General features: G+C 43.7%; 3 protein-coding genes across 4 annotated transcripts; all 3 read right to left on the reverse strand.

The window, feature by feature from the left end:
* Positions 1-31,882: 31,882 nt before the first annotated feature.
* LOC135545016 (sodium/potassium-transporting ATPase subunit gamma-like) lies at positions 31,883-36,041 on the reverse strand (the record flags this gene model as incomplete). The annotated part of the gene is made up of 6 exons (XM_064972679.1): positions 31,883-31,994; positions 32,689-32,720; positions 33,065-33,139; positions 33,499-33,534; positions 34,445-34,482; positions 35,959-36,041. Coding segments are annotated over 6 exons (297 nt in total), but the record flags the coding sequence as incomplete, so codon positions are not given.
* Positions 36,042-37,978: 1,937 nt separating this feature from the next.
* On the reverse strand, positions 37,979-51,740 carry LOC135545241 (FXYD domain-containing ion transport regulator 6-like). Of its 2 annotated transcripts, none has more exons than XM_064972871.1 (7): positions 51,296-51,740; positions 42,641-42,694; positions 40,583-40,624; positions 40,390-40,464; positions 40,245-40,287; positions 40,077-40,126; positions 37,979-39,856 (listed from the first exon to the last, which is right to left on the reverse strand). In XM_064972871.1, exons 2-7 carry the CDS (start codon positions 42,687-42,689, stop codon positions 39,813-39,815), a joined length of 303 nt encoding a protein of 100 aa, XP_064828943.1. In that variant the 5' UTR covers positions 42,690-42,694; positions 51,296-51,740; the 3' UTR covers positions 37,979-39,812. The 2 variants fall into 2 exon arrangements, with proteins under 2 accessions (XP_064828943.1, XP_064828942.1); XM_064972870.1 differs by having other exon boundaries at positions 40,372-40,464.
* A 7,064-nt stretch (positions 51,741-58,804) lies between these two features.
* On the reverse strand, positions 58,805-70,654 carry LOC135546115 (transmembrane protease serine 13-like). The gene is made up of 13 exons (XM_064974277.1): positions 70,521-70,654; positions 66,360-66,534; positions 65,602-65,715; positions 65,075-65,251; positions 64,765-64,891; positions 64,299-64,394; positions 63,984-64,027; positions 63,691-63,853; positions 62,760-62,938; positions 61,843-61,941; positions 61,221-61,363; positions 59,806-59,961; positions 58,805-59,678 (listed from the first exon to the last, which is right to left on the reverse strand). Exons 1-13 carry the CDS (start codon positions 70,536-70,538, stop codon positions 59,664-59,666), a joined length of 1,506 nt encoding a protein of 501 aa, XP_064830349.1. The 5' UTR covers positions 70,539-70,654; the 3' UTR covers positions 58,805-59,663.
* Positions 70,655-72,089: the final 1,435 nt, after the last annotated feature.

Raw genomic sequence — 72,089 nt, forward strand, 5'->3', positions numbered from 1 at the left:
CGTGATGGAGAAGTGAGGCAGTGCGTCTATTGTACGAGGACCACACGCACGGAATATGGAGCTGTTCTCTTTGCGCGGATGGGAGGGGTGGTTTGTGTACGTGTCTGGAGCGCTGGGGCTGGGTTTGTTTATGGGGGGTCAGGTGTATGGTGTGTTGAGGTGTGATATAACAGGTGACTGGAGAGAATCAGCTTCGGTCCGTTAGCTCTTTCTTTGTTAAGGTCCATGGACGCGCGCACCTGTGGACTTTTGCCGCGCTACCATCTTCACCTCGCGCACAAAGGAGCTCACTCATTCAGTGACTGTATTAGCTTGGCACAATGGTATAGATACATTTACGTTCGGTCTACTTTATAGGTGTTCTTATTTTTTTGTTATTGTGGCTTGGGTAGCCTAGTACATGCAAGATTGAGAGGCAATTTTGTTTAGTCAGATAAATATGACGATCAAAGATCTCGCTATTTCTATCTCAATCCCTCTGGCACAGATGCGGTTGCCACACACGGCTCAGCGCGTCCTTGGAGACTGTGCGCAACATTTTTCTGCCACCCGCCCGCACTCCAAACAAACACACGCACGCAATATACATTCGGTTAATGTTTTATTACCATAGTAAAAATAACATTTAATTTAAGTTAAATAAGGTATAATAAATGAGCGTATAATGAAATGAGTGAAATTATCTCTCCGTTATTTTCAAAATAAAACGTGAAATTGCATTATTTGAATTTGTTAATTTATACGGTGATGATGTATAGTTTTATTTAGAAGTATTGTTGCAGTCATGGAATGTCATTCTTTGAGCACTACATAACCAGTGATGCTTTTTTGCTATATTAGTTACATTTTGTTGGTGGGCCAATTTAAAAAAAAAATCTACAGTCTGTAGAAGCTTCATATACTACTACAAACTATAAACTACAAACGCTAATACAATGTCAGACTCAATCGTTTTTGACATGGTACAAAACATGACACAAAAATACATGGTACCAAACATGATGTTGTCAGTAGAGCATTAAGTTCAACCCACCCCGGGCAAAGGTCATGGGAAGTGGACCATGGTGAGTTAGACGACATTCTGACATGATTCATAAAACCACTTGTTTTCACAGCTTTTCGTTGAACCCCACTACCCCTAAAGACAACGGCCCAAGAGCCAGTAACAACATTACATAGGATTTGTCCAAAATGGCACCCTATTCCCTATATAATGCACTACTTTTGACCAGAGACACTATTATGGACGCTGGTCAAAGACGTGCGCTATAAATGAAATCGAGTGCCAATTTGGAGGCACATCTAAAGAGAAACCCTGCCTTGGTCCCGTCAGCTCCTCCTCAGCGGGCAGTATCCGCGGCCCCTCCCACACATCTTACCTGTAATCATTGAATAGCCACACAAACTGTAATGTTATTGATTATAGGGTATAGGAGGCACAGTCACCGAAAAAAAGCAAATGAATCCTGACATCTGTCGACCCTCACTCTCCTCCCCTACATACTGAGTCCTGCGTATAGAACAAACCAACAAAAAAACAAGCTCCGAAACAACATGACCACGCCTCGTGGCTGTATTTGAAAGGACTGGCTAGAAATCTTCAGACAACAATTGTCAACTAAGTGTCATCTTGAAAATGCTCTCTGGCTTCAGGTCAGCGCGGATCAGACCCAGAGACATCAGTAAACGTCACTATTTTAGACAAGGATTTGCAGTTATGGAGGGAAAAGCTTTTCCAGTGGCCATCGCCACAACAGCCGCAGACGAGTAACTGGACTCTTAGTCAAGCTGAACGTGCGGCTGACTAAGTGGGAGAAATAAGGAAAGGTACGGTTGTAGAATGAGCTAAATGTGAGCGTGCAGCAGCTGTGCTCTCTCCTTTTCACAGAACATCTCCGGTAGGGTAGCGAGCTGGCTACTGTTCATCCTCTCTCCATTATGTAAGTGGAGAGAGAGAGAGAGAGACCCTGTTCGCCACCTAACTACTCCCACGCACAGCGAAGTGAGAGCACACACACACACACACACACACACACACACACACACACACACACACACACACACACACACACACACACACACACACACACACACACACACACACACACCCTAAGTGTCCATAGCCAAGTAAATAATACAAAATAAAATAAATGAGTGGCTTGGAGACATGTAGCCCAGAGAAATGTACAGTTTGGGCTTCAAATCATCTGACTAGCAGAGCGGAGTGTTGTCTCTCTCCTTCAACCTTGCCTCACCTCTCAACCGACCTATTAAAATGTCACTGACTCACTTCTCGAAACAGTCGCATCTACCCACAGTAGCCATAGACTTCACCATAACAGAATCCAGCTCCATTCACAGAAAGAGCCAACCTGCTGTGGGCAATGAGTGACATATGTTACCATACCGAAAGGCTGCAATCCTCTCTCCTTAGGTCTGACTCTGATCTGACCTTTTCTGACAAGCAGGCTATACTGTACTTCAAGCAGTGATCGTCACGGGACGTGACAGTCCAGTAAAATGGCGAGCTCCCAGCCACAGCAATGGATATCACTTTGGACAAGAGTCAAGCCGTCCACGGCGCACCTCATGGTTCATCTGCGTCACCTCTTTCTCCCTCTTCGTTTGTTGCCTGGAGATACACAGGCTGAGTGAGGAAAAGAGGGGGGGAGGGAGGGAGAGGTGGGGCAAGTAAAAGGACAACGAGGACAGGGAGAGCAGCTGAGACAGAGTTGGGGAGAAAGAGGGGAAGAAAAGAAAGAAAGAGGGAGAGAGAGAGAAAGGAATGAAGTGAAGAGGCAGGTGGGTGAATGTTAATGCTAACCTTCAGCCAACCATAGCACCCCTCAGGCCATGGCTACATGCTAGGATCATATTAGTGCTAATGTATCTGGTGTTAATGCTAACCTTCAGCCAACCAGAGCGCCCCTCAGGCCATGGCTACATGCTAGGATCATATTAGTGCTAATGTATCTGGTGTTAATGCTAACCTTCAGCCAACCAGAGCGCCCCTCAGGCCATGGCTACATGCTAGGATCATATTAGTGTCACAGCTTTCGTTGTGGGAAGGAGGAGCGGACCAAAATGCAGCGTGGTTGTTATTCATTTTGAGAACCATATCAGGCCAGACATAGAAATAGACAATCAAGACATCCAACATAGAATGCCCACTCAGATCACACCCTGACCAACCAAAACATAGAAACATACAAAATAAACTATGGTCAAGGTGTGACAGTACCCCCCCCAAGATGCGGACTCCGGCCGCAAAACCTGAACCTATCGGGGAGGGTCTGGGTGGGCATCTGTCCGCGGTGGCGGCTCCGGTGCTGGACGTGGCCCCCACTTCAGCGTAGTCCTCCCCCACCTTGTCCGCTTCCGTGACCTCCGAGCCACGGCAACCCCTACTAAATAACACGGGACAGAGGGGCAGCTCGGGACAGAGGGGCAGCTCGGGACAGAGGGGCAGCTCGGGACAGAGGGGCAGCTCGGGACAGAGGGGCAGCTCGGGACAGAGGGGCTCCTCAGACTCCGGCAGCAGCGCCGTACAGGCGGGAGACTCCGGCAGCAGCGTCGGACAGGCGGGAGACTCCGGCAGCAGCGGAGAGGAGGAAGGCTCTGGTAGATCCTGGCTGACTGGCGGATCTGGAAGAGTCTGGCTGACTAGCAGATCTGGAAGAGTCTGGTTGACTAGCAGATCTGGAAGAGTCTGGTTGACTGGCGGGTCTGGAAGAGTCTGGTTGACTAGCAGATCTGGAAGAGTCTGGTTGACTGGCAGATCTGGAAGAGTCTGGTTGACTGGCAGATCTGGAAGAGTCTGGCTGACTGGCAGATCTGGAAGAGTCTGGTTGACTGGCGGATCTGGAAGAGTCTGGCTGACTGGCGGATCTGGAAGAGTCTGGCTGACTGGCAGATCCGGAAGAGTCTGGCTGACTGGCAGATCTGGAAGAGTCTGGTTGACTGGCAGATCTGGAAAAGTCTGGCTGACTGGCAGATCTGGAAGAGTCTGGTTGACTGGCAGATCTGGAAGAGTCTGGCTGACCTGGAAGAGTCTGGCTGACTGGCAGATCTGGAAGAGTCTGGCTGACTGGCGGATTCTGGCAGACTGACGGCTCTGGCTGCTCCATGCTGACTGGCAGCTCTGGCTGCTTCCTGCTGACTGGCGGCTCTGACTGCTCCATGCTGACTGGCGGCTCTGACTACTCCATGCTGACTGGCGGCTCTGGCTGCTCCTTGCAGACTGGCAGCTCCTTGCAGACTGGCAGCTCCTTGCAGACTGGCAGCTCCTTGCAGACTGGCAGCTCTGGCTGTTCCATGAAGACTGACAGCTCTGGCTGCTCTAAACGGGCAGGAGACTCCGGCAACGCTGTAGAGGCGGAAGGCTCTGGCAGCGCTAAACAGGCGGGAGACTCCAACAGCGCAGGAGAGGAGGAAGGCTCTAGCTGCGCTGAACAGGCGGGAGACTCCAGCAGCGCAGGAGAGGAGGAAGGCTTCGGCAGCGCTGGAGAGGCGAGGCGCACAGTAGACCTGATGCGTGGTGCTGGCACTGGTGGTACTGGGCCGAGGACACGCACAGGAAGCCTGGTGCGGGGAGCTGCCACCGGAGGGCTGGGGTGTGGAGGTGGTACTGGGTAGACCGGAACGTGCAGGCGCACTGGAGCTCTTGAGCACCGAGCCTGCCCAACCTTACCTGGTTGAATACTCCCGGTCGCTCTGCCAGTGCAGCAAGGTGGAATAGCCCGCACTGGGCTATGCAGGCGAACCGGGGACACCGAGCGTAAGGCTGGTGCCATGTAAGCCGGCCCAAGGAGATGCACTGGGGACAAGATGCATAGAGCCGGCTTCATGGCATTTGGCTCGACGCTCAATTGCACTGGAAACACCGTGCGCACCACAGCATAACACGGTACCTGCCCGGTCTCTCTAGCCCCCCGGTAACCACAGGAAGTTGGCGCAGGTCTCCTACCTAGCGTTGCCATACTCCCTGTGAGCCCCCCCCAAAGAAATCTTTGGGGCTGACTCTCAGGCTTCCATCCACGTCGCCGCGCTGCCTCCTCATACCAGCGCCTCTCAGCTCTCGCCGCCTCTAGTTCTTCTTTGTGGCGGCGATATTCTCCAGGCTGATCCCAGGGTCCTTCTCCAAATGAATCCTCCTCCCATGTCCATTCCTCCTTTAGTTGCTCCTTGGGGCGGCTACACTCCCCTGGTTTAGCCCAGGGTCCTCTCCCGTCGAGGATTTCCTCCCAAGTCCAAAAGTCCTTTTCTCGCTGCTCCTGCTGCTGCCTTTGCTGTTTCCCGTTACCATGCCACTTGGTCCTGTTGTGGTGAGTGATTCTGTTACGGCTTTCGTTGTGGGAAGGAGGAGCGGACCAAAATGCAGCGTGGTTGTTATTCATTTTTATTTGAATAAAGAAACTATACACGATTAAACTAACAAAATAACAAACGTGCGAAAACCCGAAAACAGCCCTATCTGGTGCAAAAAACAGAGACAGGAACAATCACCCATAAACCCACAGTGAAACCCAGGCTACCTAAATATGGTTCCCAATCAGAGACAATGACTAACACCTGCCTCTGATTGAGAACCATATCAGGCCAGACATAGAAATAGACAAACAAGACATCCAACATAGAATGCCCATTCAGATCACACCCTGACCAACCAAAACATAGAAACATACAAAATAAACTATGGTCAAGGTGTGACAATTAGTGCTAATGTATCTGGTGTTAATGCTAACCTTCAGTCAACCAGAGCGCCCCTCAGGCCATGGCTACATGCTAGGATCATATTAGTGCTAATGTATCTGGTGTTAATGCTAACCTTCAGCCAACCAGAGCGCCCCTCAGGCCATGGCTACATGCTAGGATCATATTAGTGCCAATGTATCTGGTGTTAATGCTAACCTTCAGCCAACCAGAGCGCCCTTCAGGCCATGGCTACATGCTAGGATCATATTAGTGCTAATGTATCTGGTGTTAATGCACAGCCCCAGCCCCATGGAGTCGGCAAGGTCAACGCGGGGTGGGGGGGGATAGGTGGAGGGGAACACACTACATCACCGGTCCACTGGGTCAGTCAACTCCAGGGAGCCGGGGGGGGGGGGGATAATCAAACGTTGAGGGGGGACAACTTTCATTAATAAGACTGTCCATTTGGAATCCACAGTGAAAGAATAACATAACATGGTGACTATGGTGGACAGGTAGTAAGACTGCCGCGTGCACTTCCACATCTCTACCACCTCCCAGCTCCAGCTCCCCCAGTGTGTCTGCCTGCCACAGATCTCTCCATGCTCCAGTGAGTAGAACACCCTGCCGTGTGTGTTCTGGGCTGGATTAGATTCATCTGCATTAGACTAATATGAATCTCAGAACTGTGCCCGGCTGCCGCAGCACATTCCAGGAAGGCACCAGCGTGTATGCATTTAACTAAGTGTTTTTAGATATAAAAGTGTTGTATGTTCGCATAGCACTGTGTGTGTGCATGCAGGAACACAGAATATATCTGGTACCTCTCCCGAACAGCCAACTGTGGGGTGTGTTGGTGTGTGTGTGTGTGTGTGTGTGTGTGTGTGTGTGTGGGGGGGGGGGGGGGGGTTGCTGACGTGAGACATCAGGGGTGTTAATTTATTCAAATGAGCCAGAGAGGATAACAAGAGGAGGGAGATTGAGGAAGGGGGGGTCTACCTCGTCCTTTCGGATGCTCGTCTCTCTCTTCGTTTCTCTCTCACTCTCCCTTCTCCCTCCCTTGTTTTTCTGTGTTTATACATTAGAGAATCTCTGCATGAGATAGAGGGAATGATGAAAGGGAGATGGGGTGTGTGTGTGTGTGTGTGTGTGGGGGGGGGGGGGTAGAGATGATGAGATTGAAAAAGGAAACAGGAAAAAGAGATGGCGACTGATGCAAATGATTAGTAGCGCACTGGAAAGTCCCTGAGGCTAACCACAGCACACAGACACAAACACAATGTTCAAGTACTGTCCAAACCGCATTCAATATGGCAGCCATTTAAGCCAATCTCTGTGGCTCCAATATGGATCCAGTCCAGTGCAGTGAATGACATCCCAGAAACACACCTCACCAAATATCTATTATAATTCTCAAATATGTCTTAGATATGGGAATTGTACTATATAGTCTCTAATAAAGATAGAGAAAATATTGACAGGAAGATGGGCACTGAAGATATGTATCTCTATAACGGTCGAGTTTGAGATATGGATCAGAGATATCTGGTGACACCTAGTGGTGAAGAGGCTGCATCCATCACATCTGTACATGGACACAGCCTCTTCTTCCTGCCAGGTTCACAAAACACAATGACCCTTTCCAATATCAGCCCATAATCCCATCCCAGAGCCACTACCCATTCTATATCATGAATTCTCTGGAGTCTCCTTCGCGGAGGCCACAGAATGCTTTAATAATAAGATAGAGGGAAGAGAGCTATCTAAGCACATTCCTCTAGCAAGAGCAGCCATAAGACTCCTGAACAGTTAACCAAATGGTTACCCGCACTATTTGCATTATGTGCCCTTCCCAACCCCTCTTTTCCACTGCTGCTACTCTCTGTTTATCTTATATGCTTAGCCACTAACTATACATTCATGTACATACTACCTAAATTGGCTCGACCAACCAGTGCTCCCGCACATTGGCTAACCGGGCTATCTGCATTGTGTCCCACCACCCGCCAACCCCTCTCTTTACGCTTCTGCTACTCTCTGTTCATCATATATGCATAGACACTTTAACCTTATCTACACGTACATACTACCTCAATCAGCCTGACTAACAGGTGTCTGTACAGTGCCTTGCGAAAGTATTCGCCCCCCTTGAACTTTGCGACCTTTTGCCACATTTCAGGCTTCAAACATAAAGATATAAAACTGTATTTTTTTGTGAAGAATTAACAAGTGGGACACAATCATGAAGTGGAACGACATTTATTGGATATTTCAAACTTTTTTAACAAATCAAAAACTGAAAAATTGGCGTGCAAAATTATTCAGCCCCTTTACTTTCTGTGCAGCAAACTCTCCAGAAGTTCAGTGAGGATCTCTGAATGATCAAATGTTGACCTAAATGACTAATGATGATAAATACAATCCACCTGTGTGTAATCAAGTCTCCGTATAAATGCACCTGCACTGTGATAGTCTCAGAGGTCCGTTAAAAGCGCAGAGAGCATCATGAAGAGCAAGGAACACACCAGGCAGGTCCGAGATACTGTTGTGAAGAAGTTTAAAGCCGGATTTGGATTCAAAAAGATTTCCCAAGCTTTAAACATCCCAAGGAGCACTGTGCAAGCGATAATATTGAAATGGAAGGAGTATCAGACCACTGCAAATCTACCAACACCTGGCCGTCCCTCTAAACTTTCAGCTCATACAAGGAGAAGACTGATCAGAGATGCAGCCAAGAGGCCCATGATCACCCTGGATGAACTGCAGAGATCTACAGCTGAGGTGGGAGACTCTGTCCATAGGACAACAATCAGTCGTATATTGCACAAATCTGGCCTTTATGGAAGTGGCAAGAAGAAAGCCATTTCTTAAAGATATCCATAAAAAGTGTTGTTTAAAGTTTGCCACAAGCCACCTGGGAGACACACCAAACATGTGGAAGAAGGTCAGATGAAACCAAAATTGAACTTTTTGGCAACAATGCAAAACGTTATGTTTGGCGTAAAAGCAACACAGCTCATCACCCTGAACACACCATCCCCACTGTCAAACATGGTGGTGGCAGCATCATGGTTTGGGCCTGCTTTTCTTCAGCAGGGACAGGGAAGATGGTTAAAATTGATGGGAAGATGGATGGAGCCAAATACAGGACCGTTCTGGAAGAAAACATGATGGAGTCTGCAAAAGACCTGAGACTGGGAAGGAGATTTGTCTTCCAACAAGACAATGATCCAAAACATAAAGCAAAATCTACAATGGAATGGTTCAAAAATAAACATATCCAGGTGTTAGAATGGCCAAGTCAATGTCCAGACCTTAATCCAATCGAGAATCTGTGGAAAGAACTGAAAACTGCTGTTCAACAATACTCTCCATCCAACCTCACTGAGCTGGAGCTGTTTTGCAAGGAGGAATGGGAAAAAATCTCAGTCTCTCGATGTGCAAAACTGATAGAGACATACCCCAAGCGACTTACAGCTGTAATCGCAGCAAAAGGTGGCGCTACAAAGTATTAACTTAAGGGGGCTGAATAATTTTGCACGCCCAATTTTTCAGTTTTTGATTTGTTAAAAAAGTTTGAAATATCCAATAAATGTCGTTCCACTTCATGATTGTGTCCCACTTGTTGTTGATTCTTCACAAAAAAATACAGTTTTATATCTTTATGTTTGAAGCCTGAAATGTGGCAAAAGGTCGCAAAGTTCAAGGGGGCCGAATACTTTCTCAAGGCACTGTATATAGCCTTGCTACTCTTTTTTCAAATGTATTTTTACTGTTGATTTATTTCTTTACTTACGTACACACACACACACAAACACACACACTTTAAAAAAAAATTCACACCACTGGTTAGAGCCTGTAAGTAAGCATTTCACTGTAAGGTCTATGCCTGTTGTATTCGGCGCATGTGACAAATAAACTTTGATTTGTTTTGATTTATATAGGGCCAGATGTGTATCCATTGGCTGGAACTCGTGCAGAATTAGTTTGTCTGGCAATTGGCCTGACAAAAGGAGTGACAACCACGTATGGGGCTCCGCTCGATTCATAGAACTGGAGTTACAGTACACACCCAGTAACTATCGTGCTATGGCATCATATCTGAACGGACTGAATCGGGATGCACTATGTGATGACCATAACTAACTAGCCGTTTACAAGGGTATTTGCGTCCTGCCATGTTGCGTACACCTATAGCTATTCGATCCTTTCAGATCTGCTAATATCAGGACAGAATGACCGAGGGAATGAGGCTTGGGGCTAAAGGCCCTGAATGGAACCCGTGTGGTATAATTTTTGGCTACTTTGTCTTTTCCCTACCCCAGTAGAAAACTCTCTCTATCTCTCTTTGTGTGTGTGTGTGTGTGCCTGTGTGTGTGTGCATGTGTGTGTGTGTACGTGTGTGCACGCGTGTTTGTGTGTGCGTGTGTGTGTGTGAGCGTGAGAGGGCATATAGAGCATTGCTGAGAGCAGACTTTCCATTTTGACCCCCATGCTCAGATCTTATCACTTTCCCACGCTTCACACTCCCCACACCCACACACCCACACACCGACACCCACACAGTAAATGAGGAGCTTTATCACCTTGACAGGTTAAACAAGCATTGCACCGAGTGTTTAACTGGCTTTAAATGGTGGAAATCAACACACTTCTTATTTCGGCATGTCAAATCAAATCACATTTTATTGGTCACATACACATGGTTAGCAGATGTTATTGCGAGTGTAGCGAAATGTTTGTGATTCTAGTTCCGGCAGCACAGCAATATTTAACATGTAATCTAACAATTCCACAACGCCTACCTAATAAACACACATCTAAGTAAAGGAATGGAATAAGCATATATAGAGTACCGTTCAAAAGTTTGGGGTGACTTAGAAATGTCCTTGTTTTTGAAAGAAATGCAACTTTTATGTCCATTAAAATAACATAAAATCGATCAGAAATACAATGTAGACACTGTTAATGTTGTAAACTTGTGGTAGCTAATCAAAATGGCCAGAAACAAAAACTTTCTTCTAAAACTCGTCAGTCTATTTTTGTTCTGAGAAATGAAAGCTGTTCCATGAGAGAAATGCCAAGAAACTGAAGATTTCGTACAACGCTGTGTACTACTCCCTTCACAGAACAGTGCAAACCGGCTCTAACGAGAAGAGAAAGAGGAGTGGGCGGCATTAGAGTGTCTAGTTTGAGAAACAGACGCCTCCCACATCCTCAACTGGCAGCTCCATTAAATAGTACGGCTTTTTGGCTTTTTCTTTTTTTAAGTTTAGGCACTCATTCCGAATGGTTAAGGTAAGGGTTAAGATTTGGGATTGGGCTTAAACATTAGGTTTAGGCACTCATTCCGAATGGTTAAGGTAAGGGTTAAGATTTGGGATTGGGCTTAAACATTAGGTTTAGGCACTCATTCCGAATGGTTAAGGTAAGGGTTACGATTTGGGATTGGGTTTAAACATTAGGTTTAGGCACTCATTCCGAATGGTTAAGGTAAGGGTTAAGATTTGGGATTGGGCTTAAACATTAGGTTTAGGCACTCATTCCGAATGGTTAAGGTAAGGGTTAAGATTTGGGATTGGGCTTAAACATTAGGTTAAGACACTCATTCCGAATGGTTAAGGTAAGGGTTAAGATTTGGGATTGGGTTTAAACATTAGGTTTAGGCACTCATTCCGAATGGTTAAGGTAAGGCTTAAGATTTGGGATTGGGATTGGGCTTAAACATTAGGTTTAGGCACTCATTCCGAATGGTTAAGGTAAGGGTTAAGATTTGGGATTGGGCTTAAACATTAGGTTTAGGCACTCATTCCGAATGGTTAAGGTAAGGGTTAAGATTTGGGATTGGGCTTAAAAATTAGGTTTAGGCACTCATTCCGAATGGTTAAGGTAAGGGTTAAGATTTGGGATTGGGCTTAAACATTAGGTTTAGACACTCATTCCGAATGGTTAAGGTAAGGGTTAAGATTTGGGATTGGGCTTAAACATTAGGTTTAGACACTCATTCCGAATGGTTAAGGTAAGGGTTAAGATTTGGGATTGGGCTTAATCATTAGGTTTAGGCACTCATTCCGAATGGTTAAGGTAAGGGTTAAGATTTGGGATTGGGATTGGGCTTAAACATTAGGTTTAGGCACTCATTCCGAATGGTTAAGGTAAGGGTTAAGATTTGGGATTGGGCTTAAACATTAGGTTTAGGCACTCATTCCGAATGGTTAAGGTAAGGGTTAAGATTTGGGATTGGGTTTAAACATTAGGTTTAGGCACTCATTCCGAATGGTTAAGGTAAGGGTTAAGATTTGGGATTGGGTTTAAACATTAGGTTTAGGCACTCATTCCGAATGGTTAAGGTAAGGGTTAAGATTTGGGATTGGGTTTAAACATTAGGTTTAGGCACTCATTCCGTATGGTTAAGGTAAGGGTTACTTTTGAGATTGGGCTTAAACATTAGGTTTAGACACTCATTCCGAATGGTTAAGGTAAGGGTTAAGATGTGGGATTGGGTTTAAACATTAGGTTTAGGCACTCATTCCGTATGGTTAAGGTAAGGGTTAAGATTTGGGATTGGGCTTAAACATTTGGTTTAGGCGCTCATTCCGAATGGTTAAGGTAAGGGTTAAGATTTGGGATTGGGTTTAAACAATAAGTTTAGGCACTCATTCCGAATGGTTAATGTTAGGGTTAAGATTTGGGATTGGCTTTAAACATTAGGTTTAGGCACTCATTCCGAATGGTTATGGTAAGGGTTAAGATTTGGGATTGGGCTTAAACATTAGGTTTAGGCACTCATTCCGAATGGTTAAGGAAGGGTTCAGATTTGGGATTGGGATATAACAAAACAATGAACACCAGTATCCAAGACTGGGATCAAACACGCAACCCTCTGATCTAGAGTCATGGGATTACAAGTGTCCACTACTTGGATCAAACACACAACATATTGATCCAGAGTCTTGGGAATACTAGTGCAATGGGATTCCGTCCATCCTCGTCAACATCCACAACGACCTCGTAAAACCCAATACTACTTGAAGGTCATAGCGCTCACTGTTGCCCCTAGTGGCAGGTTTTGAAGTCATCGGTATTTTTGCTCTACCTCAGTTTCACTCCACTGCCGTGTGTTGCGCTATAACCTATTCAACTGCAAACTTGTTGACATGGTCATAATCTGACATGTACTGTACACACAGAGGCTGGCAGTAAGGCCACCTATCTTACCTGTTGGAACAATAACTGACCTGCCCTCTCACACAACCCAGCACCTGTCCGCAGTGTTTTCAGGTCTGTGAGCACACACACAGTAGTATAAATGTTAGCAGGACAGGGAACAATCTGATAGATGGCCTCTCATGTGTACCTTAACTGAAGTCCTTGTACAAAGCAAGGCAGGGAGAGCAAACCTGTCGAAGCCCATGCACAGTATTCACCACGCGGATCCAGGAAGTTGTCTTGGTGGGAGATTGATACGGTTTTCACACACTGAAACGTTTTGGTGTTTGTGGTTCTATAATAGGCCAGTGAATAGGAAATTCAGCAATTATTAGAGGACAGTAAAAAGTGCTTCTGTAAAACGATCGTGTTTATCCCTTGGTCGGAGTAATAGGTGGAAAACTCAGGAAGCTGCTGAGGGAAGGACGGCTCATAATAATGGCCAGAACGAAGCAAATGGAATGGCACCAAACACCTGGAAACCATGTGACTGATTTATTTCATACCATCCCACAAATTCTGCTCCACTTATTACCGCAAGCCCGTTTTCCCCAATTAAAGTGCCACCAACCTCCAGTGGTGGAACAATATAGGACACTTTTATATATTTTGAAAGGCCTCCTACAGTTCACAATGGGAATTTAAAATCAAAAAATGTGATTGGACTGTTTATTAAGAAAAAAATGGCAATTAATTAACTTACCAATCACAATGCTTTGTGATTGGTCCCTGGACCAAAGGAGGCCATTTCAAAATATATAAAAAACAAAAATACATTTTTACACCTATAACTCCGACAAGGCAGAAAAGCCTTTGTTTTGCTGAAGCACTTTTGTCAACTTCCACTGTCCTCCAAGAGTTGCTGAGTCTCCTCTTCACAGTTATGTAGGCCTAATATTCAGGTGGTCCGAAGCTGGACATTTTTAAGTTGATCCATCCCTGTCGAGGGAGGCGCTGATTTTTGGTTATATTTGACAATAAAACATTCTTAAGATGACCATGACCATTTGTTGGCACCTTCAATTCTTGCACATTTTCTCATAAAAAGTATATTTCAACCAGTGGCGGTCAGTGCCGTTTAAGACGAGGGAGGACATTTTATTTTTCATAATGAGCTTGGCTGTATTTCTATTACAGCATATTGGATGACTGTCATTCGTATTTCATTCACCCAGTTCAATGTAACAGCAATAGGTTTAGGCTACTACATGATACTTGAATTTCCCTATACCCATCATGAGGTTGCTACAACCTAGCCTATGAAGGAAAGTTTACAACGTAGGTTCACACAGGGCAAGACAAAAATTAGAGGTGACAGTGACACATGGACAGACAGTGACACATTCAATTCCGCCTTGCACACACTTGCCTGCATCTAACTGATAAAGGTAGTAATCATTAGTCCAACAGTTGAAAACGAGAGTTTCAACTGGACAAATACAGGTATGTTTATCCCCGTTCTGTTCCTTTTAAGAAATGTTTTTCAACAGATTTGTCAGAATGAATACACCGCTGATCACGCATAAACATAGTTCACTTTCATAACAGCCACGTTGTATTCCTTCTCGGCATCTATGGGCTCTCCTCCTCTCACCTTTTCCCTTTGTAGATTGTGGACAATGCACAACACATCAGCTGTATGTGACCCGGCAAAAAAACAACATTCCAAGCCAAACCATATCATAACTGCTACACACAGCCTACATCATTGTCACCATATTAGTTAAAGTAACGTCATAGTCAACATAGCTAATAAAACTAACGTGTTAGTAAACCTACTGCAATCTAGCAGTAATGTTAAAGTGTACAGTCAGTAAGCAGATTAGCACTTACACCGGCGGCCCCGATGGCAATACATTAGTTAAACCAAAAGCTTACCTTGACTTGAAAGAGATCCAGTTTTGTATAGTCATAGCCAGCTAGCTGACATAGTATTTATGCACTGCAGTGCTAGCTAGCTTTATCTTACGCTTTCAGTCTCTGATCCTTTGATTGGGTGGACAACATGTCAGTTCAAGCTGTAAGAGCTCTGATAGGTTGGAGGATGTCTTCCGGATGTCTTCCGGAAGTCTAAGGAAAGGGTGAGAGCCATGATCCTCCTAGGTTTTGTATTGAAATCAATGTACCCAGAGGAGGACGGAAGCTAGCTGTCCTCTGGCTACACCATTGTGCTATCCTACAGAGTGCTGTTGAGTCTGTTGTAGATCTTCATTGCAAAATAGTATGTTTCAATCAATTATTTGGTTACGTGATTATATTTAGTATAGTTTTATCTAAAAGGGATAACTTTTTAAATGTTTCACAATGTAATTTTTTTTGAAAATCATTGGGGATGATTGTCCTCTCCTTCCTCCTCTGAGGAGCCTCCACTGATTTCAACACTGTCTGCTCAGGCAAATTTGCTGAAATGCTTAACTTGTAACCAATCAAAACTCCCATACATATCCCTTGCTATGAAGGCAGCCAATGGCCTGCTGATATCAAATATGTAAACAGCCTGGTGTGAAAACATAAGCTGCTATAAGCCTAGGTTCTATTACTGCAACATTCAAAAGTACAAAAATGTATCTAAAATGCAGGCATACACATCAACAACCATCGTTTTACATAGCTTAATAACACAAGATAGATATGGGTCTCATTAGGCTACAACATGTAAGTGTCTAGTGAATCCTAATATACAAATTAACTCTTGGCCTGGGGTGGTCTGGCGGTTAGGGCTGCTTCCTTCAGCGTGCACACATTCTGGGCCGTTCCCTTCTGGCACAAATAACTAAATCCCCTCATTGCTTTAATGTACTTACAAATTTCAAATATGGACATACTGGAGTTTTACCCCCAATCTTGATAAGAAATGACCATACCAGACAGTTCTTAATAACATAAATAGGAAATTAATAAAATAATAAGTCTGTAGGCTACACTACCATTAGTTTCCTTTCATACAAAGTTTTGGGTAAATTGCAACAGATTTTCTGTGGTAAATGAGGAAATAATTCACTTATATTATGCATAATTTTTGCATAATAAATTGCCCTTAGTCTGTCAAAAAAGTCACAAGTCGTTGAGTTTAAAATACCAACCAGAGACAAAACATATATTGAAAGACTATTACCCATAAAACCTAGTGGTCAAACAGGGAAATGGATCTAATTGTTTTTCCACCATTAATTTTTCCCATAGGGGATTTTAGAAACACTTCAAATAAGGGGTGCTGTGCTTTGTGTAGGCTTAACCTGTCGTGATGTGTTTAGATAACCATTTCAATCTCTCTAGGACAAGGTGACTTTTATCAATATGTTCACCTGTATTTGTTTTCCTATGTGTTTTAAGGGGGCTAAAGTGGGCACCTGATTCCTTTTCACTCCGTAGCATTGGCTTGGCAGGAGAAAACAGTCCTTCCCAACTCGTTTGGAGGTGAGACATTTTAACATTTGATGAAAAATGTAGACAGCTGTCTTCTGTTCAATCTAGGCTTGCTAGTCAGCCAAGTTATTTTTCTATTCTGTTAATGAGTCTGTTTTGCTAGCTATCTGCATGCAGTGTCTGTTTCCCTAGCTAGCATTACCTAACTTTCTCTTGCCACTTTCCCTTCCCCTATTGTGTTTTACCACTGAGGTTGGTGCTACTAAATAAAATTAGAGGCTACGTTATTCTACTCTTAACACTTGTGTGGTGTTCATGTTTTTGTTATTCACCCAATGGTCGATGGACCCACAACATTATTGGGTATTTAAAACAATACAGCCATAAATATTTACGTAAAAATGCTTAATACTTAGATGTTGACATATAAATTACAAGCAATTGAGACAGCATACATGGTTAATATGTCACATTTACCTCTATTAGATAACATTTATCAATAAAAGCACTATTTGTTTTTTAAATAAAATGTGATTTTGCAAACAAAAATCATTTATAAATCAAGACATGAGTGGAATAAATCATGTTTATCTTGAACGAATAAATTAAATAAGGTCTTCATCACTATTGATGTTTTTTGTTTTGAACTGAACAAATTGGAAGGACAATTTTACATACAGTAATTTATGGAAATTGTAAAAGAGCCCCATTGAACACAAATGAAGGCTGGTCTACACACCACATGAGGGACAGAGTTTTACTATATTTGTGTGTTGCAAATGTTTTTCATGCACTTGATACATGTACATTGTGTATTTGTGTCCTTCTTGGGTCCACACACATTGCAGAGGTTCTACTTGTTGCTACAAGCTGCAGTATATAATGATGAAAACACTTTGTTCAGGAATTTTACTAACATCTCACTCACTCACTCACTCACTCACTCACTCACTCACTCACTCACTCACTCACTCACTCACTCACTCACTCACTCACATATATAGTGACAGCAGGCCAAGATAAGAGAGTCAGACACACGCATCACTCACACTTACTTCCGGTATTGGAGGTGTTGGTTCTGTGGTTCGGGCTGATGGGACACCAGCATCCTCCTCCTGAATCCTCCTCACGATGGCTGCAGAAGCTGGGATCCTTGGGATATGTTGCCTCCTCTGGATTTGAGGTCTTACCAATGCCTTGCCCAGCTCCTCGAGAAAGAGCAGTCTCCTCTGGAGCTTCCCTCTTTTTCCAATCTGGGTTCAACGCCATCCAGATGACAAACGCCTTGTACGCCGAAATGTCCAAGATGTTGAAGAATATGAGTGGCCAGCGTAGGGTTCTTCTTCTGCAGCTGTAGCCAGTCACCAGCTTGTCTAAATTGTCCAACCCTCCTTTTGTGGCATTGTCATCCACTATGATTTATGTTTTTTGATAATCCTGGCCACAGATTCTCCCATCCCTATGCAGCGTATTCATGAGAACCATATGTTTGCCTTTCTTTGGCACTTAGGACACTAGGGACGTGTTGGCCTTGAACACAATCTTAGAGTAATTGATAGGCCTTTTCCGTGTATTCAACAGCTGAGGTGGGAGCTCTGGCTTGTTTTTTCGTACTGTTCCTACCATCGTCAGCTTCCTCTTAAGGAGCTCCTGTCCCAGCTTGTGCGAAGTAAAAAAGTTATCGCATGTGATGTTGTGGTCACGGAGTCCTTGTGTCACGTCCAGGACAACCCACATTCCTTGGTTCTTCTCACGGGCTCCTCCATCTGGCTTCCCCCATATACAGTTGGGCAAAAAAGTATTTAGTCAGCCACCAATTGTGCAAGTTCTCCCACTTAAAAAGATGAGAGAGGCCTGTAATTTTCATCATAGGTACACTTCAACTATGACAGACAAAATGAGAGAAAAACAATCCAGAAAATCACATTGTAGGATTTTCAATGAATTTATTTGCAAATTATGGTGGAAAATAAGTATTTGGTCACCTACAAACAAGCAAGATTTCTGGCTCTCACAGACCTGTAACTTCTTCTTTAAGAGGCTCCTCTGTCCTTTACTCGTTACCTGTATTAATGGCACATATTTGAACTTGTTATCAGTATAAAAGACACCTGTCCACAACCTCAAACAGTCACACTCCAAACTCCACTATGGCCAAGACCAAAGAGCCGTCAAAGGACACCAGAAACAAACTTGTAGACCTGCACCAGGCTGGGAAGACTGAATCTGCAATAGGTAAGCAGCTTGGTTTGAATAAATCAACTGTGGAAGCAATTATTAGGAAATGGAAGACATACAAGACCACTGATAATCTCCCTCGATCTGGGGCTCCACGCAAGATCTCACCCCGTGGGGTCAAAATGATCACAAGAACGGTGAGCAAAAATCCCAGAACCACACGGGGGGACCTAGTGAATGACCTGCAGAGAGCTGGAACCAAAGTAACAAAGTCTACCATCAGTAACACACTACACCGCCAGGGACTCAAATCCTGCAGTGCCAGACGTGTCCCCCTGCTTAAGCCAGTACATGGCCAGGCCCGTCTGAAGTTTGCGAGAGAACATTTGGATGATCCAAAAGAAGATTGGGAGAATGTCATATGGTCAGATGAAACCAAAATATAACTTTTTGGTAAAAACTCAACTCGTCATGTTTGGAGGAAAAAGAATGCTGAGTTGCATCCAAAGAACACCATACCTACACTGTGAAGCATGGGGGTGGAAACATCATGCTTTGGGGCTGTTTTTCTGCAAAGGGACCAGGACAACTGATCCGTGTAAAGGAAAGAATGAATGGGGCCATGTATCGTGAGATTTTGAGTGAAAACCTCCTTCCATCAGCAAGGGCATTGAAGAAGAAACGTGGCTGGGTCTTTCAGCATGACAATGATCCCAAACACACCGCCCGGGCAACGAAGGATTGGCTTCGTAAGAAGCATTCCAAGGTCCTGGAGTGGCCTAGCCAGTCTCCAGATCTGAACCCCATAGAAAATCTTTGGAGGGAGTTGAAAGTCAGTGTTGCCCAGCAACAGCCCCAACACATCACTGCTCTAGAGGAGATCTGCATGGAGGAATGGGCCAAAATACCAGCAACAGTGTGTGAAAATCTTGTGAATACTTACAGAAAACGTTTGACCTCTGTCATTGCCAATAAAGGGTATATAACAAAGTATTGAGATAAACTTTTGTTATTGACCAAATACTTATTTTCCACCATCATTTGCAAATAAATTCATTAAAAATCCTACCATGTGATTTTCTGGATTTTGTTTTCTCATTTTGTCTGTCATAGTTGAAGTGTACCTATGATGAAAATTACAGGCCTCTCTCATCTTTTTAATGGGAGAACTTGCACAATTGGTGGCTGACTAAATACTTTTTTGCACCACTGTCTGATGAAGCACAGGCAGCCCAGATCAAGTCTCGGTCCAAAAGGCTTCTTAACAGCTTTTAAGACCAAGCCATAAGAACATCTAATCAAATGGCTACCCGGACTATTTGCATTGTCCCAACTCCAACCCCCCATTTTTAAGCTGCTGCTACTCTCTGTTTATTATCTATGCATAGACACTTTACCTCTACCTACATGTACATATTACCTCAGTTACCTTGACTGACTAGTGCCCTTGCACATTGACTCTGTACACAGCCTTGCTACTGTTATTTTGTGGTTACTCCTTAATTATTTTTTATTTTATTTTTTAATATATTTTTTGCTTCATTTTATTTTAGATACTTTCTTAACACTTTTTTTGTTCTTAAAACTGCATTGTTGGTTAAGGGCTTGTAACTAAACATTTTAATGTAAGGTCTACACCTGTTGTATTATCGGCGCATGTGACAAATACAGTTAGATTTGATTTTGATTCCATATTTTGCAGGTTTAGATGGTATGTACTGCCTGAAGGGGCAGCATAAATGGCATAAGCTGCTCATCAACAGTAACATTGGGCCCAGGGTTGTAAAACAGGGGAAGGCGGGTCACCCACTTGTCCTACACTGACCTGATGGCAGCTAGCTTGTCTCTCCGAGCTGGACTGGTGTCTCGGTTATCGAAGCGGATAATCCTGGAAATAATGTGATCATTGTTCAACGATATTGTTGCACGGAAAAGTTTCCTGCCAGTTTTTCCTGCATCCCAGAGGGATTCTGTGAATTCCCCATTGGCTCTCAAAACATCAGAAAGAATAAGAACCCCAAAATATGCATGTAAATTATTTGGTCCATCTCCTTCCATCACTCTCCAAAAACACACCTTCCCTCCAAATGAGTGCAGTCCAGAATGATTTCCTGGATGGTGTCTGGGAAGAACAGTTCAAAAGAAGACCTTATGTCCTGCACATGAGTCACCGCTGTCCACGTCGGCCCTGGTTACATCCTTATCACATTGGCAGCCATGAGGCATGGCTCATTCATTGGGCAAGAAGACCATTGACGGAGATCTTTGTGGGCTATACTCGGCCTTGTCTCAGGATCGTAAGTTGGTGGTTGAAGATATCCCTCTAGTGGTGTGAGGGCTGTGCTTTGGCAAAGTGGGTGGGGTTATATCCTTCCTGTTTGGCCCTGTCCGGGGGTATCATCGGATGGAGCCACAGTATCATCGGATGGGGCCACACCCCTCCTGTCTCTGCCTCCAGTATTTATGCTGCAGTAGTTTATGTGTCGGGGGACTAGGGTCAGTTTGTTATATCTGGAGTACTTATCCTGTCCTATCCGGTGTCCTGTGTGAATTTAAGTGTGCTCTCTCTAATTCTCTCTTTCTCTCTTTCTTTCTCTCTCTCAAAGGACCTGAGCCCTAGGACCATGCCTCAGGACTACCTGGCATGATGACTCCTTGCTGTCCCCAGTCCACCTGGCTGTGCTGCTGCTCCAGTTTCAACTGTTCTTCCTGTGATTATTATAATTTGACCATGCTGGTCATTTATGAACATTTGAACATCTGGGCCATGTTTTGTCATAATCTCCACCCGGCACAGCCAGAAGAGGACTGGCCACCCCACATAGCCTGGTTCCTCTCTAGGTTTCTTCCTAGGTTTTGGCCTTTCTAGGGAGTTTTTCCTAGGCAACGTGCTTCTACACCTGCATTGCTTGCTGTTTTAGGCTGGGTTTCTGTACAGCACTTTGAGATATCAGCTGATATATGAAGGGCTATATAAATAAATTTGATTTGATTTGATTCAATTTCACAATTCTTTGAAACCCTATTTCTCCTCCTTCAAGCTGCTAGCTGGTTGGTGACGGGCTGGTCCTGGGATTGGCTGCTGATGGGCTGGTCCTGGGGCTGGCTGAGGTTTATCTCATACTCTATTTCCAAGTCACTGTCAGACTACAAATTGACAGAGACATGATCCTCATATTTGGAAAATTCTGTATCTTCCAAAGTGGAAGACACTTCTTCCATACTAGCTTCTCTCTCTGCAAAAAAATATTTCTAAGGCCCTCTGAGCAGAGATTATTTTTGCCATACTGATTGTCTGTGGTAAGGAGCCACACATGCAAAGCTATTTGTTTGTTGTGTCCCTCTCCCAATTTGCACCTGGCTGGGGTAGAGTGCGGAAAAAAACAGAATTTTGTACGATTTATCAAAATAATGTATCGAAATAATGTATTGTAATAACATTGTGCAGATTTCCACATTGCGCAGGTTTTACACACTACAAATGAAGTGAGATAAAGCAGATGCTAAACTACAGGACTGTTTTGGTATCACAGACTGGAACATGTTTTGAGATTCTTCCTATGGCATTGAGGAGTACACCACATCAGTCACTGGCTTTATCAATACGTGCATCGAGGACATTGTCCTCACCGTGACTGTACTTACATACCCCAACCAGAAGTCATGGATTACAAGCAACATTCGCACTGAGCTAAAGGATAGAGCTGCCACTTTCAAGGTGCGGGACTCTAAACCGGAAGCTTACAAGAAATCCTGCTATGCCCTGCGACGAACCATCAAACAAGCAAAGCATCAATACAGGGCTAAGATTTAATCATATTACACCGGCTCCGACGCTCGTCTTATGTGGCAGGACTTGCAAACTATTACAGACTACAAAGGGAAGCACAGCCGCGAGCTGCCCAGTGACACGAGCTTACCAGACGAGCTGAATCACTTCTATGCTCGCATCGAGGCAAGCAACACTGAGGCATGCATGAGAGCATCAGCTGTTCCGGACGACTGTGTGATCACGCACTCCGTAGCCGATGTGAGTAAGACCTTTAAACAGGTCAACATACACAAGGCTGCGGGACCAGACGGATTACCAGGACGTGTGCATGTGCTGACCAACTGGAAGGTGTCTTCACTGACATTTTCAACATATCCCTGATTAAGTCTGCAATACCAACATGCTTCAAGCAGACCACCATAGTCCCTGTACCCAAGAACACAAAGGCAACCTGCCTAAATGACTACAGACCCGTAGTACTCACGTATGTAGCCATGAAGTGCTTTGAAATGTTGGTAATGGCTCACATCAACACCATTATCCCAGAAACCCTAGACCCACTCCAATTTGCATACATCCCAAACAGATCCACAGATGATACAATCTCTATTGCACCCCACACTGCCATTTCCCACCTGAACAAAAGGAACACTTACGTGAGAATGCTATTCATTGACTACAGCTCAGCGTTCAACACTATAGTACCCTCAAAGCTCATCACTAAACTAAGGATCCTGGGACTAAACACCTCCCTCTGCAACTGCATCCTGGACTTCCTGACGGGCCGCCCCAGGTGGTGAGGGTAGGTAGCAACACATCTGTCACGCTGATCCTCAACACTGGAACTCCCCAGGGGTGCGTGCTCAGTCCCCTCCTGTACTCCCTGTTCACCCACGACTGCATGGCCAGGCATGACTCCAACACCATCATTAAGTTTGCAGACGACACAACAGTGGTAGGCCTGATCCCCGACAACGACGAGACAGCCTATAGGGAGGAAATCAGAGAGCTGTCCGAGTGGTGCTAGAAAAACAACTTATCCCTCAACGTAACCAAGACTAAGGAGATTATTGTGGACTACAGGAAAAGGAGGACTGAGCATGCCCCCATTCTCATCGACGGGGCTGTAGTGGAGCAGGTTGAGAGCTTCAAATTCCTTGGTGTCCACATCAACAACAAACTAGAATGGTCCAAACACACCAAGACAGTCATGAAGAGGGCATGACAAAGCCTATTCCCCTCAGGAAACTTAAAATATTTGGCATGGGTCCTGAGATCCTCAAAAGATTCTACAGCTGCAACATCGAGAGCATCCTGACTGATTCCATCACTGCCTAGTACGGCAACTCTTCGGCCTCTGACAGCAAGGCACTACAGAGGGTAGTGCGTACGGCCCAGTACATCACTGGTGCTAAGCAGCCTGCCATCCAGGACTTCTACACCAGGCGGTGTCAGAGGAAGGCCCTAAAAACTGTCAAAGACCCCAGCCACGTCAGTCATAGACAGTTCTCTCTACTACCGCATGGCAAGTGGTACCGGAGTGCCAAGTCTAGGTCAAAAAGGCTTCTCAACAGTTTTTAGCCCCAAGCCATTAAACTCCTAAAACCCCCCAACCCCTCTTTTTACGCTGCTGCTACTTTCTGTTTATCATATATGCATAGTCACTTCAACTATATATTCATGTACATACTACTTCAATTGAGTCGACCAACCAGTGCCCCCGCACAGTGGCTAACTGGGCTATCTGATTGTGTCCCACCCACCACCTGCCAACCCCTCTTTTATGCTTCTGCTACTCTCTGTTCATCATATATGTATAGTCACTTTAACCATATCTACATGTACATACTACCTCAATCAGCCTGACTAACTGGTGTCTGTATGTGGCCTCGCTACTGTATATAGCCTGTATTTTTACAGTTTTATTTTCTTTACCTAACAATTGTTCAGCTAATACCTTTTTTGCACTATTGGTTAGAGCCTGTAAGTAAGCATTTCACTGTAAGGTCTACTACACCTGTTGTATTCAGCGCACAAATAAACTTTGATTTGTTCAAGATTGATATATAGGTCCACATATAGCCATCATAGCAGTATTAGCCTTATATTTAGCTAATGAATGGTGGGTTATACTTAATAAGAGAGAGAGAGATAGATGCATGTGCATTTTTCAACATGTTTTTTAAAACAAAATTTTAGATATGGAGTTAGATAAACTTCAATTTTTCGGCAGGGACATATACAGGATTCTACCCTCCACAGCATAACCTTCACTCCAAATCAAAAATCCAAACCTACAACCTAACTTTGGACAAAATTACCTGGATGGATTGCAACTACCAAGGATTCCTTTTCCAAGCTATACAGAGGGTGTTCTGTCAAACAAACCGCAGAGACCTGAGGACACCATTCAAACTGGATCTGAGACAGACCAGATACAACTACAACTAGCACTGAGGTGTGAACTGAGAGGTGTCAAAGCCTTTGATCCCAACAAATGGCAGGAGTCTCTCACAGCCAATCCCACCAATATCCAGAGGCCTTTGAAGCCCCCTCCCCGCTGTTCAGAGACCATTCACTGGCATTTTCTACAAGAAATCTGCCTCCAGAAATAATAGCTTCTCCCAAGTGGGTGTGACACCTACTCCCGTTGCCTGCTGCGCTGCTGCTTGGATTCCACCTGGCGTTCTGTTCACCGTCTGCACTGGCCTGTCTCCACCTGTCCCCCCCCCCTCCGCCCACCACCTCTCTCTCAAGCTCTTGCTCGTCTGTAGCACACACTCACTGTTGGGGTGAGTGATTTACAATGGCATTTCAGCTGTTTTGCTATTTGCCTCATGACTCCTGCATGCTTTGTTGACTATGAACTTTCTTGTTTACCCAACAGTGGGACAGAATATGTTTGTTCCCACACTCGACTCTGACTCTCTATTGGCTATATAGTCTTTAGGCTTCCCATCCTACCCTAACCACCTCTCGCCGGCTTTGTATTCATGTTACCTGATGAAATTGCTGTTCAACATGATCTTGTTGCCATCTAATGCACATTCAAATGTCATAAATCAGCACTGCAGAGCTCTCCCTGTCCTCTGCCGTGCCTTGATTGTATTACTGTTGATGATATCGGGAAATGTGCATGTACACCCTGCTCTCGTAAAAGCCTGGGTTTTCTGCACGTTAACACTAGACGCTTATTACCGAAATGGATAAATTGAAAGTGTGGGTTCACAGCTCCAATCCAGATGTGTTGGTCATTACTGAGACGTGGTTAAGGAAGAGTGTTTTTAATACTGATGTTAACCTTTCTGGTTATAATCTTTTTCGGCAAGACAGATCTTCTAAAGGTGGGGGAGTGGCAATCTTTACCAAGGATCACCTTCAGTGCTCAGTTGTCTCCATCAAGTCTGTCCCCAAACAATTTGAATGGCTGGTTCTAAGCATTCAACTTTCAAAAAGCTCTTCATTGTGTAACGGCGTTCTTCGTTTGTCGAAAGAAAGTCGGACCGAAATGCAGCGTGGTGGTTACTCATGCCTTTAATGAATGAATCGCGGTACATGATATAACTGATAAATAAATAACAACAAAACGGAACGTGACACCTAATTACAGCCTATCTGGTGAAACTACACAGAGACAGGAACAATCACCCACGAAAAACAAAGTGAAACCCAGGCTACCTAAATACGGTTCCCAAACAGAGACAACAAGAATCACCTGACTCTGATTGAGAACCGCCTCAGGCAGCCAAACCTAAACTAAACACACCCCTAATCAACCACAATCCCAATGCCTACAAAAACCCCAATACGACAACACAATAACATAAACCCATGTCACACCCTGGCCTGACCAACTAATTAACTAAAACACAAAATACTAAGACCAAGGCGTGACAGAACCCCCCCCCCCCTAAGGTGCGGACTCCCGGACGCACCTCAAAACCATAGGGAGGATCCGGGTGGGCGTCTGTCCATGGTGGCGGTTCCGGCTCGGGACGTGGACCCCACTCCATTAATGTCATAGTTCCTCCCCTACGCGTCCTGGGATAATCCACCCTCGCCGCCGACCATGGCCAAGTAGTCCTCACCCAGAACCCCACTGGACTGAGGGGCAGCTCGAGACAGAGGAGCAGCTCGGGACAGAGGGGCAGCTCGGGAAAGAGGGGCAGCTCGGGACAGAGGGGCATCTTGGAACAGAGGAAGCCCAGCACTGAGAAGTTTGGTAAGAAGACTGCCCCTCTCCCCACAGGTGTGATTTCTACCTCTGGAGATTTAGAGCTTGAGGTAGTCACTTCATACAAGTACTTGGGAGTATGGCTAGACAGTACACTGTCCTTCTCTCAGCACATATCAAAGCTGCAGGCTAAAGTTAAATCTAGACTTGGTTTCCTCTATCATAATCACTCCTATTTCACCCCACCGCCAAATTCATTCAGATGTCCATTCTACCCATGCTAGATTACGGAGAGAGGTGCTCTCGAGCGGCAAGATGTTCTTTACCATTCGGCCATCATATTTGTCACCAATGCTCATTTTAGGACATATCACTGTACTCTATACTCCTCTATAAAGTGGTCACCTCTGTATACCCGTCGCAAGACCTGCTGGTTGATGCTTATTTATAAAACCCACTTGGGCCTCACTCCCCTCTATCTGAGATATCTACTGCAGCCCTCATCCTCCACATACAACACACGTTCTGCCAGTCACATTCTGTTAAAGGTCCCTAGAGCACACACATCCCTGGGTCCCTCGTCTTTTCAGTTCTCTGCAGCTAGCGACTGGAACGAGCTGCAACAAACACTCAAACTGGACAGTTTTATCTCTTCATTCAAAGACTCAATAACGGACACTCTTACTGGCAGTTGTGGCTTCTATGCGTGATGTATTGTTGTCTCTACCTTCTTGCCCTTTGTGCTGTTGTCTGTGTCCAATAATGTTTGTACCATGTTTTGTGCTGCTGCCATGTTGTCTTGTGTTGTTGCTACCATGTTGTCATGTTGTGTTGCTACCATGCTGTGTTGTCATGTGTTGATGCCTTACTATGTTGTTGTCTTAGGTCTCTCTTTATGTGGTGTTGTGTTGTCTCTCTTGTTGTGATGTGTGTTTTGTCATATACAAAGTTGAAGCCAGAAGTTTACATGCATTGCCTTTAAATAGTTTAACTTGGGTCAAACATTTCGGGTAGCCTACCACAAGCTTCCCACAATAGGTTATGTTAATTTTGGCCCATTCCTCCTGACAGAGCTGGTGCAACTGAGTCAGGTTTGCTGGCACACACTTTTTCAGATCTGACCACAAAATTTCTCCAGGATTGAGATCAGAGCTTTGTGATGGCCACTCCAATACCTTGACTTTGTTGTCCTTAAGTCATTTTGCCAGAACTTTGGAAGTATGCTTGTGGTCATTGTCCAATTGGAAGACCCATACGCGACCAAGCTTTAACTTCCTGACTGATGTCTTGAGATGTTGCTTATATATATTCACATAATTTTCCGACCTCATGATGCCATCTATTTTGTGAAGTGCACCAGTCCCTCCTGCAGCAAAGCACCCCCACGTCATGGTGCTGCCACCCCCGTGCTTCACGGTCGGGATGCTGTTTTTTGGCTTTCAAGCCTTCCCCCTTTTTCCTCCAAACATAACAATGGTCATTATGACCAAACATTTTTATTTTTGTTTCATCAGACTAGAGGACATTTCTCCAAAAAGTACGATCTTTGTCCCCATGTGCTGTTGCAAACTGTAGTCTGGCTTTTTTTTTAATGGCGGTTTTGGAGCAGTGGCTTCTTCCTTGCTGAGTGGCCATTCAGGTTATGTCAATATAGGACTCATTTTACTGTGGATATAGATACTTTTGTATCTGTTTCCTCCATCATCTTCACAAGGTCCTTTGCTGTTGTTCTGGGATTGATTTGCACTTTTCGCACCAAACAACGTTGATCTCTAGGAGACAGAACACGTCTCCTTCCTTTTTGTCTGAGGTCTTGGCTGATTTCCTTTTATTTCCCCATGATGTCAAGCAAAGAGGCACTGAGTTTGAATTTAGGCCTTGAAATACATCCACAGGTACACCTCAAATTGACTCAAATTATGTAAATTAGCCTATCAGAAGCTTCTAAAGCCATGACATCATTTTCTGGAATTTTCCAAGCTGTTTAAAGGCACAGTCAACTTAGTGTGGAATTGTGATACAGTGAATTATAAGTGAAATAATCTGTCTGTAAACAATTGTTGGGAAAATTACTTGCGCCACGTACAAAGTAGATGTCCTAACCGACTTGCCAAAACTATACCTTGTTCACAAGAAATTTGTGGAGTGGTTGAAAAATGAGTTTTAATGACTCCGATCTAAATGTATGTAAACTTCTGACTTCAGCTGTATATGTGCGGTGGCCTATACAGTGCATTTGGGATGTATTCAGACCCCTTCAGTTTTTCCAAATTTTGTTACATTACAGCCTTATTCTAAAGTTGATCAAATCTTTTTCCCTCATCAATCTACACACAATACCCTTCATGACAAAGCAATTTTTTTTTCAAATTTGTAAAAAATAAAAAACAGAACCTTATTTACATAAGAATTAAGACCCTTCCCTATGATACTCGCATTGAAGGTCACCAAGAACACAGTGGCCTACATCATTCTAAGGATCGGACCCTTTTTAAATGTTTGCCTAAAACGTCATACACAAATCTAACGGCCTGTAGATCAGGCCCTAAAGCAAAGACAGGCATTTTCCTGGCACAATTTTAAAGGAAACACTTGAAGTTTGTATAAATGTGAAAGGAATGTAGGGGAATATAACACATTAGATCTGGTGAAAGATAATACAAATAAAAAAAATAATTTAAAAAATTGTACCATCATCTTCGAATGCAAGAGAAAGGCCATAATTTATTAGACCAGCCCAGGTGCAATTTAGCTATTGTCCACCAGATGGCAGCAGTGTATTGCAAAAATGTTGGTCTGATTCACTGAACCATTGCATTTCTGTTAATATTTTAAAATCAAGACTGCCCAAATGTGCCTAATTTGTTTATTAATAACTCTTTATGATCAAAACTGTGCACTCTCCTCAAACAATAGCATGGTATTATTTTACTGTAATAGCTACTGTAAATTGGACAGTGCAGTTAGATGCACAAGAATTTAAGCTTTCTACCAATATCAGATATGTCTATGTCCTGGGAAATGTTCTTGTTACTTACAACCTCATGCTTATCACATCAGCCTACATCTGCTCAACTGTCCCGCAGGGGACCCACCAATCCTGAAGAAGTTTGAAATGGAAGAAGTTTGGAACCAGCAAGACTCTTCCTAGAGCTGGCCGCCTGGCCAAACTGAGCAATTGGGGGAGAAAAGCCTTTGTCAGGGAGGTGAACAAGAACCCGATGGTCACTCTGACAGAGCTCCAGAGACAACGCAGGAGTGGCTTGGGGACAAGTCTTTGAATGTACTTGAGAGGCTCAGCCAGAGCTTGGACTTGAAGCCGATTGAACATCCCTGGAGAGACCTGAAACTTGCTGTGCAGCAACTCTCCCCATCGAACCTGACAGAGCTTGAGAGCATCTGCAGAGAAAAATGGGAGAGAATCCCAAATACAGCTGTTCCAAGCTTGTAGCGTCATACGCAAGAAGACTCGAGGCTGTAATCGCTGCCAAAGGTGCTTCAACAAAGTACAGAGTAAATAGTTATGTAAATGTCATATTTCAGTTTTCTTTTATGGGGTATTGTGTGTAGATTGATGAAGGGAAAAAATCAATTTCATCAATTTTAGAACAAGGCTGTAACCTAACAAAATGTGGAAAAAGTCAAGGCGCCTGAATACCTTCCGAAGTCATTGGGTGCAACACATTTCACGTCGTCTAGGCCTAGTCTTTAGCCTAGGTGTCACGCCCTGACCATATAGAGCTATTTATGTCTCTATTTTGGTTTGGTCAGGGTGTGATTTGGGTGGGCATTCTATGTCCTTTTTCTATGTTTTGTATTTCTTTGTTTTGGTCGGGTATGGTTCTCACTCAGGGACAGCTGTCTATCGTTGTCTCTGATTGGGAACCATACTTAGGTAGCTTTTTCCCACATGGGTTTTGTACGTAGTTATTTTCTGTTTAGTGTTTGCACCTTACAGGACTGTTTTGGTTTCATTTATTCTCTTGTTATTTTGTATTAGTGTTCAGTTCAATAAACAATCATGAACACTTACCACGCTGCGCTTTGGTCCGACTACTCTTCCTCATCCGACGACGAAAATCGTTACACTAGGCATGGTCTACGGTCAGTTACATTGGAAACTGTACAATAACATCCATTACTCTATCTTAGACTACATAGGCTAATAATGATGTGACTATAAAATAGGTCAAATAAAAAAATTGGTAGAGGTAGTCACTATCTAGGCTATTTTAGGCATGCCTATGACAGATTGCAAGATCATGGGAATTCATGGAAAGGATAGCACATAAAAGATGGGATGATTTGTAATAGCTGAGACTAAGCCACAATTTTGGCTGTTTTGTCAAATGTCCATAAGATATTCACCCATTTAGCCTACAGGGTAGGTGTGTGTGTTCCTGCCTGTGTGCATGCATGAGCGTGTGAGAGAGAGAGAGAGGGTGATCAAGAACACGTTGAAAGAGAGCGAAAGATTATGTTCACAATATAATGATGACAGCTAAATTAGTGGGTATGTATATGTATGTGTGTGTTTGTACGCCCTAACACAGTGTGGCTGTTGTGGGGGTGGAGGATGGTGATTACAGAAGGACACTGCTAAGCCTACTGGTCTATTAAAATGCGCAACAGAAACCGTTTACTCCAAACGGTCGCACAACGTTTCGTAAAAGCTGTTGGTTCTTAAAAAAAACGCAAGTTGTAGTTCATTTTAATTTTATGGTTTCCGCTCATTGCCTTTCCAATCCGAATAGTGTACGAAGTGTTTGGCACAAGCTGCACACATCTGTAAATGAACAATTCTTCCACTCTCCAAAGCGGAAGTTCTATCCAACTTCTTCCACCCGCTTTGTTTCTTTAGTGTTTAAAAAAAGAAGAAGGACAGACTGAACTACAATTTCGGAACTCAACAGCTTTCGGATTAAACAGATGAAACGTTTTGCAACGGAATCTGGCTAATGAACCCCCCCCCTGGTAGTTTTTCAGGTATGAAAAATAACGCAATACAAGTCTATGGCCATGGCCAAATAATATGTTTTGCTGCCATCTTGTGGCCACATATGTTACATGTAGAGATGGGACAGTCTCCAACGTCATTCATTACCGACACAATTGAGGCGACAGCAGGGTTTGAACCATCACATTTTATGGTTACTGGGCACTTAGCTTCCTGAGCCATTTAATATCGAGACCACTTGGCAGTGGTTCATTGTAGGCTTCTGCTAACACGGAGGCTATAGAACTAGTTGGCCAGTCAGTATATGCCTAACACCATAGAGTTACAATCCCAGTGACTACTTTGCATTTTAGCAGATGCTCTTATCCAGAGCGACTTACAGGAGCCATTCGTGTTAAGTGCCTTGCTCAATGGCACGTGGACAGATTTTTCAAACGCTCTTCACGGATAGGCTACCTGGTTGTCCCGGTAGAACACATTTACACGGGTTGATTTTCAAACTTACTTTGTAGTAAAACACAGGACAGCGACAGTGGGTCCACAGTTTATTAATACAAAAAGGAATGTAGTCTCACACATTACAGTCAACAACATACAAGCGCCCAGCCGTCCTACGCTAGGGGTTTCTCTTCGACCTTTCTTTCCTGGAACAAACATAGCAGAGGGACAAGACGTTAACAACAGAACTCACTGGATCTTCACTGGATATTCTCTTGTGGAAATAGTGACTGTTACAATGCCATTTATATTCCTCCCTTCAGGTGTAGTAGATCTAACATAGACAAGTATTTAACTTGTGGATTTTGGTACGACTGTAAATGAATGCCTGAATTACTGGTACTATTACATATAGTAATATGTATAACTGATTCATTAGGAGTACGGTATTGTACAGTACATTGTGGACCATGATTCCTCATTCATGAATAATCTCGTATTCTTCCAGTACCCAAGAAACACTTGGAGGAGAGAAGACAAGGCAGAAATGACTGAGAGCTGCCACAACTGGTGTGACCTGGAAAAATGTGTCCCAAACCGAGTGAGATGGAGGGCATTCATCAACGGCCTATGCTCCTTATAGGAGCCAAGCGCTTCAGCCAAGTTTGTCTTCCAGACCCCTTACTCTATGTCTCAAAATGACCAGCAGATGTCACTTAAATACTGCTTCACAACTGCTTTCTCTGAGAGCAACTTGCTCAATGGATCCCTACGGTTTCTACAACACCACATATTCATTGATTGACTGGTGGAGGAGGGATGTGGACTGCCTCTCATACTCAAGATGTAGCCTATATCTCATCTTATTTGTATTCCATTGTCTGATATGAGGACACTCACCCTGGGCTTTCCACACCTGCGGATTTTGTTGCCTAGGGGATGAGAGAGAAAACCAATCAGTGAGTAATGATGATACAGCCTATTACAGCACTCCCCGTACCCCCAGACAGCAAGGTAATAGAGAACACTATCAATAACTTGGTTTAAGGTTTTTTTTTAAAATCGCTTTAAGTCAGTCAGGTTGGAGAGAGAGCCCACACACGCACACGCGCACACGCACACGCACACACACACACACACACACACACACACACACACACACACACACACACACACACACACACACACACACACACACACACACACACACACACACACACACACACACACACACACACACACACACACACACACACAGTCTGGCCTGGAGACTCACTGGCCAGCAGGAGAACCGACAGGATCATGATGACTGCAACGAAGGTCAGACCTCCAATACGAAGAGTCTGGTAGTCTACAACACAGAGGACACACTCATCATAAGCTCACCTATGGTAACATAACTCTCTCTGTCTGTCTGTCTGTCTGTGTCTGTCTGTCTGTCTGTCTGTCTGTCTGTCTGTCTGTCTGTCTGTCTGTCTGTCTGTCTGTCTGTCTGTCTGTCTGTCTGTCTGTCTGTCTGTCTGTCTGTCTGTCTGTCTGTCTATCTGTCTGTCTGTCTGTCTGTCTGTCTGTCTGTCTGTCTGTCTGTCTGTCTGTCTGTCTGTCTGTCTCTCACTCATTCTCTCCGTGCCATTAGGCATTATGAAATTACCAACTGACTATCTTTATCAGAAAACCATTTTTGTGCAGTATCATTTTGTTGTCTCTTACCATACACAAATTCTGCATCAGGGTCGTACTCGGGAGCTGAGGAGAGAGCAGAGAACACAAGATAAGATCCAAGAGGATATCCACACTCTGCAGGCCTGTACACTCAGAGGAGTGACAGAAATAGAATAGACAGAGAAACGTACTGTTGTCCCAGCCCCGTAGCTGTTATTGCCATCTGGGGGGCCAAGGTTTGGGGGCTACCACAAACCCCTGAGGTACCTTATTGCTATTATAAACAGGTTACCAACGTAATATGAACAGTAAACATGTAGTTTTGCGTCATACCCGTGGTATATTGTCTCATATTCAATACCATGGTTTTCAGCCAATCAGCATCCAGGGTTCGCACGACCCGGTTTCTAACAATATAAGACCGACTCAAAAGTAAACCTGGCCCACAGAAAGTCAAGTTAAATCTTCCAGAGCAGATCACACCAATATGTTGTTTCTCACTCGGTCAACGGGAGGCAGTAGTGACAGAGTGGTTTGTTTGAGTTTGTGAAGGTGCTTTGGGATATGTACTGCATGTATGTACAGTGCACTGCAGAGCTAGACAGCTTGTGTCGGTCTCTGGAGCCACAGCATAGTCAATGAATGTTTACTATGTGGCTAGAACAATGAGCTAGCACATGATTCCCTGTGGCGTTCTGCCCGTTACCTGACTGGCTAATGATGTACATGAAACATGATCAGGCCACAGGTTGTGGCTATTGCCTGATAAACCCATGGTATAACAGAGAACTGAGACTAGAGGGAACACCTATGGGCATGATCTCCAGGTTGTAAATCTTTTTTTGTGTGTATATAGGACAAATGAAATTTATAATGGAAAATCATCATGAACTACATTATAACAAGGAGAGTCAAAACGTTAAACTTCTCGGGGGACAAAACGGGCTATTTGTGTCTAGTACCGGTAATTGAAATTCAGTGATGTAAAACGTACCTCCGGCGGCGGACATGATGGCTGGTCTGTGTGAGTGGCTGTTAGGATGAAGGAAATGAGTATGAGATATACAAAAGCGATATCCATGCCTACAATAACATTTGCTGGGTCCCTAGTCATTCATTGTAGTATGGTATGCTTAGAAAATCTGTTTTGGTTTGACACCGGCATCGCTGACGGAGTAAAATTAGTCAATATGTAACATATTGTTGTTTGTCTAGTTAGCAAATCATTTATGTCAGTAGCATTACCAATGAAAACAGGAATTCTGTTAGTTCTGAAACCCACCGCCTTGTGGTTATGGATTCAGACAGATTACAATTCAATAATCTGTTTTTAATCAATCTGGGGAATGTTTTTTAAGGGTTTTATCCAGTTTTTATGAGTCTGTTGACAGGTTAAGGAACTCTAGAAGTCCAAACAAATTGGTTTCGCTGGTTCTTCATATTTAGCCTTGATATCTGACTAATTGCTAGAGAGGGTAGTAAAGATATTGATTTACACACACACACACACACGCACACACACACACGCACACACACACACGCACACACACACACACACACACACACACACACACACACACACACACACACACACACACACACACACACACACACACGCACACACACACGCACACACACACACACACACGCACACATGCACACACGCACACAGTACACAGTACACTGTTCTGTTCTTTGGATCTAAATCTCTGCGCCTTTAATCATTAACTTACATGGGATTGTAAGATCCAAATATCCCTGAGTCCATTTTGTTCGGACAGTCTCACACGTGTGTAAGTACCAGTTGTGAAATATGTAAGAGTGTATGTGCCTGTGTGTAAACATACGTGTTCAAGTATTCTGTGTGTGTGGTTTTTCGATGCATGCGTGACATACTTTAGCAACTACCTAAAAGTCAACTCAACTCATTAACCTTGACACCCCCTACAATCACCCTCTGAAAGACATTCATTCATGTGGGACAAGAATATTTCTGCTTTACATGTCCTCAATATGGGATTGTTGTTATTTTTTCTACTCTGCGTCGTTGGGAAGGGCTCATGAAGCAAGCGTTTTGCGCTAAAGTTCGGCGCATGTGACAAATAACATTTGATGTGATTTGTAGAGCACCCTGACAAAAGTCAACATCAATAAAAGCTTATCGCTTGTCCGATAATATTATACAGTGTAATTTTAGACCCGTACAGTTTTCCCTTTCCACTGATCAATATAAATGTATAGAAGAGTAATACACCATGTTATTGATATGATAAAGTTCGGAATCAAAACCAGATGATGCATGAAAAGCTGGCCCTTTCCCCAACTCCACACTATTTCCAAACTCGCGAGCAGTGATTGCTTATGAGTTAAATAAACAAGAATTCAACAAGTAGGTATACACTTATCCAACAAGTACTCCTCGGTATCACCGAGTATTATGTATTATTGAAGCACCAGTGGTCTGTCAATCTCTAGCCATAGCATTCAGGAGATCCAGGTTGGACTCACCTGTGGTGTTGGAAGGCTCCTCTGGCTATGTGAGATCCTCTCAGTTGTGCCTCCTTCTGCCTCTGTAGCCAGTTGCAGTCCAGTCACCTCCTTCCTGGTCCCCCCCCCCCCCCCATAATTCAGCCTGTCCGGCCTTCCCTACCCCACCAGCCATCCATTTACATGTTTATAGGCCTATAAAGTGTGGCCTTCAGAGCCGATACATAGTGTGTGATGGTAACCTTTGGAATCATTTGAGGCGCAGTGTTCACATTACTGTGACTAACCTAGGAGGAAATGCACGCCACTTTGTGCCCTACTTTTGAAGTAACACTCCCGCAACCTTGATTGACTTTGAGTTAGAAATGGGCAGGTTTATTGCATTGTCATTGTGTTGTAGTTCTTGGCAGTGTGACTTTGTAGCTTACCACAATTATGACCAGAATCAGAATCAGTGGTTGGTGGCTATTTTTCTCCAAATAAGTCAACTATACATGTAAACCATAACATTACAACTAAAACTGTATAAGTAAACAAATAGGGGAAGGTTATTGGCGATAGACTCTTTTATTTCGATGTCAAAAGCACAAAATACAGCTACACAGTACAACCTCATGCACAGAGTGAACAGAGTTAGTTACTTATTGTCGTGACAGTGTGTTTGTGTTGTTGTTGTTGTTGGTTGTAACAATGACACTCATGCATCTGACCGCGTGACCGTAAGCTTTACCTGACGTCTGACACAGAGCAAATGAGCTTTTCCTTTGATTTCCTTCACCTAATTCTGGCGGCTAAAACTATGACTCTGGAACACTTAGTATCTACACACACTCTCTCAGTCACACGTAAGACCCGCTCGCTCACTAACTAAACGCATGGTTGATCACACAACGCTAAACAGAGAGACACCATGGGTTGAGACTGATTTTTGCAACCGGCTACCGTAACCTCTCAACTAAACAATAAGAGGACACAGATTTGCCGCACTGGTGTGGGCGTGGGAACCGTCCAATCATAGCCTGCCTCTGAGGGCGGTATCGCCCCGGCTCGGCCAATGACAGAGCAGGAGACTAGACTGGACGGTTGTCTAGGACAAGGCAGTGATACAGCTGATGTAGGAGCTCACTTCACTACAGTGACTACTGTTGGTGAGCTCCTAGTTAACTCTGATGCATTCTTGTGCTTGGTCAGCAAACTGTGGCAGTTGCATTCTCGTGTGTGTGAGGCACAACACAGCCAAATACACACAACCTCTCAGACACACATACAAACCACCCAAACTCATGTTCCCACACATGCACACATATATTGAAATATATATAGCTAGAACTGTATACAGTGTATAGGGTATTTATACTAGTATATATTACATGTACATTACAGTTCAAACGTTTTGGGTCACTTAGAAATGTCCTTGTTTTTAAAAATAAATAAAACACATTTTTTTGTCCATTAAAATAACCTCAAATTGATCAGAAATACAGTGTAGACGTTAATGTTGTAAATGACTTTTGTAGCTGGAAACGGCTGAGTTTTTATGAAATATCTACGCAACCATTCTCTCCTGTGTTCCAATGGCACATAGTGTTAGCTAATCCAAGTTTATCATTTTAAAAGGCAAATTGATCATTATAAAACCCTTTTGCAATTATGTGAGCACAGCTGAAAACTGCTAAAAGCTCAAACTGGTCTTCTTTAGACTAGTTGAGTATCTGGAGAATCAGCATTTGTGGGTTCGATTACAGGCTCAAAATGGCCAGAAACAGTTTGTCTAGCTTGAGAAACAGATGCCTCACTGGCAACTTTATTAAATAGTACCCACAAAACACCAGTCTCAACGTCAATAGTGAAGAGGCGACTCCAGGATGCTGGCCTTCTAGGCAGAGTTCCTCTGTCCAGTGTCTGTGTTCTTTTGTCCATCTTAATCTTTTCTTTTATTGACCAGTCTGAGATATGGCTTTTTCTTTGCAACTGTGCCTAGAAGACCAGCATCCCGGAGTTGCCTCTTCACTGTTGACGTTGAGACTGGTGTTTTGTGGGTACTATTTAATGAAGCTGCCAGTTGTAGACGTGTGAGGGGTCCATTTCTCATACTAGACACTCTAATGTACTTGTCCTCTTGCTCAGTTGTGCACCGGGGCCTCCCACTCCTGTTTGTATTCTGGTTAGAGCCAGTTTGTGCTGTTCTGTAACTGGAGTAGTACACAGCGTTGTATAAGATCTTCAGTTTCTTGGCAATTACTCACATTGAATAGCCTTAACTTCTCAGAACAAGAATAGACTGACGAGTTTCAGAAGAAAGTCATTTTTTTCTGGCCATTTTGAACCCTGTAATCGAACCCACAAATGCTGATGCTCCACATACTCAACGAGGTTAAAGAAGGCCAGTTTTATTGCTTCTTTAATCAGGTCAACAGTTTTCAGCTGTGCTAACATCATTGCAAAAGGGTTTTCTAATGATCAATTAGCCTTTTAAAATGCTTAACTTGGAATAGCTAACACAACGTGCCATTGGAACACAGGAGTGATGGTTCCTGATAATGGGCCTCTGCACTCCTATGTAGATATTCATAAAAAAATGTGCAGTTTCCAGCTACAATATTCATTCTCAACAATTACAATGTCTACAATGTATTTCTGATCAATTTGATGTTATTTTAATGGACATAAAATGCACTTTTCTTAAAAAAAAAAACAAGGACATTTCTAAGTGATCCCAAACTTTTGAACGGTAGTGTATATATTGTATATATTATCTACCACGTGATAAACGTCATTAAGGACAATTGTTACAAGAGTGAAAGTGATAATGACAACTCTGAAAAAAAGTATAGCAAACAGTAACGTCTAGAACCTAAAGACGATAGAAACACAGAATATAAGCTCAAGACAAAACACGAACAACATTTCTTGACACATCTCTAATTATGAAGAACTGTGTTAAAGGCGATCTGCAAAAAGGTGTCACTGGCTATAAGACGACAAACTGGAGACAGACTGTCGCAGTAAGGCGCAGGTACACCCGAGATCACTGAGACACGTACACGGGCACAGAGCACGGAACAATAGGTTCAAGGTTTATTTACATCTGCATTATCCCCCCCAACCACCTCTACACACTCCTATGCCTTGTCCTGTGGTCTCACAGTATTCCTGTTGCATCGTCTTCATTCTTCACAATTCTTCTGCATCATCTTTGTCAGCGTCATCATCTTTGTTGCCATCGTCATCATCATTATTGTGTTGGTCCTTAGGTAGTGGTTCACAGTGGTGTAAAGTACTTAAGTAAAAATACTTTAAAGTACCACTGAAGTACTTTACTATTTATATTTTTGACAACTTTTACATTTACAGCTAAAGAATATTATGTACTTTTTACTCCGTACATTTTCCCTGACAATCAAATAACTCGTTAAATGTTGAATGCTTAACAGAACAGTAAAATTGTCCAATTCACACATTTTAAGAGAACATCCCTGGTCATCCCTACTGCCTTTGATCTGGCGGTCTCACTAAACACAAATGCTTTGTTTGTAAATGATGTCTGAGTGTTGAAGTGTGCCCATGGTCATCCTGGTTTGCCTAATATAAGGAATTTGAAATGATTTATACTTTGATATATTTTGGAGATTACATTTACTTTTGATACTTAAGTATATTTAAAATCAAATACTTTTGGACTTTTACTCAAGTAGTATTTTACTGGGCGACTTTCATTATTACTTGAGTCATTTTCTATTATGTGGAATCTTTACTTTTACTCAAATTTGACAATTGGGTACTTTTTCCACCACTGGTTGTTCAGTGGCAGATATGGTTGATCGTCAGTCAGGTGGGGAAGCAGTCTGGTTGGAAGGCAGTCTGGTTGGGCTGACTCAGTTCTCAGCCTTAGCTTCAGGCTCTGGCTCTGGCTCCTTAGCTGTGTTCGGACAGAAGAGGGGGAATCAAAAGAAACTCATATGACCTCATGAAAAGTCATCGAAGTTGGAGTAGTAATTTCAAAATGGCCGAAACATAGGGGGAACCTAGGCATCGACTACGAAGAATCATTCCCAATGGTTGAACACAACTATGGATTGGTGTCAAGGTTGTTCCAATGGGTGTGTGAGGGGTGAGTGGGTAGAGACAAAATCTCTCACCTTTGGACACGATCAGGGTCTCTGCCGTAGCCTCTTCGTCTCCAGGGGCCCTGCGATAGAACCAAGAGGACAGACAGTGGTTGTCATGGTGACCAGAGATGGAGAACACAGCCCCATAACAACAGAGCAGAAATGTAATCGACCAATCAGGCACAATTGCTGACTTACTTGAGCTTCTTCTCCTGATTGGGACAGCAGCGACATTTTCGGCCTAGAACGGACAACAAATCATGATCGTGATCTTAAAATCAACAATCAAAGAGCCAATAAGTATGTGCGGCGTAGTTCGACTTACTGAAGTATGAAGACTTACTGAGGATGAGGAGGATGCCCAGGGCGAAGAGTACCACACCAAAGACCAGTCCACAGATCCGCAGGCTATGATAGTCTACACAGACACACAGAGAGGAGTGACGGCTACTCATGGAAGTCTTCTTTCATGGCTATTGCAACATTGTCAGTTGATGGGGAAGAGCATCAAGACCCACTAACAGGGGTCTACTTACCATAGACAAATGGGTCCACCACTTTCTTCTCCTTTTCACCATCTGAAAATACAGGCACAGAGAAAGGCAAGGAAATTAGATACTAGCCATATAGAACATCTAACGATCTTAGCAGTTTTCAATGCTGTACATACCTAGTAGTATAATGGGGCTGGGGTTAACATGGTTAAACACATTGATTATACAGACAGGCTACTCACACTCGGCACATGGGTCTGCGACTGCTGAGGGAGAGCGAGAGAGCGAGAGAAAGAGAGCGAGAGAAAGAGCTTGGATAGGGATCTTGACAGGTTACGGTATTCACATCCAGAGCTTGGATAGGGATCTTGACAGGTTACGGTATCCACATCCAGAGCTTGGATAGGGATCTTGACAGGTTACGGTATTCACATCCAGAGCTTGGATAGGGATCTTGACAGGTTACGGTATTCACATCCAGAGCTTGGATAGGGATCTTGACAGGTTACGGTATTCACATCCAGAGCTTGGATAGGGATCTTGACAGGTTACGGTATCCACATCCAGAGCTTGAATAGGGATCTTGACAGGTTACGGTATTCACATCCAGAGCTTGGATAGGGATCTTGACAGGTTACGGTATTCACATCCAGAGCTTGGATAGGGATCTTGACAGGTTACGGTATTCACATCCAGAGCTTGGATAGGGATCTTGACAGGTTACGGTATTCACATCCAGAGCTTGGATAGGGATCTTGACAGGTTACGGTATTCACATCCAGAGCTTGGATAGGGATCTTGACAGGTTACGGTATTCACATCCAGAGCTTGGATAGGGATCTTGACAAGTTACGGTATTCACATCCTGAGCTTGGATAGGGATCTTGACAGGTTACGGTATCCACATCCAGAGCTTGAATAGGGATCTTGACAGGTTACGGTATTCACATCCTGAGCTTGGATAGGGATCTTGACTGGTTACGATATTCACATCCGGTCGTGCAATGTGTGCACTCTACTCAGCATGTATACTCATATCAACAGACAGAGAGTCACACTGAATGGGGAGTGAGTGCACAAAAAACAAGGAATTATAGTGGGAGGGAGATTAATGGAGGAAAATGTACATCTGGAGTTGGAGAAAGGGAAGAGGGAAAAGGAGAGATGTATAGTCTGGAGATGGAGATGAGAGACAAAAGAAGAAAGGAGGAAAGGAAGAGAAACCAGAACAGACAGTGTGAACAAAACACAGATGAAAGGATGGAGGGGATACAGGGAGAAGAAAGGAGGAAAGGAAGAGAAACCAGAACTGATGGTGTAAACAAAACACAGATGAAAGGATGGAGGGGATACAGAGAGAAGAAAGGAGGAAAGGAAGAGAAACCAGAACTGACGGTGTGAACAAAACACAGATGAAAGGATGGAGGGGATACAGGGAGAAGAAAGGAGGGCAGGAAAAGAGGGAGGTTGAAAAGAATGTGAACTGAAGACAGGTGGGAAAACGCCAAAGCAAATAGAATGTGGAAGGTTCGTCCGATTGGCGGACAAGCAAGAGTCTGGATAACACCAGATGACATGGATGGCTCAGTTGCTCTCTCCAGTGATGTACTGAACCCATGACTTCACACTTAGAATCTTAATGGCATAATAATGTGTGTGTGTGTGTGTGTGTGTGTGTGTGTGTGGCAGAGTTACAGTTAATGTGCGTGTGTGTGTGTCATGGCCTAAATATACTTGTGATATAGAGTATATTCCATAGTACTTGGAATATACAGTATAGTACATTATACTTGGGATATACAGTATAGTACATTATACTTGGGATATACAGTATAGTACATTAAACTTGGGATATACAGTATATTACATTATACTTGGGATATACATATCAACACACAGACACACTGTACTACGCATGCAAAGGAAGGAAGCCTAAGGCTCTAGAACAAGTCAGTCCATTAATGTTCAGTCAAAACCCCATGCCTGCCATGTCATGTCATGCCACGCCCCCCCCCCGCCCCGGTGTCTCCTGCCTCCCTGTGGATAGAGCAGTAGTGGTGTTGGTGGTAGTGGTGTTGGTGGTGGTAGTGTGTAACTTACCAGCCACATACACCAGGAGTGAAAAGAGGAAGAACAGAACAGTTTCCATGGTAACTGCAGAAAGAGAGAGAGAAAGAAATAGAGCGAGGGAGAACTGTGTTAGTTGGTTGCATGCCACGCACATACACACCAAGACACACATGCTCACACAGACACATATGTAAGGTTGGAAAATGGCCCCCACATCACCCGTGTATTGAACCAACCTTTTGTGTAACCCACTAAACTTTATTCTTATGACATAACATTAAATGAAACATACACTGGTAGATAGATAATGATACTAAATCAGGCAGCTGTGAGCCCCAATGCCTGCAGACAGATTGGTATTGGTCCATTCATTTTTTACCAATCAAGTGTCTATTTTTCAGATACATTCTCAAACCAGTACTACACAGACATCTTGGTGGGAATGGAAACTAGATGTAAAAGTTGCCAAGCTGCCGGAGTTATGAGAGTAATAGGTTGAAGATGGGCCCACTACAGACAAAATACCAATTCAGGCTTTTTATGGAAAGAAACTTGCCCTCCAGGCAAAGAGATGACACCAATCCCTCCGTTGATCTTCCTCTCCTCTCCTCTCTTTTCCCATCTCTCTTTCCATCTATGTTCTCCATGTTCTGTGCCCCACTTCCCATGGAGCGTATTCTTTATTGATACCACCATGAAGATTGCGGGGGAGAGGACACATTCGGCTAAACAGGATGGACCCAAGCCATTATCATAGCATCACAGTCCAGATGCTGCTTGTCCACTGTTCACCTCCAAACTCCCTTAAAAGACCTTGGCCTTGAAATAGCTTTAAGTGGCGAGCCCAGCCCCATGGTCACAGGTTTGACGTTTTTTCTGGGAGGAGTCATGTTCTGGACGCAGGTCATTTCCTTAATGATAGGGCACTTAGTAATTGGGTAACAAATGGCCTAATGAACTGGTGGAGAGTGGCTTCAGAGCACACATTATGTTGGTCATGTTGAATGCAGGCAATTATTCACTGATCTACACGTTTTGCATATTTGTCATTCATGTCATTAAGAGCAACGCATGCAAAAGCCAAACTGAATTCTCAGTCGAGTACAGTAAGTCTCTACACACAGTTACGTGGATTCATTTTAGTCCGTAAACTGGCTGCATGTTTTACCTGGTTGCATGTTATCACAATTCTACCCGGTAACAGTATGTATGCTTAATATGCCTGCTGTTTTCTATATCCAGACAGGTTCTGGGTTATGACTGGGACCATAGCACTCAACCAACAGTCACCACAGAGCAAACATTAGTGGGTTGTTATGTCTGGCTCTGTGATGTTGCGTCTACTCCCACCACCCTCCCTAGCTGCACTAAATAGGACAATGTTGCATTCATAATCCTCTCATTCAGTCAGTCGCCACCCATCCCAGACCCTATAACCCTGGGCTACTCATAAGCAGGGGATACACAGGCAGGGAGGAAGTCTACAGAGTGGATGAGGATGTGTTGTGAAGGGTAATAGACATCAACAGATGTGGCCGAGGTCTTCTCCGAGAGGGGGGCGTGTTCATCTGAGTGGTGATTGAGGCTTAACAGCTGCTCCGACCTCAACACTGTCAAGCGCCGTTGTGACTTTTGACTTTACACCCTCTCGTTGTTCAACACAGCATTCTTATCCTCTTCCTTATTCAATCATCACATCCTGTCCTTTTTACCCATCTGATGGATATATAGATATAGATAAAAAAAAATATATATATATATATATATATATAAATATACAGTATGTTCATTTGAAGTCAGAATTTTACATACACCTTAGCCAAATGCATTTAAACTCAGTTTTTCACAATTCCTGACATTTAATTTGAGTAAAAATTCCCTGTCTGAAGGTCAGGATCACCACTTTCTTAAAAAAAATGTGAAATGTCAGAATAATAGAGAGAATGATTTATTTCAGCTTTAATTTCTTTCATCACATTCCCAGTGGGTCAGAAGATAACATACACTCCATTAGTATTTGGTAGCATTGCCTTTAAATTGTTTAACTTGGGTCAAACGTTCCGGGTAGCCTTCCACAAACTTCCCACAATAAGTTGGGTGAATTTTGGCCCATTCCTCCTGACAGAGCTGGTGTAACTGAGTCAGGTTTGTAGGCATCCTTGCTCGCACACTCTTTTTCAGTTCTGCCCACAAATTTTCTATAGGATTGAGGTCAGGGCTTTGTGATGGCCAGTCGAATACCTTGACATTGTTGTCCTTAAGACATTTTGCCACAACTTTGAAAGTATGCTTGGCGTCTTTGTCCATTTGGAAGACCCATATGCGACCAAGCTTTAACTTCCTGAATGATGTCTTGAGATGTTGCTTCAAAATATCCACATAATTTTCCTTCCTCGTGATGCCATCTATTTTGTGATGTGCACCGGTCCCTCCTGCAGCAAAGCATCCCCACAACATGATGCTGCCACCCCCTTTCTTCATGGTTACGATGGTGATCTTCGGCTTTTTGCTCCAAACATAACGATGGTCATTATGGTCAAACAGTTTTATTTTTGTTTCATCAGACCAAAGGACATTTCTCAAAAAAGTATGATCTTTGTCCCCATGTGCAGTTGCAAACCGTAGTCTGTTTTTTTATGGTGATTCTGGAGCAGGGGCTTCTTCCTTGCTGAGCGGCCTTTCAGGTTATGTCGATATCGGACTCGTTTTACTGTGGATATAGATACTTTTGTACCCGTTTCTTCCAGCATCTTCACAAGGTCCTTTGCTGTTGTTCTGAGATTGATTTGCACATTTCGCACCAAAGTACATTCATCTCTAGGTGATAGAACGCGTCTCCATCCTGAGCGGTATGACGGCTGTGTGGTCCCATGGTGTTTATACTTGCGTACTATTGTTTGCACAGATGAATGTCGTACCTTCAGGCGTTTGGAAATTGCTCCCAAGGATGAACCAAACTTGTGGAGGTCTACAATTTTGTTTCTGAGGTCTTGGCTGATTTCTTTTGATTTTCCCATGATGTCAAGCAAAGAGGCATTGAGTTCGAAGGTAGGCCTTGAAATACATCCACAGGTACACCTCAAATTGACTTAAATGATGTCAATTAGCCCATCAGAAGCTTCTAAAGCCATGACATAATTTTCTTGAATTTTCCAAGCTGTTTAAAGGCAGTCAACTTAGTGTGATACAGTGAATTATAAGTGAAATTATCTGTCTTTAAACAATTGTTGGAAAAATGACTTGTATCATGTACAAAGTAGATTTCCTAACCAACTTACCAAAACTATAGTTTGTTAACAAGAAATGTGTGGAGTGGTTGAAAATGAGTTTTAATGACTCCAACCTAAGTGTATGTAAACTTCCGACTTCAACTGTATGTATGTATGTATGTATGTGTGTGTGTGTGTGTATGCATGCATGTATGCATGTATGTATGTAGAGAGAGGGAGGCATAGAGGACCCCACTTAGAACTCTTACACATAAGCTACCTTGCTAATAGTACTGATAGCGCGTTAACATAGCGAAGGTAAAGGCAAAGTGACACCTTGGATGACATTTAGGGGGATTAGGCACCCTTATCAAAGCTCCAGACTTCTACTACTAGTCTACACTATGTTAGACACAATCAAAACACAGGACTGAGCAGCACAGTACAAGCTATTAGTCCAACCAGAACTAAGTATGTATATTCAAAACCATTTTTACCTTTTCAACAAGCTGATAAGGAGGGATAGGAAAAGGATGACAGCGAATGGGGCGAGGGAGGAGGCTGGGGCATGATAGCAAATACAAGCCACTGAGGTTCATTCAGTAGTGTTCACCTCAGAGTTGAATATTAGGGCTCTGCAATATGGCCTAAAAATCATATTTCCAATTTTTTGGAATGGCCGATTCACGATCTATACTGTACCTCCAAATAAACGTTGTTGCACAATTCAAGGTCAAAGGCACTGCATTTCAAACAGTCAGCAATAATCTAATTGAATTAAGGGCTTTTGAAATTATACTTAGGCAACATTTTCCAGAATCAACCTTCATTGATACTCCTATTTTAGTAGTGTCTGCTCTGCGCGCAATTTGAAGAGGTGAGACATAAAAAAGTTATGGTTTTTTATCGCCTAGCCCTAGGTCGCCTAGCCCTAGCCCTACGTCGCCTAGCCCTAGCCTTACATCGCCTAGCCCTACGTCACCTAGCCCTAGCCCTACGTCGCCTAGCCCTACGTTGCCTAGCCCTAGCCCTACGTCGCCTAGCCCTAACCCTACGTCGCCTAGCCCTAACCCTACGTCGCCTAGCCCTACATCGCCTAGCCCTAGCCCTACGTCGCCTAGCCCTAGCCCTACGTCACCTAGCCCTAGCCCTACGTCGCCTAGCCCTACGTCGCCTAGCCCTAGCCCTACGTCGCTTAGCCCTAGCCCTACGTCGCCTAGCCCTAGCCCTACGTCACCTAGCCCTAACCCTACGTCGCCTAGCCCTACGTCGCCTAGCCCTAGCCCTACGTCGCCTAGCCCTACGTCACCTAGCCCTAGCCCTACGTCGCCTAGCCCTAGCCCTACGTCGCCTAGCCCTAGCCCTACGTCACCTAGCCCTAACTGACAGTGAGGAATGACCTGCTGTCCACTGTCTAACGATCAGGACCAGAAGGCAAGAAAAATATAATGTCAATAGTCTGAAATTCCACCCAGTGGGAAAGTGCAATTAAACCAGTTCTACCTCTCAGATCAGAGGTTGACAATTTAGCCATATCTCTCAGAATCCCGTGGGAAAGCTGCTGTTGGGGTGTGGCACCGCCAGCCAGGCCAGCGCTAGTGACACAGACACTCGAGTTCAACTCCCTCGCTAGAAATGAGAAGTGCCACCCGATCCACTGGCCTCTATGCCTCTCCTTAACCCACTTTTGTCACGCCATTGTTTGTATGTGTCACGTTTCAGTCCCATGGTGCTGCCAGCACCTCACTTTGTCTGAGCTAGAAGGGGGAAGGGTAGAGCAGAGGGGGGAAGGGCAGGCAGAAACGGAGGCAGAAGCAGCGGCATCCTGGGGTGACGTCGGTGTGGACATCTACAGATGCAACAATCCCCAGGGAGGGAGCTATGACTCGAGCCCAAGACCATGAATGATGAATTATGCATGTGGAAGAAGACATCGGAATGAACGTCATAGTGGAAATGCTGTCGTGTGTTGTGACCCGTTGTTTATCTTCCTTCTCTGTGTGAGTGTGAATCTTTTCACACCTCAACGCTCACGCCTTTGTTTGCGAGTGTCTAGGCCATGATCCTAGACAGAAAAGGGTTCCAAAAGGGTTCCATGTAGATCACTTTTTGGTTCCAGGGTTCTACATGGAGCTCAAACTGTTAAGGGTTGTACATGGGACTCGAAAGGGTTCTACTTGTTACCAAAAAGGTTTCTTCAACGGGTACTCCTATGAGGACAGCTAAAGAACCCGTTTAAATCCTAGATGGCACTTTTTTTCTAAGAGTTTAGATTGTATGGTTGTGTGAAATGATATTTGGGAGCATTGTGATCTAACTGCTGGAGCTTGATTCCTCTATGGATCTTACCCATTATTGTTATTTCTACGTCAATTTGGCACTGATCGCTATTTCTCTGGGACACCCAGACTCATGTAAAAACTCCCATATCTACAATAAAAAGTATGTGAACCCTTTGGAATTACCTGGATTTCTGCATAAATTGGTCATCAAATGTCATCTGATCTCCATCTAAGTCACAACAGTAGACAAAACACAGTGCGCTTAAACTAATAACACACAAATGATTGAATCTTTCTTGTCTATATTGAATTAAACACTCACAGTGTAGGTTGGGGAAAAGTATGTGAAGCCCGAGGCTAATGACTTCTCCAAAAGCTAATTGGAGCCAGGGGTCAGCTAACCTGGAGTCCCAATCAATGAGACGAGATTGGAGATGTTGGTTAGAGCTGCCAAGCCCTATAAAAAACAAAATTTGAGTTTGCTATTCACAAGAAGCATTGCCTGATTTGAACCATGCCTCGAACAAAAGAGATCGCAGAAGACCTCAGATTAAGAATTGTTGACTTGCATTAAGCTGAAAAGGGTTACAAAAGTATCTCTAAAAGCCTTGATGTTCATCAGTCAGTCAATTGGGTTGAGATCTGGTGACTGAGACGGCCATGGCATATGGTTTACATTGTTTTCGTGCTCATCAAGCCATTCAGTGACCACTCGTGCCCTGTGGATGGGGGGGGGGGGGGCATTGCCATCCTATGGAGGCATAGTCATAATCATCCTGGAAGAGATGGATAGAAATGGGTTCACCAGAATGGCTATGATTTTATTGCCGTTTTCTATGCCAGGAAAAAGCAACCCACAACAGAGCTTCCAGAACTCTCATTTCCTCAAGTGTTTCCTTTATTTTGGCAGTTACCTATAGCTCTCCACAATGCCGCTGATTAGCTCTCAGGCGTGTGTGTGCGTGCCACATCTGTCGCTTTACTACAACTTTCTCATTCTCATTATGTGTTCCAGACGTATTATAATTACAACCCAAATTGAACAAGCAAATGATGAATTAGCACAAAATACAGGGCATCAAGATCCTTTCCGGAGCAAGACCCATGCCTTATGGCTTAGCATCTTTGCCATCGCCGTGATTGTAAATCTCCATGACAACAAGACATTGGACGTGCCTACTGCCGTGGTATTGCTATGGCAACTGTTTCCATCAGCTGACTACTATTCGATGTACCAAATACTGTCGGTGAGGGATGTGTGCCGAGTGGAGGGAGGTGGGCTCGAGATGGTATTGTCATGAAAACTTTAGTACGTGTGAGAAGAGAAGAAAGGGGTGGGACACAGTGATGAGATTCAAGCGTTAATTAATCCTTGTTCACGCTCAACATAAGCCTTTATACAATGGGGTCGTTCCGCTAGAAGAGTGCCTTTTCATATTTTAAGTAGAAATTGTGCGCCAATATTTAATTTAAAAAATATATTATATTAAGCTCCCTTTAATTAATACAGACCACATGTCAAATTCCATAAATCAGATTTTTATCATGATTTTTTTTGTTTTGTTGCTAAAGTGACAAAATTCTGCCTTTTGACATGCCCCTCAGTGCACCCTCTGACTTCTAGGAAGATTTTAACCCACGTAACTCCAACATTTCTCCAGGTTTTCCCCCATCATTGTAACGCCCTGGTTATTTTGTTGCTTTGAGATCAACCCTGCTCCGTGAACTGAACTCTCGTTTTAATATGGTGAAACCATTTATTTTTTAAATATTTTTTTTCAAAAGAAACATTGCACATCTAACAATCAAATCATAGTGTTAAGGCAGGTGAACTGGTTCTACTCCGTTTGGCCATTTTCGGGTATTTTGTGGTGGAAAACTGAGCGGGTCGACCATAATACATTAACCCTGTTACCCATAAAGACCGGCTACAAATGAACATCTTTTTATGAAGCTTGCATTCAACTGCCGCTCCCTGTTGCACACAGCAAGCTTCAATTCCCCCTGTCACAGGGGGATATGTGGCTTATTTAAGATTAAATCATCAACACAGTTACCTTTATTTGGCACTTAATACGCGCTTAATAGTCATTTTTCAATTTAACTTCTTGAAATGCTAAAACGTATTTTACATTACGTTTACATTAAGTCGAACATGTGTTGTTTATGAAATAATGTTAAAATAAGGTGAAATAAAAACATTTTGGGACTTAATTACACTACCCAAAAGGTAATCATTTGGTGGAACGCCCCTACCGCCCATGACAACCAGATGAACGAACACAAGTGCCTCAATTTAATTATTGTAGGCTACCTACCATATATCCATAATCCACAGATAAGCTTTTTTCGCGCACCCGACCACTGCCCAAAATGGAGACTGGGAGGGACACAAACTCACGAATAATTGTATCAGTTGGTATATTATAGCATTGCTTATAGTGTGTCTCTGGTGTTACCTACATTACGACATAGTCGTAGTTTGCGTAACTGTGCATGAGTGTGTTTTAGAATTTGCAAAGGCGAGATAGTCTAGCTCGCTGAACATGGACACCGTGCTTGGCGCGAGCTCCGCGAGTCTGCCACTTTCACCGGTCCTAACCTGTGGCTTTACCACGACTTGCCAGTATTGTGGACAGGGGCGTATTCAGGCGCTTCAAATAATGCGTTCTTCATACCATTTAGACCTATTTGGCATAGGACTAATTATACAAACGGTTGAATATTGTGTGTCTGCCCTGCACGAGATGACTTGGCTGAACTAACTAACATCATACTGTGAAAAGGACACACCCTCACGGCAATAGAATCTATTGCATACAAGAACCAGTCGAGACCTTTATAGTTTAGGCCTATTTGAAAAAAGAATAATGCTCTTACAGACGTTATTTTTGCAAAATAAAATGCAATGAGTAAATATATATATTTTATATCCATCATGCAACTTATATTATGCATGCATTGGCCTATACACATTGAGACAAGTTCTCAATACCTTATTCACATCAATATTTCAGGAAATTAAATGTTGCCTATATTATTTATTAGCCAATACATCCCACTCATTTGATCAGATACCAGATTCCAAATATTTAGCTCCAACTAGGCAGACAATAACACACTGTAGACATGAGAACGCACACGTCCCTTTTGAATCATGTCGAAAAACAAACATGCCCAATTAATCTTCTTACCTCTTTCTATTATCTTGACGTTGAGCTACAAATTGATTGACCCCAATCCAATCCACCACAATGATCAGCTTCTTCTCGCAAAGCGTAATTATTGTTTCAATTGTTATAATCTGTGCCTTCTCACTGTTCAATTGCAGTCCCGCGAAGGGTTCTTGGTCGCCTCTCGCACTTAGAATGCAAAACGTAAGAATAGTTTGCCAATATCTTTGTTGGAGAATCTCAATGTTTCTTCTGTTTGTATTGATTACAAAAGGTCTGTTGATGTCTATCACGTTCTTTCTGTCTGTCTGTCTCCCACTCTCTCTACCTCACACACACGACCCGCTGTTGATGTTCGTGAGCATCTAGCCATCTACCCGTAGCTTTCGGCGCGCCAACCGGTTACAAATATACACTGATTGTGTTTTTGATATAAACTACAGTGTAGTCTGTGTTAAACCATCAGTATTGGGAGACTGGAGAGAGAGAGAGATTGACATTAGGGAGCAGTAGAAATGTACACAATTGTTACCTGGAGGAAAAATGGGGGAGGGTCATGATTTTTCAATTTCAGTCAGGGGGAGGGTTTAGTCTTTAAAAAATTTAGTCCAGGGGAGGGTTATGTGATTTGAAATCAATGAAATGTCATATTGCTCATGTTTGAGAAGGAAGAAAGAAAGAAAGAAAGAAAGAAAGAAAGAAAGAAAGGAAGTAAGAAAGAGAGATTTACATTGGGGAGCAGTCACAATGTCTGCGGGAGGGTTTAGTCTTTAAAAAAATTTAATCCAGGGTCATGTAATTTGAAATCAATGAAATGTCATATTGCTCATGTTTTTTGTTGTTGTTGTTTTTTAACCTTTATTTTACTAGGCAAGTCAGTTAAGAAATTCTTATTTTCAATGACGGCCTAGGAACAGTGGGTTAACTGCCTGTTCAGGAGCAGAACGACAGATTTTGTACCTTGTCAGCTCGGGGATTTGAACTTGCAACCTTTTGGGTACTAGTCCAATGCTCTAACCACTAGGCTACACTGCCTCCCCAAAGATGTTTGAGAAGAAAGACAGAAAGAAAGACAGAAAGACAGAAAGAAAGAAAGAAAGAAAGAAAGAAAGAAAGAAAGAAAGAAAGAAAGAAAAAGAAAGAAAGAAAGAAAGATTTACATTAGGGAGCAGTCACAATGTCTGCGGGAGGGTTTAGTCTTTTAAAAAATTTAGTCCAGGGGAGGGTCATGTAATTTGTAATTGATCAAATTGATCAAATGTTGTATTGCTCAGGATTTGAGAATTAGTTGCTTATTATAGTATCTCGATGAGTGCCTGATGATGACCCTCGTCCCTGTTTCTCTGCTGGGCGTGGAATATCAAGTGCGCCTAGTGTGGTCTCAATGAAATGATCCATAGCCTATACTATGGGCTATACGAAGAGCATGCTCGGAGAAGCACAGGGCCAAGTTATATTTCTAAGAAAATGTACTTCCTGAGTTTTTGCGCTCTTGGAATAGTGTATATGAACACAAGACTACACTGCATTACACACTGTATTGGATAGGCCTTCCCAAATCAAATTTGATTTGTCACATACACATGGTTAGCCAATGTTAATGCGAGTGTAGCAAAATGCTTGTGCTTCTAGTTCTGACCATGTAGTAATATCTAACAAGTAATCTATCAATTTCACAATAACTACCTTATACACACAAGTGTAAAGGAATTAATCAGAATATGCACATAAAGATTAATGAATGAGCGATGGCCGAACGGCATACGCAAGATGCAGTAGATAGTACATGGTACAGTATAAACATATGAGATGAGTAATGTAGGGTATGTAAACATTATATAAAGTGGCATTGTTTAAAGTGACTAGTGATACATTTATTACATCACTTGTTCATTATTAAAGTGGCTAGAGATGAGTCAGTATGTTGGCAGCAGCCACTCAATGTTAGTGGTGTCTGTTTAACAGTCTGATGGCCTTGAGATAGGAGCTGTTTTTCAGTCTCTGTCCCCATTTGATGCACCTGTACTGACCTCGCCTTCTGGATAATAGCAGGGTGAACAGGCAGTGGCTCAGGTGGTTGTTGTCCTTGATGATCTTTTTGGCCTTCCTGTGACATTGGGTGGTGTAGGTTTCCTGGAGGGCAGGTAGTTTGCCCCCGGTGATGCGTTGTGCAGACCTCACTACCCTCTGGAAAGCCTTACGGTTGTGGGCGGAGCAGTTGCCGTACCAGGCGGTGATACAGCCCGACAGGATGCTCTTAATTGTGCATCTGTAAAAGTCTGTGAGTGTTTTTGGTGACAAGCCAAATTTCTTCAGCTGCACCTTCTTCACCACGCAGTCTGTGTGGGTGGACCATTTCAGTTTGTCCGTGATGTGTACGCAGAGGAACTTAAAACTGTCCACCTTCTCCACTACTGTCCCGTCGATGTGGATAGGGGGCTGCACCCTCTGCTGTTTCCTGAAGTCCACGATCATCTCCTTTGTTTTGTTGACATTGAGTATGAGGTTATTTTCCTGACAACACACTCCGAGGGCCCTCACCACCTCCCTGTAGGCCGTCTCGTCGTTGTTGGTAATCAAACCTACAACTGTAGTGTCGTCTGCAAACTTGATGATTGAGTTGGAGGTGTGCATGGCCACGCAGTCATGGGTGAACAGGGAGTACAGGAGAGGGCTGAGAATGCACCCTTGTGGGGCCCCAGTGTTGAGGATCAGCGGGGTGGAGATGTTGTTTCCTACCCTCACCACCTGGGGGCGGCCCGTCAGGAAGTTCAGGACCCAGTTGCACAGGGCGGGGTCGAGACCCAGGGTCTCAAACTTAATGACGAGTTTGGAGGGTACTATGGTGTTAAATGATGAGCTGTAGTCGATGAACGGCATTCTTACATAAGCATTCCTCTTGTCCAGATAGGTTAGGGCAGTGTGCAGTGTGATTGCGATTGCGTCGTCTGTGGACCTATTGGAACGTAAGCAAATTGAAGTGGGTCTAGGGGGTCAGGTAGGGTGGAGGTGATATGGTCCTTGACTCGTCTCTTAAAGCATTTCATGATGACGGAAGTGAGTGCTGCAGGGCAATAGTCATTTAGCTAAGTTACCTTAGGTAATTGGCTGGTTGATCTTTATGTTTAGAACCTGATAGGAAAATGTATCTCATTTATATATTGCACTGAACAACATCCACAAATACTCGCATAATTGGTGGATTAAAACTAAAAATGTTGTTTGTTCTTTCCTATTTACAAAGTGTTTGACCAAATCTTTTAAGGTGTCGGAGGGGTTAAAATCCCTCAAGGTTAAATGAAACGACCTAGTACAGTACCACATACATAAAACTTATCAAAACAGGGAGGATGATAGTATTCCAATCTTGCTGATGTCCATGAGAAGTTGTTGACTCCAGAGTCCTTTGATTCCAGGAAAGCTCCTGGAACAGGAGCTTTCTTGGGAACAGGAACAATGATGGCCCTCTTGAAGCATGTGGGAACAGCAGACTGAGATAAGGATTGATTGAATATGTCCGTAAACATACCAGCCAGCTGGTCTGCGCATGCTCTGAGGACGCGGCTGGGGATGCCGTCTGGGCCGGCAGCCTTGCGAGGGTTAACACTTTTAAATGTTTTACTCACATTAGCTGCAGTGAAGGAGAGCCCGCAGGTTTTGGTAGCAGGCCATGTCAGTGGCAATGTATTGTCCTCAAAGCGAGCAAAGAAGTTGTTTAGTTTGTCTGGGAGCAAGACATCGTGGTCCGCGACTTGGCTGGTTTTCCTTTTATAGTCCGTGATTGACTGTAGACCCTGCATAATACCTCTTGTGTCTGAGCGTTTGAATTTGTCTTTATACTGATGCTTAGCTTATTTGATTACCTTGCGTAGGGAATGGCTATACTGTTTGTATTTGGTCATGTTTCCGGTCACCTTACCCTGATTAAAAGCAGTGGTTCGCGCTTTCAGTTTTGCGCGAATGCTGCCGTCAATCCACGGTTTCTGGTTGGGGAATGTTTTAATAGACGCTGTGGGTACAACATCACCGATGCACTTGCTAATAAACTCGCTCACCGAATCAGCGTTATTCATCAATGTTATTGTCCGACGCTATGCGGAACATATCCCAGTCCACGTGATCGAAGCAATCTTGAAGCGTGGAATATGATTGGTCGGACCAGCATTGAACAGATGTTTTAGTTTCTGTCTATAAACTGGGAGCAAGAAAATGGAGTTGTGGTCAGATTTTCCGAAAGGAGGGCGGGGAAGGGCTTTGTTAGAATAACAATGATCCAGGGTTTTGCCAGCCCGGGTCGCACATTCAATATGTTGATAACATTTATGGAGCCTTGTTTTCAGATTAGCCTTGTTAAAATCCCCAGCTACAATAAATACAGCCTCAGGATATGTGGTTTCCAGTTTACATAGAGTTAAATGAAGTTCTTTCAAGGCCGTCAATGTGTCTGCTTGGGGGGATATACATGACTGTGATTATGATCGAAGAGAATTCTCTTGGTCGATAATGCGGTTGGCATTTGATTGTAGGGAATTCATGGTCAGGTGAACAAAAGGACTTGAGTTCCTGTTTGTTGTTATGATCACACCACGTCTCGTTAATCATAAGACATACACCCCTGCCCTTCTTCTTACCAGAGAGATGTTTGTTTCTGTTGGCGCGATGCGCGAAGAAACCAGGTGGCTGTACCGACTCTGATGACGTATCCCAAGTGAGCCATGTTTCCATGAAACAAAGAACATTACAATCTCTGATGTCTCTCTGGAAGGCAACCCTTGCTTGGATTTCATCTAACTTGTTGCCAAGAGATTGGACATTGGCGAGTAGTATGCTCAGGAGCGATGCGCAATGTGCCCGTCTATGGAGCCTGACCAGAAGACCGCTCCATCTGCCCCTTCTGCAGCGCCATTGTTTTGGGTCGCTGGCTGGGATCCGATCCATTGTCCTGGGTGGTGGACCAAACAGAGGATCCGCTTCCGGAAAGTCGTATTCTTGGTCGTAATGTTGGTGAGTTGATGTTGCTATTATATCCAATAGTTCCTCCCGACTGTATGTAATAAAACCTAAGATTTCCTGGGGTAACAATGTAAGAAATAACACATAAAAAAAACAAAATACTGCATAGTTTCCTAGGAAGGCGATGTGAGGCGCCAGGCTGCCCTGATTTTGCTGATGTAACAACTAGCTCTCACAGTTTCACTTCAGAATTAATGTTCATCCATGTTTCTCAAACTTCAAATTTTGAAGTTGTTTATTAAAACGTGAAATTTGAAAGTGATTGAGGTTAAATTTAGGCATTAACTCACAATTTTAACGTTAGGGTTAAGCTTCGGCATCAACTCCCGAATCTTAAGGTTCGGCATTAACTAGGAATGGTTACGGTCTCAAAAACAACTTTCTATCGCTGAATTAGAACATGCAACAGTTGGCACCAGAGCCAGATGCTTACATACTTGAAGGTAACAGCACTCACTGTTGCCTCTAGTGTCCAGTTTCCATGTCATCTCCCGACATCTTCAGACATGGATGGATGTCGAATACTGACTTGTATCATGGGTGACTTGGCTGGATGTAAACCCTTTTGTGTTGCCTAACCAATGCCTGTGCTGTGTATGGTGGCACTTCAGAAGGTGAGTCAAAGGCTTCTTTCCAGACAAATGTTTTGATTTGTAAAAAAAAAAAAAAGAAGCTATATTTGTCCACGCAGACTAGGACTACTGATGTCCTGTTTAGTTTTGAGACCGGCGATAAGTTTCCTGCTATAATTGATTATAGTAAAAACAATATGTTCCGTTGCCAATAATGAAGCCATTTATCAGAGTTATTGACCTCACATTAAGCCATATTTAAGCAATTTACATAACTTACATTACTATGAGGCAGCCACGGAAATGGACAGCGCATGGGTGCTGAAAGTAGGCTAATTCGAGAAGGCCTAATTCATTCAAAAAGTCTTCATTTTAATTTTGACTTTAGGCTAATAACAAGAGGGCTTTGTGGTGGAGCCTATTTCTTCTTATTCAAGACAGACACAATTATAGTTTACTATCCAAAGATGTAGATTTTGTCGGCCAACTCCTTCAGTCACCACGCACTCCTTAAATATCTCATTGTCAGTGAAGAGCTTGGTGTGTTGAGTTATAACCTGGGCTCGAATTGAGGGGGTATGTGAGGGTATTATGGCTTTTGTTAAAGAATATGGCTAAAACATAGGCTTACCCCTTGTTAGCTTTAGATCAAAAAATAAATAAAACATACTTAGAATTAAATAATAATAATGAAACGAAAAAATGCGTTATTAGGCTTTACACTCATTCTAAAGTACCTTTGAATTCACTTTTAGAAACACAAGTTTAGCTCGTCTTTGGTTTGAGGATCATGCCGTGAGCTATGCGTGTCTAGTTCATTCATTTAGTCTAGCAGATGCTCATATATTCCCATGCCACAGTCAACACGAATCTATTTGGTGACAACAATATCATGGAATAAAATAGAATACGTTTGAAAAATGATAGTTTCCCACATGAAAAACAGTTCAAAGTGCTTGTAGGCCATACCTGATGATAAGCGGCTGCTGTGTTAAACAACAAGTGTTTTTTTCCTTGAATTCATTGATGATCAGATACGTCAGTTGTAACTGGATCTGTTGCACTACATTTAATATATATATATTTTTATTATTATTTATTTTTTTACAATTGATTGACAACTTCAGCACTGTTCTAAACTTAGACTATCCTCTTTTTTTTTAAACAATATCCTGTATATAAATCAAAACGTCTCCGGTGCTGCAGCATGTACTCATTCGTTGTCCTGCTCTGCTGTGGTATTTAAAAAAGTATCTGCTTGTCTCCAGTCATGTAAAATGAATTGCACGTAATGCTTTTATTATAATGGATACCCTTATCCGGGGTGGTCTGCGAATCCACGAAGAACAATTGATCAAACCGCATATCTAAGGGTCTGCGCTGTCCTATTAGTGAGGATATGTGGTAGGCATGTTCTCTGCTATCCACTTTACGCTTTCATTATTATTTTGTTTATAGGGGGAGGGTCACTTGTTTTCTTTTTTCATGCGTTCAGGGACGGTAGGGTAAAACTATATTTGACTATGGCACTAAGAGGTGATATCCACATTAGTCAACAATAAGAAAGAGACTTGAAAGGATTCCTGCGCAATTGTGAGTAAGGACAGATTATTACATTAGTTCAACTCCTTTCTTTCCAATGAGTTTCGCGTAATTCACACGAAACCATTTCTGGAGATGAATCACAAATCACATTGCACCGCTAAATTCCGTATAGATGCAACAGAAATAAGCATGCAGTCTCCCCTCAACAATATTAGTATATATATTTTTTTTTAAACATTGGAGATATGGGAGGCATGAGTGGATATGAGGGTTGCATAGACTTAGAAAAGAGAGGCCAGCCATCGTAGAACCGCCTTTCTCAGGTAAATATCATAAACATACTTACTGTAAGGTAGTAAAAAAAAATGTGGTGGGAATTAAAATCATTCAAACACAAAACTGGAATCAGGGAAAATAATGTATTGGTGTAGATTCACATATTATACACAGTGTAGCAGCTGCCGGGCAGAATGAATGGTGTTGTGTTAATGTGCAATAGGCCTTTCCTGATACTCCCCTAGCTATTGGCCACCCTTTCCTCTTTTCGTCTGTCGGTCTGTCGGTCGGTCTGTCGGTCGGTCTGTCTGTCTGTCTGTCTGTCTGTCTGTCTGTCTGTCTGTCTGTCTGTCTGTCGGTCGGTCGGTCTGTCGGTCTGTCGGTCTGTCGGTCTGTCGGTCTGTCGGTCTGTCGGTCGGTCTGTCTGTCGGTCTGTCGGTCTGTCGGTCTGTCGGTCGGTCTGTCGGTCTGTCGGTCTGTCGGTCTGTCGGTCTGTCGGTCGGTCTGTCTGTCTGTCGGTCTGTCTGTCTGTCTGTCTGTCTGTCTGTCTGTCTGTCTGTCTGTCTGTCTGTCGGTCTGTCGGTCTGTCTGTCTGTCTGTCTGTCTGTCTGTCTGTCGGTCTGTCGGTCTGTCGGTCTGTCGGTCGGTCTGTCGGTCTGTCTGTCGGTCTGTCGGTCTGTCTGTCTGTCTGTCTGTCTGTCTGTCTGTCTGTCTGTCTGTCTGTCTGTCTGTCTGTCTGTCTGTCGGTCTGTCGGTCTGTCGGTCTGTCTGTCGGTCTGTCGGTCTGTCGGTCGGTCTGTCGGTCTGTCGGTCTGTCGGTCTGTCGGTCCGCCCGTCCGCCCGTCCGTCCGTCTGTCTGTCTGTCTGCCTGCCTGCCTGCCTGGTATAGGACTTCATGGTGTGATGTTCCGAGAGGAACGAGAAAGCAGGCTGCGAGCGGTCTTTAGAGAGCATGTGGGGAGGTCAATGGAAATGAAGTGACATCACGGATTCTCCAGCTGCAGAGGGAACAATGAGAATTCACATACATGTAAGTCAAGGGAGGGTGAGCTGGGTATTAGGCGTGTATTGAATGGTGTAGTTTGATAGAACACAGGCAATCAAGGTAGTTTCTCTTCATCTCACCTGCATCTTGCTGTAGATCCAGGGTAGTAGGCTGGACACCTTGGTGTAGACTCCCGGCCTGTTACTCTGCCCACAGCCACTGCCCCAGCTGGTCACGCCTACCAGCTGCCAAAGGTTGTCACTGGTCTGGCACACCAGAGGACCACCACTGTCTCCCTTTGAGAGGAATGGAGAGGATGGATGAGTGAACAGGGGCCGAGGTGTGGAAAGCACCTTATACAAAATCACCGTATGTTTTAAAGTGGTGGATAGCAGATGAGGTAGAAGGGAATTTGAGTCGTGGGAGAGGCAATTTTCATCAGCCCCAAGGCAGCTAAGATGACGACAAGCGTTTGTGCAGGAGAGGACAGCTCTGGACTATCGAAGTTCAGAAATATCATGAATAATGTTGGCACTAAATGTTCTAAGACAGTGAGTTAGTTAGACTCTGGGAAGAATACAGAATGTTGCTGTCGTAAAACATCTGGTGTCCATAGGAGGACAGTTTGCCAAACTCTGCATCTATGGCTGTAAAAAAAAGTACAGTATATATATATATTTTCAAAGTATTTTGTATGTTATTTGTTTAGAGAGAGATATATATTTTTAAAATGTATTGTTTCTGAAGAAGAAAAAAACAATGGCTAATTGTTGAGGACCTGTCAGCAGAACGTTTTAAAGTCAACAGTTTTGCTTTGACATTTCCCACCAACCTAAATATGCTGGACTGCTTCCAAATTCTAAAACATTGTCTAGGCTACTCAACAACAACAAAAAATAGAAATTACAGTAGGTTACTTACAGTAGTTCCATCCATAATTCAATGTAAAATATCAACTGTCTGTTCGCCTGTTAAATTCAACTGTTATGTTATAAACCGCGCCGCCTATGCGATCGTATAGACTACAGCAAAACTTGAAGTACATAGCCTGTCTATTTACTCGGCCCAATTAAACGAGAGAGGCGCGTGGTATTTTGTTATTACTTCAGGAATGCACCACAGCCAGAGAAGGTGAGGAATTTTTTTCCACAATGGTTATTAACAATAAAATAAACAGGAAATAGATTTATGTGTCTAATTATTTTAGATTCCAACAACGAAACACATTCGGTAGACTTTCGCTCTTTTCACTAATTGCATCTTATGGTGATTTTTTTGTTGTTGTTGCGTGTCATCGTATCCCACGTTTGTACAAAATACTGTACATGCTTGCAGAACAACACTTTAGCCACTATAACATGTGTGTAAGCATGGTCTGAAGTTTACATGTGTGTAAGCATGTTCTCATGTTCTTCTTTTTATAAATGCCAACTTTTGCGGCAAATCTGCCCCACTCATGTTTATGGGGTATATTTTGTATGTATGCGAGGTTAATACATGAGTCCCAAGGCTTGTAAATAGAGGGTGAACTGAACTACAGCAGGTGGACATGTACCTGACAGGAGTCCCTGACCCCATTGAGATCACCGGCACACAGCATGTTGTTGGACACACTGCCGGAGTATACCTTGGAGCTGTTACACACACGCACTTCGATGATGTCAACGGTCACCTGCATCAGGGCTTTGGAGAGTTTTGCTGTGAAAGGACACATACAGTACACAGTCATTCTCCAAACACACACACACTTCAGCTAGGGACACAATAGTGAGTTGCTCTAGGCAAACCGTTGCTCTACTGGATATAGCATAGATTCCTGCAATGAGAAGACTTTGAGATAGGATGAATGATGCATGTGTAGCCTCCTTTCTCCACGTCGGACAGGCCATAGAGCAATTCTGGAAAACACCAGACGGGCTGGTTCATTTTATAGCCTAGTGGGCCTGTCTAAATTGTTGTTGTTTCTTGTGCAAAATGATCATTATTTGGCTGATAATAATTTTAAAAAGGGCTGGTGTGGGGGCCTCGATGATAGAAGTGTGTTAGAAATGGCCGGGGGCGAATTCTGTTCCCAGGCCGTCCCTGTTGTCTCACTCTAGATAAGCATCCTGTATGCACTTTCCTTTAGCGTAGTCCATCTCTCCCTCTCTCCACTCCCTTGTCTCTCTCTTTCCTACCTGATCCCGCATCTATTGTTCCGAAGCCCGAGATCCAGCATTTGGTTCCACTGGGGAATGTCTGGTCAAAGGCTGGCAAACAGGCAGGCTGAACTGCATCTGAATAACAAACATACACGCAGGAAGTTAGACAAACAGAGCGGCATACAGGCTTCAGACACGAGAACACACAGTGACAAAAATGACACACGTGTGCACACACATACACACAAATGAGCGGTGGTGGGGAAAAGTACTCAATTGTCATACTTGAGTAAAAGTAAAGATACCTTAATAGAAAATGACTCAAGTAAAACTGAAAGTCACCCAGTAAAATACTACTTGAGTAAAAGTCTAAAAGTATTTGGTTTTTAAGTATCAAAAGTAAATGGAATTGCTAAAATGTACTTAATTGTCAAAAGTAAAAGTATAAGCCATTTCAAATTCCTTATATTAAGCAAACCAGAAGGCACCATTTAAATCTATTTTTATGGTTAGTCAGGGGCACACTCCAACACTCAGACATAATTTACAAACAAAGTATTTGTGTTTAGTGAGTCCATCAAGACCAGAGGCAGTAGGGATGACCAGGGATGTTCTCTTGATAAGTGTGTGAATTGGACCATTTTCCTGTCAAAATGTAGGAGTACTTTTGGGTGTCAGGGAAAATGTATAGAGTAAAAAGTACATTATTTTCTTTAGGAATGTAGTAAAAGTAAAAGTTGGCAAAAAATCTTCAAAAAACGAATTAAGTAGTACTTTAAAGTATTTGTACTTAAGCACTTTACACCCCTGCAAATGGTTTTTACCATTCTGACAGTGGATTCATCATAGACATTTAGAGGCAAAGGGCAAACGTTTTTACACTGCTGTCCCAACATTGATGCTAGTGTTTCCCTAGTGTTTCTCTGATATACAAGGAATAGACCTGGACTCACTAGTGAAGACCACTGGTGAGGCCAGCTTCAGAATGGTGATGTCCTGGTCGTTGGTTACGTTGTTGTAGTTCTCGTTCACGATGATCTTCTCTACGAGGTAGGGAGAAGGAAGCTTGTCTTGAGACACCACTCCTCCGTACACAAGCCACTTACTGGCGTCAAGAAACTGGGGGAACAACCTTCAATTGGTGAGGGAAAAAATAAAATAGATGTTCATTCACGTCTCAAACCAAGGCTGTAGCGTGTGACATATATGGTATCATTATTATGGTAATACGGTGTTTAATTGAGTTATGGAGATTGGTTGTCAAGGTGAGGGTTGTTGAGGTGATGAGTCACACTGAGCAAGTTGCTGCGCAGATCCACTACTAGTCTGTGTTTTACATGTGTAAGTGGGAATGTGTAAGTTAAAGGACTGATGTTATACTTATGGCTAATGACGCGTCAACGACATGTCGCAAGCTCTGAAATACAAGCTTGAAATCTATTTGATCGGTCCTCTGACTAGTAATTCAAAGTTAGGGACCCTCGCATCATCTGAGTGTCACACCCTGATCTCTTTCGCCTGTCCTTGTGCTTGTCCCGACATGCTGAACTCTGACAAAGGAAATGACTTTGACAACAACATTTTTGGCAGTTAAATGCAACGACGAAAAGTAATTTCATCAAAAAACAATCTATATGTTGTTGTTTTTTACACTGTTTACGAGCGTTATAGTTGTACTTTCTGTTCATGGTTAGAGTAACTAGCTTGCCGTTAGTCAATTGGCATTCTCAATGAGTTCAAAACGAGTCGGATGTCACTCTGACTTGTCATGAACGCAGCAGAGAGGGTAAGGTGGAGCTATTACCAAGGAACTACATAGCGTGTCTAGAATTAGAGCCAAGGGATCCGTTTGGAACTGAGCATTGTTGTCCTCTAGTCACTGACCTGGGGAAGCAGTGGGCAGCTGTCACCACAAAGTCAGGGGACACCAGGACCCCTCCACAGATATGTGATCTACCAAAGTGTAGAGACAGTTGCCAGGGCCACTGGCCCAGCTTGGCAACAGTGCCCCCTATGATCCGGGAGGTCAACTGCTGACGCCCACAATCTGGGAAAAGGGGGAGAAGTGGTCAAAAAGTTTGTATCTAATTTAACTAGAAGTCATATTTCAAACAGAAGGTTGATATAGGCCTGCCTGAGTGCAATATGTGAAATATGAACCGATGAGCGCTCCTTACCAATACACTTCAGAGAAACCGTATTCTGGTCAGGGCAGGAAGAGCTACACAGAAACACAATATGAATCATGTCAGCAACTCAGGATCTAACATTAAACCACGTTGGAAAACAGGCAGCATGGTAACATTTGATTTGAAACCTCTTTCGCGAGGCTTATAATGCGGTGTATGATGATGTCATAGCATTACGTCCCAACCAGTCATGACAGGTAATGACAGGGAATGACTTAACACCACCATTCCCTCAACATTACTGGGACTCAAAAGAGTAAATACAAAAGTGCTAAGATTTGTAGAGGAGTTGAGCTCTCTTACCCAACGCTGACCTGGCCCTGGATGGGTAAAGACGATCTGTTGTTCAGGGTTAGACCAATGGACTGCTGGGATTTCACGGCCTTGGTTGCAAAGGACCTGCATGGTCGACACACACACAAACACATTTAGAATCTGTCTGCCAAAGCGATACTACAATCAATTCCCCTCCCACGAAGCATTCCCAGAAACCCAATTTGCCACAGGCACACCAACCCCGGAGAGAGAGAGGAGCGCAGAGATTCAATCTGAGAGTAAATACTGAAAATGGCAGCAGCCAAATGAGACGCCACTGAGCAAATGTCGGTGCGAGAAAGTGGCTCACGTGAGAGGTAGCGTACACAAATGGCTGTCGTGAGTGAAAGTGCTTACTCTCGAAATGCCGCGTATAGCATGGCTGCTGTGAGAGAAAGTACTTGCTTTGTGAGGTAGCTCAGAAAGTGCCTGCTGTGAAACAAGGTCATCTTACTTTCTGAAGCCCAGTTGGGCACAGGTTCGGTTGGCGTAGCTCTGGTCCCATCCCTGGTAACACACTGTGAGGAAACGACCATCCTGAGACGTTCTGACCTGTAGAGCACCGTCCGCCCCAAACCTCACTGGAGAGAGAAGGAGAGGAGGGATGGAATACTAAGACACAAGAAAGGGTTATGTTTGTCCGCTCGTCAGACGTCGAGTGTACGTCCACCTGCCCGCCTGGCTTTCTTTTCTGCGCATCTACCTGCACGCATGTTTGTCTTTATGTCTGTCTGTTATGTGTGTGTGTGTGTGTGTGTGCTTACCACAGTTAGACTCGTCGGTGCCTAGTCGGCAGTCTCGCAGACCGTCACATTGGACGGTGGAGTTGGAGCAGGTGTCATGAACGGGCACGCTCAACTGCTTCTCATAATGCCCCTCATCCTCACTGTCATGGTGGTTGAGGGTGACAGCCGCAGTTGCCAATCTGGTACCGTAACGCACTACCCAGAGAGAGAGAGAGAGAGAGAGAGAAAGACATGAAATGAAATAGACCAAGAGCAGAGAGACGATGGAAGGGTTGGATGGGCTAGGTTGGGGGGCGCAGAGAACAGGTAAGGGTGGGGGGAAGAGGAGAGATGGAGGAGGAGATAGAAGAGAGAGACTGTCAATGCCTGTACAAATACAGTAGGGGAAGGGGAAACTTTCTGTCGCACAACTGAATTCATTCAACCAAAATGTGTCATTTAACCCCTGCCGAATCAGAGAGTAGCTTATGAATAAATGAATAAACAGGCATACATGTACATGAGTAACAACATATGAATAAATATAAAGACAACCCTGGCCTTACCTCCGAGCCAGATGGCAATGCCCAGGAGGAGCAGCAGAACGATGCCTCCTGACCCACCAAAGCACTTGGCACTACGGTGGCAGCATTTGCCTTTCTTCTTCTTGTTAGAAAGAGCTGGAACAACACACACAGCAAACACGTCAAATAGATATATCTTACTCAGGAGACCATATAGAGACCATACACTGAGTGTACAAAACATTAGGAACACCTGTCTAATATTGAGTTGCAGCCCCTTTTGCCTTCTGAACAGCCTCAATGCGTTGGGGCATGACCTCTACAAGGTGTCGAAAGCAATCTGTGTCACGGAAAGAGCAGGTGTTCCTCATGTTACTACCCTGGGGCGGCAGGGTAGCCTAGTGGTTAGAGGGTTGGACTAGTAACCGTAAAGGTTGCGAGATTGAATCCCCGATCTGTCAAGGTAAAAATATGTCGTTCTGCCCCTGAACAGGCAGTTAACCCACTGTTTCTAGGCCGTCACTGAAAAGAAGAATTTGTTTGTAACTTGCCAAGTTAAATAAAGGTCAAATAAATAAAAACATTTTCTTTACACTCAGTGTATAGCCACCAAATAATGCTGAGACATAATGAGGGAGTTAAAATCACACTTCACAAGGATATAATCATAAAACACTTCTGTTTCAACTTGTGTTATTTTACACAACTTTCACTGATGGTTTGTAGTCCCCTGAAAGCAAACAAGGAGTGGAGAAAACTGGACTGGGACAGAACTGCAGTATATAGAGAGTACTACTCACATATACTGGGCTGGCAGACATGCTGTGCAGCCACTGGTGGGGGATGCTGGGGGATGTAGTACAGCTGGTTGGGAGGAGTGGGCCTTTGACCCGCTCCATAGACTAGCTCTTCATAGGACTGGAGGGGCGGGAGGGTGTGCACCTCAACAGAGTAGTATGGAGGAGGGAGCTCGTTCTGTAGGGGAGAACACAGAGAAAAACATAGATCGTTAAGAAATCAGTCATTCAAGTATATTCGGATCGTACACCCAACACCCAACTTAAAGGCCCAGTGTTTTGTATCATATTGTACAAAAAAAGGATGAAATGAATACTATAAATGTGTGAAAAAAAGTGATGTTTTATTTCCTGATGGTTGCTGGTTGACAATACAATCTACACAGGACCTTCAAAGTGACATCACCAGGCGGTATAGGTTTTAAAGTCCCAGTGTAGTCAAAAACGTGATTATCCCGTGTTTTATAAAATAATACTTTGACATTGTGAAAAATATGATAATGCCCTTTTAAGAGCTGTTGGAAAAGACCGTCTGAAATGTCATTGTTTTTGGTGGGATGGCGTTTTGGCCTGCCTGGTGACATCACCATGTGGTAAATTTGTTAATAGACCAACAAGAAATAGTTTTCCAAACCTTTCTGGCAATAACAGCCTTTCCCCTCCCCACTCAGACCACTCCCAGAGAGTCCTAACAAAAATATTTTGGGATAAATATATTTTTTTCGCAAATTTTTCGACAATTTTAAGGAAAAACGATTACATTCAGGCACTAAAATGTTGCCCAGAAATGATTTGATATTGAGATGAAAATCCCCTGTAAACAACTCCCATGCAGGAACCACCTGATTCTTCCATAAACAATAGTGTATGGGGTGCTGCCTAGAGCACACACGTTGATTGCGAAAAGGGCTTACAGATGGTTGATGATTGGTGAAAAAGGCATTCTAGTATCTTCAGTTTAGATGTAACTCATTGTCGGCCATAATAATATCGTCCTTATCGAGCAAGTGTGAGATCCCAAGACTTGAATAACCAACTCAAGCACAATAGAAGTACCCATGTCTCTGGGCAACAATGTGCTAAGATTCCCAAAGGGCCCCTTATTCATTTCCTTCTCTCTTTAACATGCTCTCATTTCTGCTTTATATTCATCTGCTCCCCATAGCGCTTTCAAGCATCTCAGACAATAGAGCTAATCATCGTCGCCAGGGCCGCAGCTGAGCTCACATTGCTGCCCCCCCCCCCCCCCGGGAGTCTCTATTGCTGCCACGGTGATGAAGGATGGCTCCCATGGAGACAACGGAACAGCAAACTCCAAAAGGAAGTTGTGATTGTCCCCTGTCCCTGTTTGTATCTCATACACAGGTGATTTGTAACCCCCACATCCACACAGGTGATTTGTAACTCACATCCACACAGGTGTTCTGTAACCCACGTCCACACGGGTGATTTGTAACCCACATCCACACAGGTAGTTTGTAACCCACGTCCACACAGGTGATTTGTAACCCCCACATCCACACATGTGATTTGTAACCCCCACATCCACACATCCACACATGTGATTTGTAACCCCCACATCCACACATGTGATTTGTAACCCCCACATCCACGCAGGTGATTTGTAACCCCCACATCCACACAGGTGATTTGTAACTCACATCCACACAGGTGATATGTAACTCACTTCCACACAGGTGATTTGTAACCCACGTCCACACAGGTGATTTGTAACCCACGTCCACACAGGTCTTCTGTAACCCACATCCACACAGGTAATTTGTAACCCACTTCCACACAGGTGTTCTGTAACCCACATCCACACAAGTGATTTGTAACTCACATCCACACAGGTGATTTGTAACCCACGTCCACACAGGTGATTTGTAACCCACGTCCACACAGGTGATTTGTAACCAACATCCACACAGGTTCAGGTCAGTCAGTCTGAGTGTGCTTTCCCTCCCTGGGGCTGGATGACAGACAGCCAGGGTGTCAATATTGGTTTTGAGTTCTGTCTCTCTTTTCATTGATGGCTTCTCACTTTACATTGTGTGTTTATTTGGGGGGGGGGGGCAAATTATGACTTACAATGACAGCCTACACAGGCCAAACCCTGATGACGCTGGACCAATTGTGCGCTGCTCTGTTGGACTCCCAATCACGGCCGGTTGTGATATAGCCTGGATTCGAACCAGGGTGTCTGTAGTGACATCTCAAGCACTGAGATGCAGTGCCTCAGACTGCGGTGCCAGTTGGGAGGGATGACATTGCGTTTAACTAGTTTGGATGTTGGGACTTTGGCTGATCTGCCATTGGCTATGTTTATGTTTGCGATGACCGACATGGAAAGAATCTGCTTCCTGATGGTACAACATGCATGACCTCCACACTGATTCCCACAACAGATGAGTAGTGTGCTCTGCTCTGCATCTAGATGTGCTGAGGATTGGTGGGGACACAACATTTACACAACATTACAAGATTTTCAGTCAGAGTTTTGATTTCGTAGGGGCTAGGCTATAGTGATGATCCCAAGGGTCACAAAGGTCATGACATACTATAGGTCTGGATCATACTGAAGTGTTCGTCTGTTTGAGGATAAAGAGTGCTAACCAAAAATGACTTGTGTCTACATTGGGGTTTCCATGGTAACTTGTCAACACTAATATTATTTTTGACATTTTTTTTCCCGAAGAACTCAGTCAGTTACAGGGCATCTCGGTCAAGCCCACTAACTCTCTCACCCTAGAGAATGGACCAGAAGCACTATAAATAAATTAAAAAACACCTTCTCGAATCAAAAGAACTGTCACACAGACCCTCCACGCTCCATAGGAAGCCAAGAGGCAGGCATGTACCATATTTTGTCTTCTCTATCTGAAAATCCACAAAACACCCACTGTCTGGTTTATAAGCTCCTCTATCTCCATTTGAAAACACCTGCTGTATTTGATCAGGAAGTCCATGGAATCCATAGTATATGCACAGAAAGGGTTCCTCTCATGGACCTCTATCCTTAGTTCCCCCAAACTATGTGACTGTTTAACACACATCTGTGTGCTGTCATGGTCATTCCTCCTATATTGCCATAAATGTATACAATATACCTGATACCTCCCCAAGCACAACAATAAACAAAGATGGGATTTACTGTTATCTGTCTCGGTGACATAGAGTAGACTCCTTGGCTCAGTTAGTAATAATACCGGTTTATAACCTAAACCTTTTCTCTGGTAAACGGCTCCAGTTTCATGACCATAGGCACAAAACGCCAATGCAAATGAACCAGAGTACTTGTACGTGGATGTTCAGTTAGTGTAAGAGCTGGTTAGCCTGAATTCCCAACGGAATCGACAGAGGTCAATAGACATTGTTCCCCCCTTGGCATTTTCCAGTAATTACTGTAAAATGATGAGGTTTTAGGTTCCAGTTACATTTCAAATGGCAGACTGTACTTACAAACAATAACGTTGTTAAATACGGTAACTTTGAACTTCAATTCCGAAGAGTCCCTTAGAGCTTAACATAGTAGACAAATAGGTCAAATGGAACCAGCCCACATTGATTGTTGATCCACTAATCGAGACAGATAAATCCTATGTTGCAGATGGAACTCAACAGTAGCAGGGCGGAGTGGGCCTATTGGGGCCATTTATTTATTCTGGTTCCACAAACCGGGCGAATAGACTCGTTTGAGACATAAATCCACATACCATTTAGATGAAGGACCCCGACGTCCAACACAATATTTTCCACATGGGGGATTCGACATACATTCAACACACCATGCGAAGCAACACAGTAGAGATCGGAGACAGGAGGCCACCGCAATGAGATCATATGGGGCTCCAGCTACACACCAGCTTGACCCTGTGCCTCGAGCTTAGCTCCTAGTAGCATACCAACGCATTCGTTCACACGCCCTGCAATCTGTCCACGATGTGGCAAAAAGCACAACCTTCGAGAACACCAGCTATACACGAGGGAAACTTTTTCTTAAAAAAAAAAAAACCCAGCCTGACAGTGAGAGTACGAGTATAGTATGTTCAGTGTGTTTGAGAAAGAAAATAGCGTTGTTTTGGAGGCAGGTGATAGAAGGTGAAACAGACAAAGAACAAGACAAGCAGAGAACAAGGAGGAGAGGATGAAGGAATAACTTACAGGGTCATGCTTTGCCATCGGACGCTGGGGGAGCAGTGAGGAGAGTGGAGGTGAGACCTGGTAGGAGAGGCTTTTCTCAGGGCCACTCAAACAGTCCCAGAACAGTGATCAGCACATGCTGACGCCACATTTGACACTCCCCTCCTCCTTTCTTCTCACTGTCTGTCCCTGAACCCCCTCCACTTAGCCCGCACAGGTGGGACTGCCCCCCCTCCATCCAACCCCTCCCTCTCTCATCTCCTCTTCACAGAAATGGGTGTGTCCCAGTGCGCTACTTTCCCACCTACCAGACCGGTTTCACTGTAGCCAGGGAAAGAGACAAGGAATGATTCACACAGTGTGGCCTGCTCTATTCCGGCTCAGGTGACACCAGCTGGGCAATCAGAGTCAGGGACAAAAAACGGCGCCCTCTCAGACAGCCACATTACATTGATGTGGCTGATATGTTTCTCATGTCTTCAGTTTGAAAAATTCTGTCAGTCAGAAAGTCGCAACTTGTGCGATGCAGAGTTGGTTCCAAGTACATAGCAGTGGATCCACAGTGTGTCGATATTATATTGAAATATTGAGTGGAAACATTGATGAAACTCAAAGAAATTGTACAGAGCAAAATCTTGCTGCCCATTCCCAAACTTCATCTTCATAGTCACGTACAGTAACACAGGGATGTCGACGAAATGAACCGTGCTCAGGAAAACAAATAGAATGGCGCCGTGTCAACGCAGTACATGAACTTCCGATATCTTACTCATTATGCATCAAACAGTTGATTAGTGAGGTCAAGGTGTACCGAATGAGCTCAGACTGCATGCCTCCTCCTAGAGAAAGCACAGGCTTGCAGACGCCCACCCATACATGCGCGCCCACACACAACTTGCCAAGTGAAATGATCTTAGGATCAACCTGGAAATCCTCTGACGAGAAGGTTGCTTATTTTCATTGGATCAAACACCCCCTCCTTCTACACCTTTCCAAACAGAAACAAACGGAAAAGGACGGACGCCGGTAAGTAAACAATCGATTCTGAATGTCTCCACTAAGGGAAGAGCTTCCAACCGTCATCTATGGTCAAGTTTACCATAACAGATGATGGCGCCTTTCAGCAGAATATGAAACAGACTTCAAATCAGCATTTACAGAGGTGATAGCCTGGTTCCTCTCTAGGTTTCTTCCTAGTTTTTGGCCTTTCTAGGGAGTTTTTCCTAGCCACCGTGCTTCTACACCTGCATTGCTTGCTGTTTGGGGTTTTAGGCTGGGGTTTCTGTACAGCACTTTGAGACATCAGCTGATGTAAGAAGGGCTATACAAATAAATTTGATTTGATTTGTGATCGAATAGTACAGTATGTTAATACAAGGCAATGAACACAGACCTTGAGGATGGGTAACGGTTGGCTAATGTAATAGCCATCAAAAGTGAACATGTGTTCATTTATGCTGTCTGTTCACAAGACATAGACATATAGACATAGACATTCCAGGAGAGTGCATCTTAAAAAGCGTATCAAAAGATTGCGAACGTGACCCTCAGCTTGACAATGAACTTACATTACCAACTTATCGCCACTAG

The sequence above is a fragment of the Oncorhynchus masou genome, chromosome 9 (genome assembly GCF_036934945.1).
Source record: "Oncorhynchus masou masou isolate Uvic2021 chromosome 9, UVic_Omas_1.1, whole genome shotgun sequence".
Taxonomy (NCBI): Eukaryota; Metazoa; Chordata; class Actinopteri; order Salmoniformes; family Salmonidae; genus Oncorhynchus; species Oncorhynchus masou.

What these genes read in the sequence shown, in the direction of transcription:
- LOC135546115 (XM_064974277.1), bottom strand. An exon ending in CACCGACGAGTCTAACTGTG is followed by an intron (nt 64,892 to 65,074) that starts GTAAGCACACAC and finishes TTCTCTCTCCAG; the next exon opens with TGAGGTTTGGGGCGGACGGT. An exon ending in GGTTTCTCTGAAGTGTATTG is followed by an intron (nt 63,854 to 63,983) that starts GTAAGGAGCGCT and finishes CCCTTTTCCCAG; the next exon opens with ATTGTGGGCGTCAGCAGTTG.
- LOC135545241 (XM_064972870.1), bottom strand. Translation starts at nt 42,689, where the DNA reads ATGGAAACTGTTCTGTTCTTCCTCTTTTCACTCCTGGTGTATGTGGCT. An exon ending in GGTGGACCCATTTGTCTATG is followed by an intron (nt 40,465 to 40,582) that starts GTAAGTAGACCC and finishes GTGTCTGTGTAG; the next exon opens with ACTATCATAGCCTGCGGATC. An exon ending in GACCCTGATCGTGTCCAAAG is followed by an intron (nt 39,857 to 40,076) that starts GTGAGAGATTTT and finishes GTCCGAACACAG; the next exon opens with CTAAGGAGCCAGAGCCAGAG.